The following is a 72089-nucleotide window of genomic DNA, read 5'->3' as shown; positions in this document are numbered from 1 at the left end:
AAACCAGTACCTGCTTCAATTTTACCCCGGTCAGACCATGCCATGACTAGTTCAAACCTAACAAAAACAATTTACAATCACAATCCACTTTTGCCTACTAATAGACAGTCCTTGAGGAAGGACCATCAACACCAGCCTCTACAGGAGCAGGATCTCGACGCAGGCCTGACCCTTAATAACATCAACAAGTTAACTCAAAGCTTATGCAGTAAAAAGGACAAATGCGACTCTAATCTTTCTCATATTATACTAGCCCCAGACTATAAATCAAAAGGTAGGCAAGACATTCTCAACAGATCTAATATAATTAAATTAGTGGATGGTACTCCGGGGTTTGCAGGCTTGGTTACGGACGACATAGATTCCATCGTATTCCTTCCCCCAAGAGGCACACAACCATCTGAGGTAACACTGGTAGCATTCAAGTCGGCCTATTGGGCAAGGGTATTTCTGGACCACAAGGCTATCCTGCGGGATTGGGGCATTCGAGTTTATCCATATTCCACCCCAGGGTACCCCCCAGCTTTATTAAACCAGCAAACGCCACCCAAAAGAGCTGGAACCCTACAATTCGAGCCCCGCCCCAGACCTTTCTCGATTCTAAAAAATGCGTCAGGATCTGAAGCATGTGACAACCCGACTTCAAATGTGGTCTCTAACGATGACTCTCATCAAGGCTGGAGTTGGCTCCCAGCTATCTTATCATCAAAAAGAACAGAATGACCTCAAGGTACAGAGCCTATTGGTCAAACTCTTACACCTTCGGAAAACACAAGCACTCAAGCATTCCCATCGGCAAAGGGGCACATCCCACAAGTAGATTCCATCTTCTTAATTTGCTCCTGGAACATCAGCGGTCTTCAACAGAAAATTAGGAACCCAGAAACTTATTCTTTTATTTGTAAGCATGCTGTAATAGCTCTGCAGGAAACTTGGGCTTCACAAGGCCACCCTGTCACTGGTTATATCGATCTAAGGAAACCAGCACTGAGGGACAGCAGGTATGGTCACTCAAAAGGTGGCATGTCAATATATATATCAATTAACCTAAAAGGCCCAATAACACAATTAAAATTGGATGAAGACTGGCTGCTTGGGGTTAAAATCAATTCTTGGCGGGAACAACGCTCACTCATTCTTCTAAACGTGTATATCAACCCAAATACACGCACAAAAAAATCACATCTGGTACGACTAACGGAAATTATGAGTGACTTAGCCGTGGAGCACCCACACTCGGACTGTATTGTTACTGGGGATTTCAATACCAATCTATTTCAGGGGCAACTAACAGAAATTGAGGGGCCCTTTCTATTCTCCTTGAATGAGGCAGAGGCACAAACTAAACCGGCGAATCAAGCCTACAGTGCTCTGGGACACCTCTGTGCGATGCGTTTTTATAGCGCAGGCTACTTGGTCATAAATGGAAGATCGGAGAGTGATACGCCCCCCCAATTGGACTTGGACAAATGGAAACAAACGTTCCTATCTGGACTATTCCATCTGTAATTCAGCTCTGCTCCAATGCTTGGTCAGCTTTTGCATTCACCCACGAACAGAAAGTGATCATCGGCCTCAGGTCATAGCTTTCAAAACAAACCCGGTGAAGCATAAACCTGCACCTTCAACCAGTAGGGGAATATACTCCGAAAACCTCAAACACCTCAGATGGAGCGATGACATTAGTCCGCAGATCCTTCAAGTAAGCATGGAGCTGATAAGAGGTGGATTTGACCAGGAAGCTTCCCCGATAGTGACATGGACGATGCTCTGTGCTCACCTGTTTAACCTTTTTCCAAAAAAACACCAACCCTCAAGTAGATCTCTCCCGCGCCAGTTCACGCTTTCACACCAGTCGAAGCAACTTAAGAAAGCTAGAAACAATGCCTTACGACTGCTGGTAAAAACTCCAGGGAACAGCGAATGCTTAAAACGGTACCAAGTAGTCCAAAAGTCATTCAGGTTGGCAACCACTAAAGATAAACGGACACATGATAACCAATTTTGGTGTAAGTTAGTGTGTGAGAGTACGAGCCGAAACTCACGAAAATTCTGGGCCCTAATCAATCAGTCAAATTCAAGCAGACTGAGCCTGGAATCTGCTAACATCCAAGAAACAGACTGGGTCACCTTCCTTACTGACCATTTTAGTCACTCGGAATGCTTGGGAGCAACAGGAGAGAATCCCGTAAGTGAGAAAGTATCAGATCATAACAACAAGCAGAACAATCTTATAGAGTGCTCATACACCGATAACGACGATCTCCAGATGTCACAAGAAAGGGTCGCCACGGCTGTGTCAAAAGCTAGATCAGATGGAGCTCCGGGTCCAAATGGCCTCCCACAGAACTTGTTTAAATCTGACGTGGCCCTCTGGTCAGGCCCATTGTCAAATCTCTTTAACTTTGCTCTGAGAACTGCAACAATCCCAGACTCATGGCGGGGTGCAATAATTAAACCTATCTATAAATCTGGTTCCCGTGCCTCCCCCAAAAATTATAGACTTATTGCATTCCTGGACATTGAGGCGAAACATTATGCGGGTCTCCTGCTGGAGGAGTTGAGGGCATGGGCAAAGGCACACAAATTGATACCAATTAACCAAACAGGTTTCATTGCAAATTCCGGGACAATGACCAATCTATTAGCATTGTCAACTATCGTCGATAAAGCACTCTCTACATCCAGATCGGTGTTTTGTTGCTTTGTTGACTTCAAAGCAGCGTTTGATAGGGTTCCGAGGGCCGCTCTATGGGAAAAGCTGATGAAATGGGGGATCCCTGACAAACTTTTGGAGGCAATTGTACAACTCTACTCCAGAACTTGGGTTAGGGTGAAGTTGGGGTCCGGCACGCATCTCTCCCGGAAAATTTCGACATCAAGAGGTGTGAAGCAGGGATGCGTGCTGGCCCCCATGCTTTTCAATCTGTTTATAGCGGATTTGTCAACCTCATTGGACGATACTAATAGTCACGCCCCAAAGGTAGGAGGAATGGCTTTAAGCAACCTCTTATATGCCGACGACCTGGTTCTTTTTAGCCTCACTAGGGTCGGGCTGCAAAGGCTTCTTGATAAACTGTACACCTACACGTCCATGAACCAACTAGAGGTTAATTTAAAGAAAACACAAGTAGTCCCATTTGGTCGGAAACGGCGCATTGTTGGAAGTTGGTCATATAATAACACAAGCCTCGTTGTAGGTCACTCGTACAAGTACCTAGGTGTCCATTTGGACTCTAGAGGTAACCTTACTAAACATCGTAACGAGCTCACAGTCAAAGCCATAACCCTTGCTGTATCACTAGTTAAAGTCTCGAAAAATATCTCTGGCCCAACTCTTTTACCACTCTTAGAAGTTCTGAGAGCAAAAATCGGCCCTTCTCTATCATATGGTATAGAGATATTCAGGGGCAAGCTGAATACTGCCTTAAACCAACATACAAGCAAAATCTATAAAAAGGTACTCCACTTGCCAAACTCCGCATCTCCAGCTCAGGTAAGACTTGAGCTGGGGATATTGAATTATGATGCTTCTAACATTGGTACATATCTGAATCTCTGCCACAAACTGCGACAAGCAGACTTAGGCACACTAGAATCTTTGGTCTGGTTGGAAATTACCCAGAAAAACCCTGGCGGTACGTTTGGTTGTCTTTTCAAGGATTACATTTGTCAAATGTCGGCGAGCGAGCTATGGGTCCTCAACCCCAGCCGGGCAGCATTCAAAACTGCCATCAAAAAATGTGTGAAAATGAGTTCTCTCATAAAGGATAAGGCCCTCTTCACCAAACGCAGTCATGCTTGGGCTCTTGTAAATTCTTACAGACGGCTAGCCCCTGCATCTTATCTGTCTTGCACATATTCACTGTACTTAAAACGCAGCTTTATGGCAATCAGGATGGGTGACTGGCGCTTTTTGCAAGATCTGCCCCCCTGGCGACATATGGCGGAAAATGTTATCTGCAGAGGGTGCGGCAAGACGGCCGAAACCCTGCTACATGTAGTTTGTCTCTGCCCAGCTTTTAACTCGCAACGCAGGTGTAAACTTAAAGTAGAGTGGAATAGGATGGGTGTTCGGACATGCAGGCAAGCCATTATTGTGGCTTTGAACCCTGAAAACAAAGACTTAAACCTGGGTTTAATAACTTTTATTCAACAAGTATATCGTAACTTTACGCAAAACAGGATTTGTTAACAAAAATTTTAGAGAAGAAGAAATGAATCGTTTATCATGCTCTGCAAAGTGATAGATCAATACATCTAATCCTATTCCACAGAACACTGCCTTGTTTTAATACTTATGTTGTATTTTTATAGCCAGTGTAACACATAACAGTGTATTGTATTTTAAAACAGTTGGTTTCTTTTTAACTGTGAATCTTGTAAACTCTTTTAAAGATATGTGTTATATCTAAATAAAGATTATTATTATTATTATTATTATTACGGTCCTAGGAAGCTTGTTTCCGGTCCAGGGAAGGCATGGCTTGGCAGTTCGGGCTGGACTGTTCCCATGAGGCACAGGGTCAGACTGATTTGCATATGGCCATGTCTGAACTGGGGTGGCAGAGTGGGCTAAAGAACGGTGATGGATCAAACCCAGATCTGTTGACTGGGTGTGAGTGTTTGATTGGTTCTGATGCTCCGTACATCACCACCCCCTTTTTTACCGCTTTGTTTGCCATAAGTTGGCAGGGTATGCTCAGACGTGAGTCCCTTGCCCACTTTGCCACTGGATTCAAGCAAGCCTGGCTGAAGACGGCTGAAATGCCAGAAACAGGTCCTAGGAAACTTTTTTCCGGTCCAGGGAAGGCATGGCTTGGCAGTTCGGGCTGGACTGTTCCCATGAGGCACAGGGTCAGACTGATTTGCATATGGCCATGTCTGAACTGGGGTGGCAGAGTGGGCTAAAGAACAGTGATGGATCAAACCCAGATCTGTTGACTGGGTGTGAGTGTTTGATTGGTTCTGATGCTCCGTCCATCACCACCCCCTTTTTTACCGCTTTGTTCGCCATAAGTTGGCAGGGTATGCTCAGACGTGAGTCCCTTGCTCACTTTGCCACTGGATTCAAGCAAGCCTGGCTGAAGACGGCTGAAATGCCAGAAACCTGTCCTAGGAAGCTTGTTTCCAGTCCAGGGAAGGCATGGCTTGGCAGTTCGGGCTGGACTGTTCCCATGAGGCACAGGGTCAGACTGATTTGCATATGGCCATGTCTGAACTGGGGTGGCAGAGTGGGCTAAAGAACGGTGATGGATCAAACCCAGATCTGTTGACTGGGTGTGAGTGTTTGATTGGTTCTGATGCTCCGTCCATCACCACCCCCTTTTTTTCCGCTTTGTTCGCCATAAGTTGGCAGGGTATGCTCAGACGTGAGTCCCTTGCTCACTTTGCCACTGGATTCAAGCAAGCCTGGCTGAAGACGGCTGAAATGCCAGAAACCGGTCCTAGGAAGCTTGTTTCCGGTCCAGGGAAGGCATGGCTTGGCAGTTCGGGCTGGACCGTTCCCATGAGGCACAGGGTCAGACTGATTTGCATATGGCCATGTCTGAACTGGGGTGGCAGAGTGGGCTAAAGAACGGTGATGGATCAAACCCAGATCTGTTGACTGGGTGTGAGTGTTTGATTGGTTCTGATGCTCCGTCCATCACCACCCCCTTTTTTACCGCTTTGTTCGCCATAAGTTGGCAGGGTATGCTCAGACGTGAGTCCCTTGCTCACTTTGCCACTGGATTCAAGCAAGCCTGGCTGAAGACGGCTGAAATGCCAGAAACCGGTCCTAGGAAGCTTGTTTCCGGTCCAGGGAAGGCATGGCTTGGCAGTTCGGGCTGGACCGTTCCCATGAGGCACAGGGTCAGACTGATTTGCATATGGCCATGTCTGAACTGGGGTGGCAGAGTGGGCTAAAGAACGGTGATGGATCAAACCCAGATCTGTTGACTGGGTGTGTGTGTTTGATTGGTTCTAATGCTCCGTCCATCACCACCCCCTTTTTTACCGCTTTGTTCACCATAAGTTGGCAGGGTATGCTCAGACGTGAGTCCCTTGCTCACTTTGCCACTGGATTCAAGCAAGCCTGGCTGAAGACGGCTGAAATGCCAGAAACCGGTCCTAGGAAGCTTGTTTCCGGTCCAGGGAAGGCATGGCTTGGCAGTTCGGGCTGGACTGTTCCCATGAGGCACAGGGTCAGACTGATTTGCATATGGCCATGTCTGAACTGGGGTGGCAGAGTGGGCTAAAGAACGGTGATGGATCAAACCCAGATCTGTTGACTGGGTGTGAGTGTTTGATTGGTTCTGATGCTCCGTCCATCACCACCCCCTTTTTTACCGCTTTGTTCGCCATAAGTTGGCAGGGTATGCTCAGACGTGAGTCCCTTGCTCACTTTGCCACTGGATTCAAGCAAGCCTGGCTGAAGACGGCTGAAATGCCAGAAACCTGTCCTAGGAAGCTTGTTTCCGGTCCAGAGAAGGCATGGCTTGGCAGTTCGGGCTGGACCGTTCCCATGAGGCACAGGGTCAGACTGATTTGCATATGGCCATGTCTGAACTGGGGTGGCAGAGTGGGCTAAAGAACGGTGATGGATCAAACCCAGATCTGTTGACTGGGTGTGAGTGTTTGATTGGTTCTGATGCTCCGTCCATCACCACCCCCTTTTTTACCGCTTTGTTCGCCATAAGTTGGCAGGGTATGCTCAGACGTGAGTCCCTTGCTCACTTTGCCACTGGATTCAAGCAAGCCTGGCTGAAGACGGCTGAAATGCCAGAAACCGGTCCTAGGAAGCTTGTTTCCGGTCCAGGGAAGGCATGGCTTGGCAGTTCGGGCTGGACCGTTCCCATGAGGCACAGGGTCAGACTGATTTGCATATGGGCATGTCTGAACTGGGGTGGCAGAGTGGGCTAAAGAACGGTGATGGATCAAACCCAGATCTGTTGACTGGGTGTGTGTGTTTGATTGGTTCTAATGCTCCATCCATCACCACCCCCTTTTTTACCGCTTTGTTCACCATAAGTTGGCAGGGTATGCTCAGACGTGAGTCCCTTGCTCACTTTGCCACTGGATTCAAGCAAGCCTGGCTGAAGACGGCTGAAATGCCATAAACCGGTCCTAGGAAGCTTGTTTCCGGTCCAGGGAAGGCATGGCTTGGCAGTTCGGGCTGGACTGTTCCCATGAGGCACAGGGTCAGACTGATTTGCATATGGCCATGTCTGAACTGGGGTGGCAGAGTGGGCTAAAGAACGGGGATGGATCAAACCCAGATCTGTTGACTGGGTGTGAGTGCTTGATTGGTTCTGATGCTCCGTCCATCACCACCCCCTTTTTTACCGCTTTGTTCGCCATAAGTTGGCAGGGTATGCTCAGACGTGAGTCCCTTGCTCACTTTGCCACTGGATTCAAGCAAGCCTGGCTGAAGACGGCTGAAATGCCAGAAACCTGTCCTAGGAAGCTTGTTTCCAGTCCAGGGAAGGCATGGCTTGGCAGTTCGGGCTGGACTGTTCCCATGAGGCACAGGGTCAGACTGATTTGCATATGGCCATGTCTGAACTGGGGTGGCAGAGTGGGCTAAAGAACGGTGATGGATCAAACCCAGATCTGTTGACTGGGTGTGAGTGTTTGATTGGTTCTGATGCTCCGTCCATCACCACCCCCTTTTTTTCCGCTTTGTTCGCCATAAGTTGGCAGGGTATGCTCAGACGTGAGTCCCTTGCTCACTTTGCCACTGGATTCAAGCAAGCCTGGCTGAAGACGGCTGAAATGCCAGAAACCGGTCCTAGGAAGCTTGTTTCCTGTCCAGGGAAGGCATGGCTTGGCAGTTCGGGCTGGACCGTTCCCATGAGGCACAGGGTCAGACTGATTTGCATATGGCCATGTCTGAACTGGGGTGGCAGAGTGGGCTAAAGAACAGTGATGGATCAAACCCAGATCTGTTGACTGGGTGTGAGTGTTTGATTGGTTCTGATGCTCCGTCCATCACCACCCCCTTTTTTACCGCTTTGTTCGCCATAAGTTGGCAGGGTATGCTCAGACGTGAGTCCCTTGCTCACTTTGCCACTGGATTCAAGCAAGCCTGGCTGAAGACGGCTGAAATGCCAGAAACCGGTCCTAGGAAGCTTGTTTCCGGTCCAGGGAAGGCATGGCTTGGCAGTTCGGGCTGGACCGTTCCCATGAGGCACAGGGTCAGACTGATTTGCATATGGCCATGTCTGAACTGGGGTGGCAGAGTGGGCTAAAGAACGGTGATGGATCAAACCCAGATCTGTTGACTGGGTGTGTGTGTTTGATTGGTTCTAATGCTCCGTCCATCACCACCCCCTTTTTTACCGCTTTGTTCGCCATAAGTTGGCAGGGTATGCTCAGACGTGAGTCCCTTGCTCACTTTGCCACTGGATTCAAGCAAGCCTGGCTGAAGACGGCTGAAATGCCAGAAACCGGTCCTAGGAAGCTTGTTTCCGGTCCAGGGAAGGCATGGCTTGGCAGTTCGGGCTGGACTGTTCCCATGAGGCACAGGGTCAGACTGATTTGCATATGGCCATGTCTGAACTGGGGTGGCAGAGTGGGCTAAAGAACGGTGATGGATCAAACCCAGATCTGTTGACTGGGTGTGAGTGTTTGATTGGTTCTGATGCTCCGTCCATTACCACCCCCTTTGTTACCCCTTCCGCAAGGAAGGTGGCTCCTTTCAGCCTTGCTAGTTTGGGCTGTGCTCTGACATGGCACTGAGGAAGAAAGAGAGAAAAAAAGGAAGGATGTCAAAAAAAGAAGTGAACATTTTCGAAAGTACAAAGCGCACATACAAACACAAAAACAATTTGAAAAAAGATAAAAAACACATACATAGACAAATGGTAAAATAATACATAAAAATGCGGGTAAAATACGTTTTAGAAGGGAAGGATTTGGCAGATTTAGAAAGGATTGAAAATGAAGGCTTCAGCACAATAAACAGACTGAAAACAAGATGGCCACGCCCATGCGAACCACGTGATGGCGGTCAAATCAGATTTCCGGTGCCAGAATGCAAGTAGCTTTATGTTTGACTGAAAACGTAATGTGAACGGGCGCTGCAAGTAAATCCACCCACTTGCGGAACTCCGCGTAGCTCGCTGAGTTTTTTTGCCACTTCGCATAGCGGAACTCCGCCCAGGCCTACTTTACATGCAGGGACTGATAGACCCAGACCAAGTGGAAGTTACGGTGTGGAGACAATACTACATAAATCCTTCATGTATTGACAAGCTCACTCGATCTCAGAATTCTGTGGTCTTGCTATCCATGGATGCCGAATAGGTATTTGAATAGGTTCATTGACCTTTCAGTGAGTTTGGGAACCCTATGGCATGGATTATAGCCAATGGCGCGCTGTCAGATTCCCAAAGTGAGTGGTAGGAGAACTAGGCAAGGGTGTCTGTTGTCTCACCTGCTCTTTGCCATCCATATAGAACCATTGGCTGAACAAATATACCCCAACCCACACATTTCTAGAAAAAAGTATGTTAATACAGAGCAAACATTTGCTCTGTATCCTGGTGATATTATGGTCCTTAATGAATTCATGTCCATCCCTTCCTCCGCGATTTCATGAACTTGAGCACTTCGGCAGGGTCACTGGTTTTAAAGTACATGTGTCCAAGTCCCAGGCTCTCAGTCTCAACACTTCATGTGAGGAGAGGTAGGACTTGCAAAAGGCATTCCCTTTGAACTCGAACCCAATGTTGATACAGTACCTGGGAATTTAAATTGGCCCCAAAGCGGATCTGAAAACTTCCCACAATTATAACAATATTATCAAGATCACGTGAGATGATCTGCAGAGTTGGCAGATGAAGGGACTGTCATGGAAGGGTCGCTTTGCCATCATTAAAATTACATTATCACTCAAAATACTTTATATAATGCAAACCCTACCACTCCAAATAGACATATATTTCTCGGAGAGAGGGTGGGCTGGAATTCCCGCATTTGTTCCGATATTACACTGCAGCACAACTGCGTTACATCATAGAATGGCATAGACCCACATCAGAGAAGCACTAGTGCGTTATGGACCAGTTGGTTGCAAGCATTCCTATCTAGAGAGTGCCCTGGCTTAGTAGGTGCCCCAGACCCAGAGGGATCTATATATGCTCAGTTGCTCAGAAGAATAATGGAATCAAGGGAGAGGGTGGCAATCTCGAAAGGCTTAACAACTTGCCCATCCCTCATGATATCCATCATGGGCATCCCGGACATCTCGCCGGGACTAGTGGGTCCAGTCTATATCCCATGGCAACATGTCAACTGCGAGCGGGTTCAATATTTTTTTAATAGGGACAGCCTTTAATCCTTTGAGCATATTTAGGAGGGCTACGGCATTCCTGAAACTGACATTTGCACTTTCTACAGCTAAGACACTGGTTGACCCATACTTCAAGCAGGTCAGGTGAATGTTGACTCCCTTTGAGAAGTGGGTTATTAGCAAAGTTAATAATAAGCATCTGGTATCCAACCTCTACAAAATACTGGGTATCCCATCCCGTGCACCGCGCTCCTCTGTTTGGAAATATTGAGAGGGGGAACTGGACCAAAAATTAATGGACAAGGACTGGACAGATATATATCTTCGCATGCATACCTCCGTGATGATCAGCAAGGCAGAGAAGTGTTAACCAAGATAACTCTTGGTATTACACACCTGCCCAACAGCAGGCCTGGTCCCCAACAAATTCGCTGGACTGTTAGAGGTGGGTATGGGCAGCGGGGGACCTTGGTTAATCTATTTTATCACTGCCCAAAACCACAGCGATACTGGGCAACAGTCCTCACTAGCATAAGTGATATGTTCCACACAGAACTACCACAATTTCCTGCCTGTATTTTTATGAGCCTGCCCAACCATGCAGCATACCCCTTACACACTGCATGGATAGGGTGAACACACTGTCGCTTTGTGCAGGCAAACACATTGTCACTGCTCACCGAGGAACCGACGCAACACAGACATATAAGGTCTGGCTTACACGTCTTTGGGAACTCTTGTGGATAGAGAAATAGTCTGCAACCTAGGAAGGGAGGGAGGCTGTCCTTGAAGAAATGGGGGCCTCCTGTATTCAATTCCTCTTGGAGGAGTTCCGGAAGCTTACTAGCCCAAAATACCTTTGAGTACTCCACTTAACATGATTCGCGTAGGCACATGGGGCACTTCCTGGCTATGTGGCTTGGTCTCAGCCCGAGCCTATAATTTGTAACCCATCTATTGCAGTCCACTGTCAAAGGACTAAACTTCTTGTCTACAATAATACACTGGAGTGGGGGGGAAGTTGAAGTTTAGGGGGGTATTGCTATTTTCCGCTTGAACCTACAAATGTCTAATTCAAAGCACCCCACCAGCCATTGGTTTTAGGTGGGTGCATGCATATTTAACAACATTTCTCAATAAAATAGAGTTAAACCATAAAGTGAAGCCCAAATTTAGCCCAAACACAAAAGAAAGAAGAGTTGCTCTAAAACAAAGAGAAAAGGGATAAATAGCTACCAAAGTATATCTTGTGGTGATAGTAACACACTAGCAGGTACAATACAATGAGCCACCCAGATGTAGGAACGTACCTAACTTTTGTAATTTGCTGTTGCACAGTTATGCAAAATGATAGCAAATTATAGGCGATATTATTAGGAATTATATGAGGAGCGTAACCCTGCTTTTACTGCTCTTTTCTTAGTGCAAAATGCACCCTTGCATCCAAAATGGACCCGAGGATGCATTTTGCACCAACAAAATAGCGCTAGATGCAAAAGAACAGGAACGTCAGCTGCCGCTCATGCACAGTTTCTGTGGTCTTGTGCAGGCATCTTTGCCCAAAATGATGGGAATGGGCATAAACATGTTAAGTTTCGCAATTTACCAGCACAGGAGTAATACAAAATTACCTAAATTACTCTGATTACTCCAGCGTAATTAAAATTTTGCCCATGCCTACCCAGATGTAAATAAGAATTTCACACAAGAAACGAGCAAAGAGGGGTCGAGGCAATAAGATACTGCACTTGCCAACAAAAGTATTGGCAAGGCTATAAATGTTTGTAATGGAGCAATGAACCCGAAGTACAGCCCCTCTCTACTTCCAATGGAAGAAGACTTCCAAACAGATTGATTGATAATGGTTCAGCACTCAAAAATGGTAATTATGTTAGGTGTAAATCCATTTAAAGTCGGCATCAATTTGCATTCCAATTCACAGCAGCAGTGTCCTTGACAGCATAGCACCCAGCATATAATTAATGCATATCGAGAAGAAATCTTTTTCCAAATATTCTTTATTCGTAATCTTCTTTAAAAGTACGCCAATAGACAGTAGCCATAGTAGCCGACGCTTCGTCCTACAAGGACTTCTTCAGGGCTCTGACTGGTATGTGATCATCGCTAGATCTTCAGAACATGATCATTTATAAAAAACGATTCAATATATATTGGCTCATTCAGTGCAATATTTGGAGTACGTGTGCCCCCCAAAGAAAATGCATTCATGAGTCTGCTTCTGATTTTTTGACCCTATGGGCACAACAACTCAAAGAAACACCAGGATAAAATGTAGATGAGCTCATTGCTGCTGCACCGTTATGTTAAGGAACGGTTATTATAATATGCCAAGTTTCAAACACAAAAAAGGTGATGGAATAAATACTTGCAAAAAGTCTAAACCACTGGTAATCCCTTTGAATATCGTTCTGAGCCATCATTTTTCACCACTCTGACACTATAGCTAAAGTCCTACCTTATACAAATCAGTGCTGCGCCTGATCCTCAGGGGGAAGTCCTTTTCAAACTGTCAAGCAAGATTCCCTACAGAAGGAAAAATAATCAAGCAACTCCATGCCGGTTTCTGCCTTTAGACACCTCTTCAGTAAAGTATAGCATGAACCCTGTGGAACAATGAGCAAGGAAACCATGTCTTGGCATATCCTTTGCCTATTAGGGTGCATTGTTTCAAACAAACAAAACATGATAGTAGGAATGCTTTCAAATAGTATAGGCCACCAGCAATCACTCTGGATAGAATTCCAACCCATTGCTTTTCACCAACGAAGCCACTCTAGACAAAGACCTGCCTTATGCAATCAGTAAGCATCCTCCCCTCATGGGAACAGTCCATCTCGAACTTCCAGGCGAGGCCCCCTTTGGAAGGAAACACAAGCAACCCCAGATCAGGCAATAGAGTCAGTGGCTTAAATGGGATGACCGACTGTGCCATGCTGTATCCAATCACAGACAGAGTCATAATGTGAATAACACTCGAACAGAACAATGTCCAAAGAGGCCTGTTGGCATTACCATGTGCTTTAAATTATACAAATGTAAGGCTTTCTGTCGTTCTTGTAACTTTTTTATAAAAAAACACATCAGTCCTCTTGCATTTGTTATAACTTTTCCCAGTGGATCAATGGGTCTTATTGCCTTTGCTGTTGGCTTGTCAGGATAGTCAGCTCAGGCCTCCCATATTGAGAATAAGCTCTCCTACAAGGCAACAATCAGAGGTGCAGTCATAAAATTCTAAATATGGACAAAGTGTTGGCTATATACACACTCTATTACGGGACCCTAAATAAGAAACCCTAACAGTGCAAATGTTCTAACCAAAAAGGTTATCAGACCAACAGACTATGTGAAAACTTCATAAAAAACAGTCCACAGCTATGGCCTCCGACAAGATATTTTCCATAGAACCAATGGGGGGAGGGCGCTAGAGAGCCGGCGAGCAAGATGGCAGCACTGAAGTGTGGCGCCTGCCATCCGGGGTGCGAATCCGGCATAATACTGCCTCAAATGTCAGCATCGAGGCATAACTACAAGTTTGGAGATCCCTAATAATGAGGAGAGCTGCTTGCTGCTGTCCCTGGGCAACAACAAGGGGTTTGCGGCCCTGTTGGCACACCCCAGTGTGCTGTGCCTGTGCGGAGTGGGCCGATGGTCATTTCACCTGAACAGCGCTAGAGGTGGGAGGCTGCTCAGGATGATGCTGACCGGTCTTCCCTGTACCGTAGAGACAGACCCCTCCTGACTACCGTCCTCATGTGGCACTGTGAGAGGAGGACACTGATGACCGTCCGACAGGTGCTGTTGGGGACCTGCTGCATAGTGGGCCAGAAGAGACAGCTGACGACTGGGGAGACGGACGGCCCGAATACTCAGCGGGGAACTGAGGTGAGTACTTGTTGTATGCCACTCCCCTGGGTGGGGCCCCAACCCGGATTGCTGGAATCAAACCAGGGTCTGCGTAAAGGTAAAGAGAGAGGATGGCCTTCACAGAGTGGCTGGGACGAAGCCGCAGTTGTCAGATGCCACTCCTCCTGCCAAACCTACCAGGAATTAGTCTCCCTCCCCAGCAACAGATAGTAGTGAAACAGTCTGAATGTCGGCAAGTGGATCCAAGATAAGTATGCACACAGTCAGAGCTTAGCGATCTTACCATGCGAGCAAAGGTAAACTACCAGGGGCGTAGCAAGTGGCAACCCCCGCTCTTACATACGGTTCCAAGGCGGCCGCAGCGGGACCGCCATGGGCGGCAACTAGTCTAGCTACGCCACTGTACACTACTCTCAAACTTGGGAGTTTTTAGAACAACTCAAACTTCACTACAGAGAGAGTCCCGATGGTACATATAGTCAGGGGTTTCAGTATTGTTCGTGTTTGTCTGATTGCAAAGTTGAATGTGAGCAGTGAGCTCCAAAGCAATGTCATCAGAAACCCTCTGTGGGTTTCCTGGACAGCCTTTCTGACCATACTTGATTTTTCACTGTGCATTATATATGAAGGAAGGCTCAATCCATTTGATAGTTGCAGTAAAAAAAGTGGGCCTAACTTTTCAATGGAGTTCGGATCCTTGCAATGTACACCAAAGGTGCAAATATGGGGATTCACATCAGGGCAGATGGCATTCTTATAATCGCCCCCTGCCACTTTAATCATAAAGATTTAATTGAATATCTTCTCTGATCGTTCCAGCAAAACATACAAAAACATGGGGGTCTATCTGCACTGCCGTACGAATTTAGAGGAATGTGCTTAACATTACTATAACCACTGCAGAGACAGTCATTGCATCAGAAGTATTGGTGGTGTGTTCCACTCCTTGAATCAAAGTGTGTTGATTACATTCACAAGATAAGTAATTTCGAAAAGCTTGAGGGTCAACACTATGAAAGTAACGAGAAGAGGGTGGGGGAAACAGTAGAAAGAAAGGAGTTATTCAATGGCTCCAGTGCAGAAATGGAGGAAATCCATTTTTCACCATTTGTCTTAATCTGAAATGGAGAATGTGGCCAACATGACTTGCTACTTTTTCATTGGATATGTTTTTTTGTTTTTTTTCACTTTTATATTGCGCAAACTCGACCCAAATGTATCAGAGTGCTTTACATGAGCACCAGTTACATTACAGATGGACATATTCATTTAAAAATAAATAATAATAATTAGGCAAGGGGAGATTAAGAGATTTGCTCAGAATCACAGGTTGTTTGAGCTTTCTGCCAGAGTCGAACCTGGCTCCCCTGCTTCAACGTCAGCCACTCTATCCGTTAAGCCACATCCATTTTTGCTACTTGCATAATAATTAAAGAAGCAACCTCAGTGTGTTCTGCTCCTCAAATGTCAGGGATAAGATCACATTTGAGGCAAAGCCAGTGCCAGGTTTCTCTCTCACGCACCGTGCATGATCAGAGAGAGATTCTCACAGAGCGAGAAATGTCATTGTGAATACATTTGTTGTAAGGGAAACTTAAGCTAAGCACAGAGGTCAGAGAAGCCAAGTATGGTTCCCCAAGCCAATGGTTAAAAGAGTGAAGTTCTCTCAGTCAAGAAGCTGTCCCTCTCCTGCAAAAATGCTTTCATCTTTCTTTATGAGAAAGGATAAACAAATGAGGCAAAATAGTCAGGAGCAGAAGGACAGATGCTGAAGGGCCAAGAAATGGGGGGGGGACATGTTTACAAGCCCCTAACGGCAACGGAGCATCACTTTTTCTGACGTTCCCCTGTCGTTGCAGCATTCCACACATTTACATGGTGGCGCTAAGCCACTTAACCTGGCTTAGCGCTACCTTGTAAAGATGCCCCTTTCCGCCGCAGTCCGCTACAGCAAAGGGGTGGGCAATGGGTGTTGCTGTGGGCAGTCCACTCCAACACCCATTGCATTTTGATGCTACCTCAGATTTACCAGGCCAAAAACTAAGGCCAGGTTATACCTGGTTTTAGGATGGCAATACAAGAAGAAATTATTAATTTCTCCTCATTTTTTGCTCTTTCTCTGTGTGCTGCATTCTCACACAGAGAAAGAGCAAATTGCGATTGATTTTTTATGTGGTAAGCAATCACCCCCGCAGCTCAGGCCCCCTTGCAAAATGGCGCAAGGGAGCGTGCACTGGCACTAGGCAGCTTTTTAGCGCTGGTGGAAACACAGTGGTGCGCTGTATTTTTGTAAATACGGTGCATCCCTGCGTTTAAAAAATGCCAGAGTGCGGCGTTGCCAAATTTGACATAACACTGCCCTCCAGCATTTTTTTTGTAAATATGCAATTCCCTGTCACTTCCTGTGCATTAACAAACCGTAAATGCCTGTTTGCTTTTTCCATGTGTGCTGCTACATGCAGCACACATGGGAAAAACAAAAACGAGGAGAAATAAAGGATTTCTCCTCGTTTAGCCACCTTAAGACCTGATTTTTCTTAGATCTTAAGTTTGGCACTACCTCCTATTATCGGCGCCCTTTAAATGGGCGGTAGCGTCAAACTCAATGGGTGTTGCGGTGGTACGGCCACTGCACGCCCCCTTTCACGCTAAGTTTAGCGTAAAAGGGGCCCTATTCTCAAGGCAGTGTTAAGCCGCTGGCCTATCGCCACAGGAACGTAAAAAAGTGACGTTCCCGTGGCGATAGGGGCTTGTGAATATGCCCCTAAATGCATTCTGATAGGATAAACCTGGCTCAGATCGATACTGTGCACCATGTTACTAGGATCTCACACCTGCAAGCAAGCATCTGCACTGGGCACAGAGCAGCGCTGAAGACAGACAGACAGAGGGACTGACAGATAGAGAATGTGGTCCGTCGGCTAGACTGCCGACTTTGGATGCTGGAAACCAGGGTCCGAGCCTCGGGGTCGCGTCCAAATCCTGTGATTCTGGGCAAATCACTTAGTGCCTGAATGTGTAATATAACCGGTGCTCATGTAAAGCGCTCCAATACTTCGGGTCGAGTTCGCGCTATATAAAATCTGCAAAAGAAATAAAAAAAACTGACAGGAGTTTGAGCAGGTATCCCCCCTAGAAGAGGCTGCAGTATGTGGCAGCTCCAGTTTTGCAGGGGATACAAAAACGTGGGCTCCTAGAATCCTTTGCGCCCTCCCAAACGGTCACATCTGTGCACCGCTGCTTGTTCAGTGCACAGTGCCTTTCTATAGTCCTGCACCCTTAATGGCAGTGGAATCTTGGCTCGGGGCAAATGCATTCTCTCATGTGCATGAGATGCCCCCCTCCTATTAGGGCAAAACAGCAAATGAACCGTTGATTTGCTCCTGGACGCGTCAATAATCGGGTGACTGGCAAGAGTAATTCAAGATCACTTTGCTCCACTTTTGCCCCAGGGGAATATTTTTTAATGAGAAGTGCACTGACAGCTAATTAATTTGCCATTGGCATGCAAGAAAAAGGGTGCCAAACATGTTTGCGCAATGTTTGCCCTGGGGTGCATTTTGCATTAATCTGTAGTAAGGCTCTGCCATATTATGGGCTACATACAGTCTGGGGCTGACAAAGTACTTGCTAAGATATACCAGTTATTGTAATATTCATAATAATGAAAATTATTTAATTTAAAGCCTTCATTAAAAATAAAATCTGAAATAAAACATTTCACCTGTCATTTTTAACCGTGTTTTTCTTTCCTCGAAGGAGACCGAATTATTTATACATAGTTTCAAGAATTCAATATGGGCAGCTCTCATGGTGCCACATTGTGGAGGTTTTAGCAGTGTAGGTTTCCGAATTATTTATACATAGTTTCAAGAATTCAATATGGGCAGCTCTCATGGTGCCACATTGTGGGGGTTTTAGCAGTGTAGGTTTTTTTCTCTCTGTTTCACTTTATTTCGCTCTCTTCTTTAACTTCCCCTCAAACCATAGAATGGAGAGTTACAGAAAAGCCACACATTCCAGGCTATATGTAGAATAGAACGGCTGTTTGTCCCAAAATACCGTCATTGAGCTGACTGCAGCACACGCAAATTACAAGCCATTGCTAATCACAAAGCGTCTGCCCGCCATTTTTGGTTTACTAAATGACAGTGAACAGCTGTGCGCGCTTTTTTCCCTCCTCAGCCACACGCACCTTATGAGCTCTGGAGCTTCTCGAAAGAGAAAAGAAGTATAGAAAGGGCCAAAGTGAAAGTGACTTTTTTCCAGTTGCTTTTGAGGATTTTTTCTGTTGAGAAATGTGCGCAGATCTGTGGCTGGTGACTCACAGCCAGGAGCAAAACAGGCTAGTTAGAGAGAAGTATGTTGAATGTCTGCCTACAGTTTCATTCGAGGAGCGAATTTCATTAATGCCCAGGAGTACTGAAATCATTTTCCTAGCAGCTCATTAGGAGCCCCAATCATGGAACTCATAAATATGCTAAAATCTATGAATAATACAACTTGAGAAGGTATTTAGAGAATAGGATTTTCGTGAATGCCCCCACTTGGTATGCCTGGTGACTTGTGCAGTTCACGGGGGCCTAGTCACAAAGTCATTTGCAATAGTAAATCAGGTTAAGGAGTGAAAATGGCAGAATTTAGGGGCCTATTTATAACCCTCCTGCGCCACTGGTGCGTCACTTTTTATACGAACCGGCGGCACATTTTGCAGGCCTATATCTACAAGGCCACGCAAAGCCACTTTCCGTAGCTTTTCATGGCCTTGTAGATATGGTGTAAGGCAATGCAGTGAAAGTCGCTGCATTGCCTTACACTGCATCAGTGAGGCATACCATGGGAGTTGCGGTGAGAGTTCCAACACAACAGCCATGAGTTCTGACGCATTCCCAGATTTACAAGAATCTGTTAACCTGGGAATAAGTCAAAAGCTTATGCCTCCCAGGGTGGGCGCAAGGGTTGTTTCTGTGTGGGAATGTGTCCCTTCCCCCACAAAAACAATCTGATTTCAATGCAGACACCCTTGCACCATGGTGCAAGGGTGTTTGCATTGGGGCATGGCAGCCATTTGTGCACCAGTGCAGTAGAAGAGGACAGGAATGTGCCGATGCTCATAGATATGGCACATTCCTGCCCTTTTCTTTTGATTCTGGGCAGCTCGGCAGGAAGGCTTGTGGTGCTGCCCTAGGCCAAAATGTTGTAAATAAGCCAGCTAGTGCTACTAGGCATTCACGAAGGGTAACCTAGCAGCCATAAATTCATTTACGACTGCGTGATTGTACACCATAATTAGATTTGAAAATCATTATAAAGTTTTGTCAGTACCAAGAAACTTACAGGTTTTCACCACCTTAAATGATCAACCAATAGCCCTTCTCCTAGTGTTACCACTTTTGAAGGAAATTAGGATGTAGGTGAACGGTGGAGAAACATGGTCAGCAAGGCACAATCACGGGGATATTTACAAGGAGCTTATGCTGCTATTGCGTCATTTCTTTGTGCAGCGGCATTGCTCTGTTTGCTCCATATTTACAAAGCAACACATTTGGAGAAATGCGTCAGCTTTTTGGGGCCTGAGTAAAAAAAAACTGTCCGGAATCCATCTGCGTCACAGAGAAATTAATGTATCCAGAGTGGGCGCTCCATCGGAAAAACTCACCTGAAACTGACGCAGTGAGATTTACTAGATTTTCCCCATTTGACAGATCTGTCAGATGCATGTCGCAAAGCCTGTAATACGTCAGAATTCCTACGCCTTGTGAACCCAGGTGTAGAGACTGACGCAGTGGCTTTCAAACAGGAATTGGTGTCACTTCACACCCTGGAGGATGTCTGTTAATCACATCCCACTGTTTGTGGTTGGTCTACAAATGTGCCAATCATGCTGTAGGACCCCTTAAACAACCTGGGACCATGGCACCAATGATGCCATCATCCTCTACAGCGAGGCTATGTGACATTGTGTATTGTTTGCAAGCAGCAGGCCAGGACTGTCACTTCTGCATGGGAGAAGGGAGTCCCCATGTCCAGGTATGCGTCCTCCAAAGGACAACAGGTAAGAACACACATAAGGCAGGTAATACATGTATTTCCATATTACATTACACCATATACTTGTATTCACTCACCTTACACTATCACTCACCATATTACATATACTCAGGTCTCCACATACAAAGAAGTAGACTATGCAACCGGTAAAGTGATACATAGACATAGCCATAGTGCATACACTACATCCAGTACTAATGTGAGATTGTAAATGGTACAATCCCACCATTTTTCAGTCTCTCACATTGGTCTGGGCGCAGCGCCTCTTGATTTTGGTGCATCGCTGAAGTTGCGTCAGTTGTAAGGCTAACTGCAGTGAAGCGCCACATTTGGGATTGATACGTTAAGGCAAAGTTCACACAGATGCGTCAGAATTTCAGACACACCTTGGGTCCTTACACCATGGTGCCCTGTGTTGTTACTATGGTGCATCCATGGCATCATAACAGATTTCTACACATCGTAACTATGTTTGATGCATCGCTGCCACAACACACCGATGCGTCATTTCTTGTAAATATTCCACTAACAATTGTGACCATCTTGTGCGCCTACACTGTGCAATAAGCTTCTATTAATGGAAGTGTTTGGGAATTTTCACCTGAGTTTGGAATGGTTCATACAATAGGAACATTAACAGAATATTAATATAGGCTGGAGTTTTACATGATGTATTCCTTGTTAGTTAGATAATGTCCTTGTTTCAGGAGTTAGGTAAGGAGAGAAGATGATACATTGGAAGTTAATGTTGGTAAGGAGAACTGTTGTATTTTCTCACGGAAGAAGGCCTGGGAATCAAGGTCATCTTGTTACTGTTCAGGAGCATCACCATCCTGTGGAAACATACCCATGAGAATTTGGCCTGATTGGATGGTGCGACCCAAAAGGAATCATGGAAAGACACCTGTGATATTGGAGTATTGCAAGTAGGGAAAGAGCCCACTTCTTCTCTGCCTTTGGAGAGAGAGCATCTTAGAAGGAGCTCTGTCTCAGTAGCTTCATGCTACCCGACCCATTAAATTGGAGAGACTTCTAAGGAAGACTCCACATGCTGACACCCTAACTTATCCCAGCCCGAAGAATGGTTAAATAGGGATGCCAGGTTAGTGCTAGAGTAGGGTTAGATTAATGCTTTATTTTCATCAACCCTCAATGCAGGGGAACTTAGCCTCCTGTTTCTTGATATTTTCCGTTCTAATTCTTGAATTAATTGTCTTGTGCATGTTGCACCGCCTCAACCTTATCCGCAGATTTGGCTTCATGTTGGTTCCAATGTATTTCTACATCCTCACCTTGATGTGCCTGTATGTCCAGTTATTCTTGGCTTTGTAATAAATCAACTAACCTTATCTATTAGATTGTGGTTATTATGGGTCTAGAGAACTGAAATTCAATTGATTGACATTGTTAATGATTTCTCTCCGCTCCACGCTCTCATGCTGAGGAAAAGTACCATCGACTTGAGGTTCTAGAGCAGATCTAGAATGTACAGTCCTGGCTCCTTCATGGTTAACACTGACAAACACAGTTGGAAGGGATTTTACATTGTGAACTGTGTGGTAGATGCAGTAGGATAGGATTGCTAATTACATTGTTCAAAACAGCTCCTTACACAGATTTCTTGTTCAGAAAGGGCTAGCGAGGTCTAGTTTCCACCATGTACATTTGTAAATTTATATTTAGTGTTAAGTTGATTAGTTAACTGTTACTGTGTGCTTTGTGGATTTCTGAGTTTCTGACCCACACCCGCTCCCTTAAGTATGTATTGGACTGCTTGCAGTGCTAAGCTGAGGGTCAAGTGTTACAGAGGTGAACTTATTGCTCACAGCATAACATAGCGTATCATAACATAACATTACACTTGTGGGAAATAACAGATGCTTAGTGGGTCTCAGTGATGTGGGGGCAGTGCAACATGCGTGCATTGGTGGGTGGGTAGCCTCCCAACAGTCACTGAGCAAACATACTTGAAAGTTATTATATGGGATACCTTGGTCATTAATGCCCCCTATTTCTGGTCAGCTTGTTTAAGGAAAACACACCATCAAGGCTCACAGCCAGACACACAATAGAGGAAACCATCTTACCCTCCTGGCATATTAGCCCTGTTGCACTAATAGAGCTCTCCTGCACCCATCAGAGCAGCACTTTGCTACTACTGACATCGCTCTCACAGACCTACTGGCTTTGCCATTGCTTGTTAATTAACGGATGTGGACAAAATACACTTGCTGCACCCCCCTCATCAAACAGGTAAAAAAACTCTTCCCCTCTCTTTCTTTCTGTCACCCACTCTCTCTGTCTCTTTTGCTTCTCTCCTCTTTACTGTTTCACCCTCTTTCTCTTTTACTGTTTATTTCGGTTGTTCTCTTCTGACTTTCTCATTCGATTCGCTGCTCTCTTGCACTTATCTCTTTCTTACTTCCTACTCTGTGAATTATTTTCTTTCTTTTTGTCTACCATCCCCACTTCCATTTCCTCTACATATACTTATATTTTTACTATTTATCTGCCTTTCTCTATGTTTACCTGTCTCTTTCCCTCACTGTCCCTCGCTCTTTATCTCTATATTTCTCACCCCCTCTTGTCCTCTCTGCCTCTGTCATTCTCTCCCTTTCCTCTTCTCTCTCTTTCTTCCCACTCAGTCTGTCTCTTTGTCCCTGTCTATACATCTCAGTCTGTATCTCTCGTCTTCTTCTTCTTCTTCTCTCTCTCTGTCTCCCTCTCTCACTCATCTTCTTTCCATCTCTCTATTGTTCTCTCTTTCCATAACGTACTCATGCATTACTGGCTCTTACAAGGGTAGGCGCCCAGAAGAGAACGTAAATGCTCCTCTTGGGAAAAACCCGGTCTTAAAGAATATTCAGAATACAGACCCCGTTTGGAACAAGGAGGAAAGCATCGCAAGGCCTTTGGAGTAAAGCCCGGCGAGCGGTGCAGACGGCACTCTAAAATATCCTTCGAGGGACGAAAAATCTTTCCTTCCTCACGTGGCATCATAACTCAGTCCAGCATGTGGGTGATTTTATGAGCGGAACAGAGAGAGAGAAGGAGCTAGCGATGCATTCGGCAGCTCTAGGATTCGGTACTCGGCAGTGCCAAGTTATAATTGATGGGATATCCTGCCTCATGCCATGTAAGACCCTGGGATTATGAGCTTTAGTCAAACATATCTCAGTTCATGCACACGATGGTCTTATTTTCAAATAAAATGATCAAAAGCTTAGGAAAAAGGATGTACCAGTAAAGTATCTCACTGTGTTTTTGGCACTAGCCACACACATTAAAATAACTCCAATGTTCTTAGTGCATGATATTTCAACATATTGTTTTTGCTAAATCAGTGTGAGATACAGTGTTTTCTATAGGGAAAATTGCAAACGAAAAAAAATATTTTGTAATTTGTCCATTTTTCGATAGTCTAATGCTTTCAAGTGACGCTATTATTAAAGAAACTGTGAACTGGCAACCCAGCATGACTTAATGGACCTAAAAAGACTCACTGTGAAGACAAATGCTTTAAAAATGATTCAACACTGCACTTTGTGGGTTTGATTTGCAAAATTGTTTGCATTAACATTTGGCTCAGGTCTGCATAGAAAACAGGCATATTATCAACGAGGCGATAAAAAATTATCGCCGCTTTTGCGTCTCTTTTCGGATGAAAAGCGGCGATAATTTTAACGCCCTATTAGCAAGGACACGCTATTGCGTGAATCCATGCTTCTTCGCCCTTTCCCTTAACGCCCAGCTGTGCATCTCTAATGAAATGCAAAGTGGGCGTTCCTCACAAGAATAACAGGAGAAATGTCACTTAGCGACATTTCTCCTTTTATCAAGCCCCACGCTAAGAAGCATAGCAACAAGAAATGTAGCGATAACCTCTGTTATCGCTACTTTCCTTATGCCTGTTTGAAACTGACTTAGCCATGATTTCCTATGGAAGGTGGATATCATGGCTAAGTATGTGTAGCCCTATCAGCATGCTATCGCCTAAAGTTGTGCGGTTATCACTGCATTACCAGCGATAATCGCACAGTTGGCAGCTTGCGCTCTGAATTTTATCGCTTTGGAGATAAGCGTTGCTGATAGCACGCTATCTCCGTAATAAAATTCAGAGTTGGCCGGCGATAATTATCCTCGCGCTAAGTGCGCTTAGCGATAATTATCGCTGGCCCTTGCTGATATGCCCCAGAATTGTTTGTACACTAACGTTTGACTTAGGTCTGCATAGAAAAACAATTTGTTATAGTAAATGCCAATCCTCGATTCTGTAATCTCTCTGTAAAGGTGATATTCCATTGGTTTTAAATTTAGGGTTGAGTTGTGGCTGGAAAGGGGGCAGTCTGAATGGGCAGCATAGCAGTGCTAAATGAAGCGAGCACCCTCAAAAGTTTAGGGACATTCACAAACATTTTGCATATAATTTCCTTCCATAAAACACTTAGGGGCATATTTACAAGGGGTTTATCTCCGCTTTTTTGGCTTACAAAGCCAAAAAAGCGGAGATAAAACCAGCGCCCTATTTACAAGAGGGTGCTAACATGCATAATCGCATGTTAGCACCCTTTTTCCCAACGCCTCACTTTGCATCTCCAATGAGATGCAAAGTGGGCGTTACTGGGCGTACCCAAGATGAACCACCTTGCAAATATCGCTGATGTTCAAATCGCGATATTTACAAGGCAGCCCACATGATTTTAGCACACATTAAGTTTTGGTGAAAATGGCAGTTTTCGCCAAAACCTAACGTCTGCTAAAATCCTGACTTAGCCATCCCTAACATAGGGGGTGGATTATGCTGATACGACCCTGTAGGTCGTATCAGTAAGGTTATCGCCCTTTTGCAGGGAACATCGCTGGAAAACCAGCGATGTTCCATGCAAAAGGGCGATGACCTCGCTATCTCTGGAATTTGTATCGCCCGGGAGTAACGCGTTGTTAATAATGCACTACCAGGGCAATAAATACCAGAGATAGCCTGCGATAATATAATTATCGCTAAGCACGGGCAGCGATAATTATCGCTGGCCGTTGTTAATATGCCCCTAATTTATTCTGGTAAGAAGGTGAAGCACACTCCGTTCCAGACTGGGGAAGGCTTTGTGACACCCAGGGAATTTTAATAGAAAGTGATTCTTCACAGATGAAGATGTTGATCAACATGTTGTCTCTTATCATTTGTGGTTTAACGTCTTCCAGATTCATCAATAAAAATCACCTTCCATTTCCCTTATTTGTACATTTTTTTTAGAGTTATAGATAGGGTGAACTAGACCGGAAGATATCAGGCATCAGAGCGCTTTACATGAGCACCAGTTGCCTTACAGAAGGACACATTCATTTTTGATGGGCCAGGGAGATTAAGTGATTTGCCCAGAATCACAGGATGTTGCGAGTCGTTGTTGAAACTCGAACCCGGTTCGTCAGCTTCGAGGTCAGCCGCTCTAGCCGTAAGGATACATCCTCTCCCCTTATTGTGACTTTCTTGGTAGCATATGCTCAAGTAAGCCTGCATTGTATTTCATCAACTGCCGTTAATGCTTGAAAAAGAAAAATGACTCCAGGAGAGGTTACGATGTGCAATATTTGCATTTTAGTTACAAATTAATTATTTTTTTACTTTCCCGAGCAGAAAATTGTCATCTTTCACTATTTATTTTTGCGACAGTGGTAGACCCACTGGGCCCGATTCACAGAACTAACTTAAGACAAAATCCTAAACTTACTACCATTTTCGTATTCACAGAAGGCACTTACTCATTTTGGTATTCACCGAAGACACTTACTTACTTCGGTATTCACAGAAGTTAGGAGTCCTAACTTTAGGACTCCTAAATGCCTTCTGTGAATACCGAAAGTCTTCAAATTAGGATTTTTCTCAGTTTAGGAGTCCTAAAGTTAGGACTCCTAACTTTACTACTACTAAACTGAAAAAAATCCTAATTTTAAGGCTTTCGGTATTCACAGAAGGCATTTAGGAGTCCTAAAGTTAGGACTCCTAACTTTACTACTACTAAATTGAGAAAAATCCTAATTTTAAGACTTTCGGTATTCACAGAAGGCATTTAGGAGTCCTAAAGTTAGGAGTCCTAACTATACTACTACTAAACTGAGAAAAATCCTAATTTTAAGACTTTCAGTATTCACAGAAGGCATTTAGGAGTCCTAAAGTTAGGACTCCTAACTTCTGTGAATACCGAAATGAGTAAGTGCCTTCTGTGAATACCAAAATGAGTAAGTGCCTTCTGTGAATACCAAAATGGTAGTAAGTTTAGGATTTTGTCTTAAGTTAGTTCTGTGAATCGGGCCCACTGACTTCACTACACTTCTTGATCTCCCCTTCACTTTGTGGATCTTGCATCAAAAGTGAGTCAAAAGTGGGTCATTGAAGCCAGGGAAGTGATGCACAGAGCTTTCTTGCCATGGCATTTTTGGACTATGAGTGTAGGCTCTCACGGGCCAGGTAAGTCGAACAAGAAGTAGCTTGGACTGTATGTCGGGTGAATCACTCAGCATGTGCTGGAGTGGGATCAATAATATTATCAGGGCACGCAAACCGCTGGTGGAATGAGCAGGGTGTGAGTAAATGTGAAATGGACCCTGTGTATCAGGTACAAAAGAATGGGTTTGTAGTATGCCAACCATGATTGAAGGGGAAATACCAGGTCTAGCAAGAGATGCATGAATGGTAGAGTGAAACAGATAATGTTGTTGAGAAAGGTGGAAGTGGCATAAGCACTGGACAGTTAATCGTAAAGCACTAATATTTCGGAGTTCATTTGAGGGCGAGGTTAGGGGATGCAGACACCAAGGAAGGATCTGAAAACACAAGAGATGAGAGAGGCATTATTGTAAAAGCAAACATTCATAGGGTTTTAATCCCACAGAGGACCATGATTTTGGTTTTGTACACCAAAGAAAAAATTGGTCTAGGTATATATTGATATATATCCATGTAAATAATATTTAATAATATTTATTAAATAGTGTGTTTTTTAAAATTATGTTTGTATTGTTATTTACAGCCCTGAAGAAGCCCGCAAGGGTGAAACGCGTTGGCTGTTGTTTATGAAATAATGAACAAAAGGATCTACAACATCACCTAGTGAAAGAACGATTATTTCTGTCATCGCTGTCCTTTATCCTCTGTGGGATTAAAACCCTATGAATGTTTGCTTTTACAATAATGCCTCTCTCATCTCTTGTGTTCTCGCGTTGTATTTGAAACCATAGTGGGTGGCTGGTTTCGAGAGGTGGGCATTGTTTGTTAGCATTATTGAATTTATTGTGATCTACTTTGAACAAACACTGGTAGTTGGTGCAGCAAGATATACCCTGCAACCATGCCTGTATGTATTAGACCAAGGAAGGATCGATAGCTTGCCATCAATTAAATGAATCTGAATCATACCAGTGGAAACAGAGAGCATGAGCTGACCTGGAGGGGCCTTGGGTGCCCTATCCTCCAGTGATTCCAAGTGTTAAAGAGGTCTTTTCTTTTATGAGTTTCATGGTTAGATCTATTCATGGCCATGTGAAAGGGACACATGGTCTTGATTCCACTTCTGGTACAGTGTGCTCCTTGTAGATAATGTGATAAAACCACCTACCCAGTGACCATCTTTTATGTTGCTTCTTTCTCTTCCCTCTGCCTCTCCTCTCTTCCTTACCCTCCTACTCCCTCTCTCTCTCTCTCTCTCTCTCTCTCTCTCTGTCAATCCCTCTGTCTCTACTTCTCTCGCCCTCTCTCTCTCTCCCTCTTCCTTTCTGTCTCTCCATCTTATCATCCTATTTCCTAGGTCTCTTTCTTATTATCTGTCTCTCCAGTTGTCCTTCTCTCTGCTCTCTCTCTCTCTCTTTCTCTATCACTATATCTCTTACACACACACACACACACACACACACACACACACACTCTTTATGTGTACAGTAGTCCAGTAGTTGCTCTGTCACATGACAGCAGGATGCAAATGGATTGCGGCCCAAAACAATGAAAAAGAGTTTGAACTATGAGTTTACCATATTTAGACATTGATGCACTTCATGTGTACCTTGCTGGTTGACACGGATGTTTCCCTTCTGCACTCTCAAGCCGATAGATTGGCAGAGAGAGCAGCATACTTCAAATGTGGTTTGTCTATATTCGCCTCTTTGTGGCGTTAAGTGAATATCCATGGAAAAAAGCATTTCTGATAGCATAACTAAACCACTGAAGGCACCACTGACACCTATCAGCATGGCTTCCTTCATGCATGTAGGCAGGCAGTCAATGCCTGCTTGGTGAGACAGGTCAGATATGCTCAAACCAAATAAAATACAGTAATACTATAGTTGAGTAGCTTTCTTTTGGGAGGTCTCAAAACCATCTGCAATAAAATCCAACTGAAAAGCAATCAGGGCAAACATTTAGGGGCATATTTATAGAATATTCACAGTGCAGCAAGTCACTTTTCCGCGCTGCTAGACAGGGGAAGGGCAGTAATGCGCCCTATTCAACATTGTACAGCACATTCCTGTCTTTTCCCTGCGCTACTGCACAATGTGCTGCCAAGCACCAATGCAGACACGTTTTCAGCATGGTGCAATGAGGCCTGTGTTGTAAGCAGGATTATTTTTTTTACATGAAGGGACATCTTCCTGCACAAAAACAATCCCTTGAGGCATTTTCCTCTTTCTATGTGTGCTGCATTCTGCAAGGAGAAATAAACATATTTCACCTCGTTACACCTCCCCAGGGGAAACGTAGCATTTTGATGCATTCTCAGGTCTACCAGTAATGGTAAATCTGGGAATACGCCAAAATCTATACGTGGATGGGGGAACACCCACGTCCCACCCATGGAACGCCTTCTCAGGGCTGAGTAATGCAACAAAGTGATTTGCGTTACTCTAGAGTTATCAAGCCACTCAGGGTCATGCAAGGGGGCCTTGCATGGCTTCATAAATATAACTTAAGAGTTATGTCGCGTGATGCAAGGGCAACACAACTCTTTGATAAATTTGACCGAGAGAGCTATAGCATCTTCTTGCACACAATTAGACCCACCAGAATAATGGGATTCTGAACAATGGCTTTTTCATCAAAATATTAATTTTTGGTACTTGTTACATAAACTTCATCTGAGTTATTCTTTGCATGTTTCAACAAAAATGATTTTTAACTCAAACAGATCAAAGATCATTAAAATCACTGCACTCAGGGCGCAATTCCATGTCTGTAACTTTTCAAACATTATCTGGTGATCTTTCAGCTGTGATTCTTTCCTTTAACCATGTAAAGAGGTGACACCATTGCCAAATAGAGTAAACATCCCCAGCTGACAGTGTTGGAAGACCATTTGCCAGCAGTAGGGCATAAACACTTTACATACTTTAAAGTTATTTAAAAAGGGTGGAAAGAACAATCCCTTCTTTATCATGATTGCCTCTCACTATTGATGCAAATCATGTTTATATCACACACTGTTCTCAAAGCATCAGTTCTTTCGAGAGGGCGCACGCTCAGGGCGTTGCAGACTCCTAAATGTGTTGCTTCTCTTTTTAGTGTCCTATGGCTTGAATTCTAAAGTTTCTCCTAGAGACCTGCGTACTTAATACATTTAAAATGTTCTTCACTGTTCTGCGGGTCTATTTCTTAATGGGAAAAGATTCTTAGACCCTTCTGAACAGAAGACAAGGCTTAAAATATAATTGAAAATTGCAGAATAAGTGGGGCACATTATTTTGCAAGAAGTGTATATGCATGGGCTTGTCTACTGCTTAGTGCAACACTGAATTTGTGTTACCCAAACTCTTTTACTTTGCGGGTAATAAAAAGGGGCTTAGTAACATTGTATATCTACGCTTCTATTTATGACAAAATCATTCCCTGTCGTCAGGTAAGATTTTCCACAGGATCTGCTAAATGTATATATTTTTATTTTCAAGAAAACTATTTATTTGTCTGGCAGTGAGATCCCTTTTGTATCACTGTGTGTTGAAAATACCTATATGGCACTGGTCAAGTGTGTGCCCCGTGATTTATCTTTAATGCACTGAGTATATAGAATAATTTACCTTTCCCAGCAGCGAAACTTGTCTTTCCTTGTCATCATTTTCAGTTAAACCTTATGCATAATTTGACCCTCCAGTGCCGCATATTTCCCATATCGCTGCGTACAATATACAAAACAATGTACCAGAAACAAAATGTGTCCCTATTACTCTCCTCAGCCTCATCACAATTGTCTCCCACTTGGCCTTAATTGTTCCCAGGTAACAGTCTTACCCTGACAGACATGCTTTGCACATGTGCATCAAAAGGCAGTCCTGCTATTATGCAAAACAGCAGAAGGGCTTTCACTTGTCTTGTAAACCAGCTTGAAAAACTAGCTGACCCTAAGAATTGTCTCACGTAGCAGGCCATTCTCCTCCCTCAATTGTTGGCCCTTTGAGAGACCTACTGCACAGCTCTCCTACTCCAGATAGCAGTATTGCAGTTTTCCCAAGAACAAAATGGAACCCCTTACACTTCTGTACGCCCAAGCCTCAAGTTATGAGGGATGACTACTGGGCACTCAACTTTATTTCACACAATCTGAAACAGGTCATTGTTTGAGAGGTGGAAATGGAGAAGTAGAGTAGGCCCCTTCGACTACGTGTGATCCCAGTAAAATCCTAAATTATTCAGTAAACATAATTGGAAATGCAAATCCCTGAAAGCTGCTGTTCCATTGAAGTAGAGAGTGCTTTACTCAGTGCTTGTAAAAAATGCACGTATTACATTCTTTACCTTACCAAGCTCTTATGTTGGGAGAAACCAGGTAGTGGTCAGCATGCTGGGGAGAGGGGAGTAAATAGGGAACATTGCATCAGATACATCTGGGCATCTGGTATTGATGATAAGTAATTGGACTTGAGTCTATAAGGTAATGTATGTACACTAGTCCTATTCAGTTATGCTATATCCTTTCTTTTACATGCAATTTATGATTTTGTGTGAGTAAATCAAAATTTGTCGGTTGAGTTAAATGATTTGAATGGAAATAGTTTGAAAATAATCACTAACCTCGAAATGGATAATGGTTCAAAACATTTGGGTTGTCTCTATATTTGATTCTTTTTTTGACAACCCTAACCATTAGGCTCACTCTGACTCTAACCAAAATGTACACTCTATCCTCCTCACCTTCAGCTTCGCTAGGAGTTGAACAGTAACCTTAACTCTGTCTATACCTATTGCCAAGTCTCACTCTAAATCACTAATCCTAACCATAAAAGAAACCCTAATCCTTTCATTCACCCTAAACTTACCTTAACTGTAACCCCCATCTCAGCCCTCCCACTAACCCTCCCTCATTTTCTTCTGATAACAATAACCATAACTATAGCCATAATCCTTACCATAAATCTAACCCTCAACCTAATACTGCATCTAACTCTTACCTAACCTAACCGTAACCCTCACCTTAACCCTAACCCTTGCTCCTATTCTACAACACCACCAAATCCTAACCATAATCCTAACCCTAACACTCCTTCTCACCCTGACCTAACCATAACCCTCACTTTAACCCTATTTCTAATCCTAACTCTTATTCTTGCCCTACCCATTATCGTAACCATAGCCTTAACCCTAACTATAAACTGCACCCTAACCTAACCATAACCTTCACCTTCATCTTCACCCTACCCCTAGCCCTCTCTCTTATTCTACCACAAATCATAAACATAATCCTAACCATAAACCTAATTTCAACCATACTGGTTGTCCTAAAATAACTGTAACTCTCATCCTCATCCTAATCGTAACCCGTATACTCACCATCCTCTTTACGAGCCGAACAATAACCCTAAATCTGTCTGCATCTTTTCCAAACCTCTTCTAAACTTTAACCATAAACTTAACCCTAACCTTCACCCTAAACTTCACCCATATCTAAACCTCACCCCTGACCATCCCTCTTATTCTTCTCCTAATCATATCTATATTCCTAACCATGCTTGTTCCTAGCTATAAATCGTACCCTAACATTAACCCTCCTCCTCAACCCTAACCTAACTGTAACCCTCATCCTAGCCCTATCCCTATCCCTCACCCTGTCTGTTCTTCTTCTAACCATCATCCTAACAATAAACATAAAGCTAACCATAACACACATCATAACCTTACCTTAATGTTACCCAAAATCCTATCCCTAACTCTCTCTCTTATTCTACCCCTACCATTGCCATATTCCTAACCATAAACCTAAGTCTAAATATATTGCTCACCCTAGCCCTAACCCTCACCCTCAGCTTAACCTAACCATGCCCTTAACCTCCTTTCATCATCTCAACAAGCTGAACGATACATTAACTCTGTTTGAACCTCTTGCAAACCTCTCCTAAACCCTATGTATAAACCTAATCCTAGCCCTCACCTTAACCTAGCCATAACGGGAAGAGGTGTGGCGCCGTGGCCAGTGCGACTGACACTGGAATCTGGGGCTCACGGTTCGATCCCTGGCACCGGCGGCAGGTCAGCCCAGCACTATGTGACTCTGGGCACTAGCTTGCTTAATATTCCTGACGGTCCCCAGCCCGGGGATACCTTCTGATAACTGTTCGCGCTTTACAAATACTGGATTTATAACACTCCTCTTAACACTATCCCTAGCACTTTCATATTATTTGCCTACCATATCAATAATCATAACCATAGACTTAACCCTAAACCCTCCCCCTCACTCTCACCCTAACCGCAACCTTCACCTAAAGCCTACTCCTCTCTCTTATTTTTCCCCTAACCATAACCATAAATCTTCTTGTTTTAAAACCTGCCTCCCTTCTCAATATTTGTATTCTCACAAACTACTTTCCCAGTCCCTAAGGATGAAGCTACCTGTACTACAAGCATAATTAGTTCAAACTAGTTATTTCTTATCAAAGGTGATGGGTACGGGATAGACCTTTGTGATGCCCCGGATGGCTACACCAGCCTCCAGACCCTTATCCTACAGCTGGTTTGTGAAACCATCAAAGAGCTTAACATCTAAGAATGTTGAGCGCCCATCTTCTCTTGTAAGTTTGTACTTACAACAGAGGGTGGACGCATATGAGGGGCGAAATTCCAATCTGGAAATGCTGGAGGACCTCGTAAACAGGAACTTTAGGACTGCCACCAAAACTTGCACATTCCCTGCACATTTTCAGGGGAAGGTTGATGCACAGCTAAGCAGATGGACACTGACTAAGCCAATGGCCAATGTGTCCCCAGAGAGCTAGCTGCGTGAGTTGTGGGTGGCGTCTCTTTCTCCCCATGAAGATGGTGTAATGAGTAACCTTCTTAGTACATTTACTCCTAAATATAAGTAGATACTCATTATCTGTGTATGGGCTTTCATTTGATAAGCGGATTGGCAAGCAGTGAGTGAGAGGTAGCCACATTTAGCGATTGGTCAGGTTTGGCTCAGGGCCTAGATGGAGAAGGTCTTTTGGATGCAAACATATGTATAGGGGATTAATCTACCCCCATTCAGACAACCTTTTTTAATATTAATAGAATATGTATCGTTATCCCTCAAGACATTATCCTGCATACCATCACCCTGCATTTTTTACAATGCAAGTGCAATTACTACGCGATACCGTCACCCCACAAACTTTCACTCCACATATGACTTTACCACACATGCCATTACAACGCAAAGGCATGTGTGGTGAAGGCATAAACTGTGTAAAAGCGCTTTACCTCTATATATATATATTTTATATATTTATAAATTATTTATTTATATAATTATCATATATATATCTAGATCTCTCTCTCTCTATATTTATATATATATATATATATTACCTACTGGCGAGTAGGTAGTTATAGTTAGGACCTAGTTACTATAGGGAAATGGTAACATTCTATTCGCAATAACTTTGGCGACGATTGATGAATCTTAGTGAAATTTTCAAAACTAATTCTTGTTGAGACCAGCTCCTATGTTGAAAGATTGGGGGTGATTCGTCAAGGGGGGGCCAAGAAAAAAGGGCGGTCCCAAAACATGTTCTTTCAATGTTAATTTCCATAGGAAACTTTAGACAAGTCTACAGGTCAAACGGGTGAACGGAATTACACCAAATTTAGCAGGGAGAAGGGTCTTGGTCTAGAAAGCCGGCTTTTGTTTATTTGGTGTAAATCCGTTCAGTAGTTTTTGAGAAATATCGAAATTTACAGATATTGATATTTGGGAATTCTGCCATCTGATTGGCTGAGGCGTTACGAGCACAAGCTTGCTGCTGATTGGCTGCGAGCGCTGCGAGCGTTGCGAGCGTTTGCAATTAGGAAGTGTTGGTCTCCATTTTCTGATTCTGTTGAAGCGAGTAAGGGGGGAAAATGGCAAAAAATGTGGGAAAGAGGAGGGTAGGAGCACTGTAACCTTTGTGGGGTGTTTAGGGTGTGCTACAGAGGGGTTGCGAAGTGAACTAATCATACCTACTGGTGTGAAAGTGCTAGGCTACGAAAATTAAGTGAGGTATTGCCTAGAGTGTGATGCTGCTAAGGTGAGGTAGTGCGGGACTCAGGGATTACAGCGTGAGTCTAAATTGTGTGTCTTATGCTCTGAAGTAATGTGCGTGGCCACTGCAGTACAGCTGTGGAAGTAGTGTCAGCATGTGTTTATAACTACTAGGACAAACTACTGACCCGTACTGGTCTGAAAGTTTGGGGTGCGGAAAATATGTGAGGTAGTGTGTAGAGTCTCATGCTGCTAAGCTGAGCTGCTGCCGGACTCGGGGATGAAAGCGTGAGTCCAAACTGTGTGTCATATTCTGTGAAGTCATGTGCTCTGGCCGCTGTGCCACATCTGTGCAAGTAGTGTCAGCATGTAGTTATAGCTACTTGGAGGAACTTTTGTTTCGAACATTGTAACTTGTGTATGGTGCTTAGGGGGTGTTATATAGGGAGTGCAAAGGTAAATTTGTGTGTATGAAATGAATTTGGTATTTGGAAAGTGGAAAGCACTGACTCCTATGGGTCTGATGGCGCTGGGGGTGTAAGGTGATGTGCTGCTAGAGTTGGGAATAAAGCTGATGAACTACTGACCCCTATTGTGAACTTTTAACGTGCACGTGCCGTTGAATGTTCGATAAGATGTTGCAAAAGTATGTCGTTAGGTTAAAAAAAAAGATGAACTTTTAACCTGTAGTTGTCGTAGAAGGTTCCACAAAGTGTGGTGATAAAATAGGTTGAACTTGTGACCTGTATGCGGCGCGGAATAATAAGTAGCTTTTCGGAAGGAAAATTCAAAATTAACCAATGGAGGTAAGTTTTGGAATGTTGTTGAAGGAATGAAGTATTCTGATTTGTTCTTTACATGTATTTATGTGTGGAGCGACAGAGAAATTGTGCCATTCCTGGTTTCATTCTTGATGAAGTCGGATCTTTACATGTACTGTGTGAGAAAGAGAGAATTGTATGCGTGTGTCATTTGAAATCTGGATAACAACTACAAAGGTGAGTTAGAAATGAACAAGGTGTGTTATGTGTTTTATAGTGTTGATTAAATATTTGAGGTGATGTTTTTAATTTTGAAAGTATTTTGTATTTCAAAGTAATATAGTGTTAGTAAAGTTTGGTGTTCGATATTGGTTATGAAATATGCATAACATTTGAGCTGTTGTTATATAAGTATTTTATATATGTTTAGGAATTTTTCACAGAGAAGAAGTGTAGTTTGTCATCTTTATAGGACTGTAGTGTTTTGAAAATGAGGTACATCGTTCATTTGAGTTTGTAATGTATTTGGGGAGATGAAGAAATAGTTGCACATTTGCAACTGATACTTTTTGTGGAAATAGTGGGGTGGGGGGTTGGTGGTAGGAGATGTATGTGTTATTAAGTTAAAAGCGATAAAACGAAATGCCGAAATGTTATGTGGGCAGGTTGTGGTCTTATGTTTGACACTGAGAGGTAGGTTTGAGTGTAAGTCAGGGTAGGTTGTTGTACAGTGGGGCAGTGTACAGTGTTTGGAGATTACATGGAAAGGAGATGGATATAGGAAAAGTGATACATTCCTTTCATATGTACGCATAGTTTGAACCATGTGATCCTAAGTTGAGATAAATATGAATATGGTTTCTGGTTTGCATTTGGGTATAGTGAATAGTTTTTGTAGTTTCTGACTAGTGAATAATAAAAAGGTAGATATACTAAAATATATCGTAGTAAACGTACTAATTATTGTCTGTTCTTATGGAATAGAAGTAGTTGGGGAGTGCTTCTTTAGAAGAGATGTTCTATAAATGTGTGAGAGATAAAAAAAAATGTAAATGTGCGGTATATTTTCTGTATGAGTTTGTTGACATTAGAGAACTACATGTGATTATAAGTGATACTATTTGTCAGACTGCGTCGCTGTGGCGGATATATGTAGGTGTTGAAGTGGTTCGTGTTTTACTGATGGTGAGCTTCACTATCCCTTTGGAGACACTCGTCAATTTATTCATTCCATTTAATATCTTTAATATAGATACAGTAAAGGGACTGTATATCAAAAGTTTGGAAATTAGAACTATGTTTACACTCCCAATGCCCTGCTATACACTCTACACAGTGTTTAAACAACTTTCGTAACATATAGATGTCTAGCTAGTAAAGGTGGTGTAGTTCGACTGGGCCCATTTATAAACCATGCTATGGGATGGTTTATGTTTTACCCGCCAATTTGCATGTTTGAATACTTTTTGCTGATGAGTGTTCCGGCAGACACCTGTTAAAATTAACGTCGTATATGGGTATAGTGGCGCTACTGGGAATGGTGGGGGGTTCTGTTTGATTTTGTACGGTTAAGCAAGGGTGGGGGTGGGTGTGGGGGAGGTGGTTATGTTGCTGATTGAAACACAGAATATAGTAACATGCAGATGTTGAGCTACTAAAGGTGATCTAGTACCACTGGGAGCACTTTTAAAGCGCCCTATGGCATGGGCTATGTTTTAGTCGCAAATTTGCATGTTTTAATATGTTTTGCTGGTGTGCGTTTCAGGAGACATCTGTTGAAATTAAGCCTCTGTTTGGCTAAAGTGGCGCTTCTACGTTTGCTGGGGCTCTTTCTTTTATTGCGTAAAGTTAAGCAAGGGTGGGTGTTGAGGTGGTGTAGTGGTACTGTCACTATTTATAAACCGTCTTATGGTATGGTGTATGTTTGAGTTGTAAAATTGTAAGTTTTAATAGCTTTTGCTGATGAGCGTTCCGCCAGACACCTGTTGACATTAAGTCTATCTATGGCTATAGTGGCGGTAACGGGAGTGCAGGGGCTCGTTGTTTGATTTCGTAAGGTTAAGCATGGGTATGGGTGGGGGTTGGAGATGAGCATATGTTGTTGATTATAAGACGGACATTTATAACGTGGGCATGTGTAGTTAGTAAAGGTAATGTAGTGTGAGTGGGCCTATTTATTAACCGTGCAATGGTATTGTTTTTCCCGCGGATTTGCATGTTTGAATACTTTTGTTGATAAGTGTTCCGGCACACACCTGTTAAAATTAAGCCTGTGTATGGGTATTATGGCACTACTAGGAATGGTGAGGGTTTCTGTTTGATTTTGCATAGTTAAGGAAGAGCGGGGCTGGGTGTGGGGGCGGTGGGTCTGTTTCTGATTAAAATACAGAATTTAGTAACGAGCAGATGTCGAGCTACTGAAGGTGATGTAGTACCACTGGGAGCACTTATAAAGTGCCCTATGTCATGGTATATGTTTTACCCGCAAATTTGTATGTTTTAATACGCTTTGCTCATGAGCGTTCCAGTAGACAGTTGTTGAAATTAAGTTCTTGTATTGGTATAGTGTATTTACTAGGTTTGGTGTGGCTCTTTCTTTAATTTTGTGAAGTTAAGGAAGGATGGGGAAGAGGGTGGTGCAGTGGCTGTGTGCCCATTTATCAATCGCTTTATGGTATGGTATATGTTTTTCTGGCAAATTCCCATGTTTTAATACGTTTTGGTGATGAGTGTTCCAGCATACAGGTACAGAAATTACACAACATTTCTGTGGATAAGACATCTTTGTGCTGATAGACACTCTGGAACTGTGGTAGAAGGCTGATAGCGTTGATGGAAAATTATGAAACTTGGTGCCATTGTAGATTTTAATGGAAGGTTACACTGTTTGTTTGTTTGTTACCATGGTGTAGTTAGGGTTCTAAGTGGGAGAAAAAAAAGTGGGGGTGCTCTAAAAGGGGGGGGGGGGGGGAGGGCAAAGCTGTTAAAAGGGTGTGTGCTATGCAAGTTGGGGCGTGGTCTAAATCAAGATAAGTATCATTGTGTGCTTTAGAAAATCCTCTCCAATTATCGTAGGTTCGGAAAAAAACATTGTTTAAAGGATTTCCCTTTCTTCCACAACGTGGGTAACCTAGCGTGATGTCTCCAGTTCTCAGTAGAGAGCAAAATAAGCATGCGTACATCGATGTGCATGCTGCTACTGCAGTGTAATAAAAAAAAAATTGACTATCTTTGAGAGGGTCGAATATAGAGCCTGGTAGAGAGTCGTTTGGAGGTTGCCTGAAAATAAGTGCCGGTCCCCAGACGGGGCCCAATTAAAGCACAGTATCCATGCATCCTAAGCACTGCGCCATTCAAACATCTGATAATTGATAGATATATTCCTACTTATATATATACATAAATCTGTTCGTCCGCTTATCTTAAGCATCTATGAGCACAGTCGCCTATAGTAAGCACTGTGTCATTCATGCACGCCTATGTATGCATAGATATATCTGTCCCAGAATCAGTCCTAAGCATTTATCAGCCCACCCGTCTATAGTAAATACTGGTCTTTGCATTCATTCATCCTTCCATCCATCCATACATTGATCTATGTATCTATCCATTGATGCATCTGGCCATGCATTCACTCGCCCTTTATTCAACTATACGTTCTTATTTCCGTGCATCGTCCGCCCCCGATCTTAAATACGACGTAATATACTCATCCAGCTACCCTCTTAAGGCATTGAAAAGGCTTGCGAAAAGCATTGACAGGCAGATTTTTTAATAAAGAATAACAAAGCTTTGAGTTACTCTTTGTGGAGCATACTTCATCACCCTTCTCTGGTGGTGTTTTAAACAAAGGTACATCTAGTGAAAGAAATGTTAAGGAGCTTTTAAGTGTAATACGTTGATTTAGAAACATAACGTTTTGTCAAGTTGTTTATAGGTACACTGTTTTAAAGTGGCCGTGACTGACAGATACTGAATACCTGTACTTCTTATATTTGAGAAAGTATACCAGAGAGCTAATTTGGGGTGGTGAGAACCTTGAGTTCTATATTTCCATGTGAAGTACAGTATAGGAATATAAATGTAATTGGAAAGCTTTTATATTCATATTAAAGAGGGGGTGTGAGAACTTAGTGAGGCAGGCAAAGTTTGTGTTTTCGTAGCACTAAAACAAGACCGTGTGTAAGGTGAGAGCAGGTTCGTGCTGGAGTTGCCTTGTTGTGGTTGTTTGCAGAGGCGCAACCAGAGGGAAATGTCGGGGGAGCCTAATTCTTTCAGCAATAGGCAGAGTGGGCATGTAGGGGTTGTAAAAAGGGGTGAAAAAGAACAGTCTCCTTTACAAAAAAATGATCTTTTGAAGACCGGTGAAGTACTCAGGTGCGGCTCTTTGTGTGCGCCCAGGAAGCTGTATCATAGAGTGCGGGGCAATGGGCGTTGCGTGCCTGGTGGTCTGTCTGCTAATCACCCCACGAAGATGTTGCTGGTGCGTTGCAAAAAGAGAAGGGAAATACTGAGAGAAAATGGCTCTCTTTAAAGGATTTCCCTTCTCCTACAATGCGAGTCACTTGGCATGATGTCAGCACTTCTAAGCAGTGAGCAATGTACATGCTCTCACAGTGTCAGTGCATTGCAATAAAGAAAAAAAACGGATTACGTGTGTGAGGTCGGAAAATAGAGCCCTATAAAGACCCGTTTCGAGGCTCCCAAAAATAAAGTGCTGGTGGTCACATCCCCACAGACACCTCCTCCAGTTAAAGCCCTGGGTGCAGTGTTATGTTTGCGAAGTTGTTGATAAAATTGTTAGGTAATAATGGACATTTTTATGTGTGCTGTTTGGTTGATAATATCATTCTCAGTAGATAGATTAACATTTTTGAAAATACTATTTATACAGTTGTGTGCGGTGGGTTGCAGAGAAAGTGGTGTGGGGTGGTGGGGTGTGGCGGATAGATGAAAAGTATGAGGTAGTGCAGTCATATATAAATTGTAAAGGAGTATGTAAATAATTAAATAAATACTTGCTGTATGTTCAATGGCAGTACTTGTCATCCTAGTGTTCATCTGTTGTGCTCCATCACGTTGCAGCACTGGGTCTGGAAGTTGTTAGTGGAAGTTTTGCAATTGTATGTTATTCTTTTAACATAGTGAAGAAATGTGAACAATAATTGAATCTATTTTTTGTTTTTCTGAAAATTATTTTGTTTGGATTGAAATTTGGAAATGCCTAGAAGAAGTGAAAAAAAAGAAATGAGAAGAAAATATATATTTTACGAAAAGGAAAGATCTTGAAGTAGAAAAACATTTGAGTAGTAGATAAACTGTTCGTTTGAGTGAAAGCAAAAGACAATTTTTGAGAAAAATATTACGAACATTTAATGAGAAAACCATCACACAAAGGAAAAAGAAGAATTTTTCAAGTAAGGTGAAGCAGAGTTCAATTTCAAATACGAGGAAAAGGAAAGATGATAAAGAAATAGTATCTGGTACTCGGAGACAAAAACAATTTTAAGAAATTCGTCAGAGACTTTTTCGATCTAGAGTGATTCAGAATTTATTGAAAACATGCTGCAAATATAAAAGAAGAATGTTCCAATTCAAAGAGAAGCAGCGTATTGAAAGTATAGTGGATACTGCTTTCAATTTGAAACAGAAGTTGTTCATTTTGATTTTAAAGAGATTGAAAGTATTGGATAAAATAGTGAAAGTATTGAAAGGCAAAAGTAGAAAAAAAGACTTGTGAACAGAACCAACTTTTGTAAAATCTTTAGAGGACATTGGAGACATACTTCTAGTACTGAGCCTTTTTTAATGAGGAAAGTTACTTCCACTAAAATAGTTTAGCATTTGCAGTTGATACTGGAGGTCGTTGCTACGAAGTTCAGGATGGTGTTCCTCTTCTAAAGGAGGAAATGGTTGGTAAAAGTACAGAAGAGTTAATAGCTGAAGAAGTGCAAGGGAAACGTCCACGAGCTCCTGTGTATCAGTGGAGTTGTAGTAGCATTTGTAGTATTCGACAGGAATCCATTGATATAATGAGAAATTTGCTACGAGAATATACTCAGAAAAGTATAAAACAGTAGATTAAGTTGTTACAAGGACTAGATCCATGTAATGTAAGAAAATATACTGAGAAGTATGGGCATTCTCTGGCTTGTCTTTCAAGAAAAGTTTGTAAAAGTGTTTTTCATCATTTGAGGATGTTAGCAGTACACCATTCAGAAATGCGGAACTTTATAAAGAAGCTGTACTATGTAAAAAGTTGTGCATTACGTTTAAGTGAACTGAATGGAAATCTTTTATATGATTCTTTATCAGATGTTCAAAAAAAGTGTGATGATATTGAAATGCGATATTTTGGTTCAGAAGAGCAGTTCATAGAAAGTGAACGTTTGACAATTACAGATGTTGGAGGAGATGAGAAAGTGATTAGCACTGATCAGTTTGAAGAAGAAATTGGAAAGTTTAATGTAGTGTGCTCTGAAATACCAAACTATGTTTGTGTTTGTTGTCAACGTACTCATTATAACAGTCAAAGTAGGAATGTTGATTTGTATTTGAAAAGTGAAAAGGAGAACAATGGTAAGTGGGAAGAATTTGCAACTTACTTGTTTGTTGAGGGTCGATTTGAGTTAGGTAGTGATCAACGTATATGTAATTATTGTTACAACAAATTAGAAGAGAACAAAATGCTTGCCAGAGCAATGCATAATAAGTTGGAGTTAGTAGCTATTCCGCAGGAGCTGGCCAAATTGAATACATATGAGTCGGTTCTAATTCAATCTGTTCATCCTCTTCAAACTATAATTCGGATGGAGCCTAAAACAGGTAAACTGCCACCAACAGACTTGCAAAGAGGGCTGAAAGGAAGAGTGGTGTAATTACCTTTGGATTTTAAGAAAAACATTGAAACTATTGCTGGGGAGAAAGAGGAAGATGAGGCAGTAGGTATTTTAGTAAATGGTGTGCCCTCAAGAGTCTGAAAATATGGCAAGAATTTGTGGATGTTAATAAAGTTGAAAAGGCTACCTTATATCTTATAGAGAACAATATTTATTACAAAAATGTAAATGTGGATGAACAGGTAATATGTTTTGAAGATGATTTTGACATTTCAAGTGGTCAAATAGAGAAAGTGGACAAGTCAAGGACTGAAGAGATTTATGAACATTATACAATATGTCCTTTGCATTCAAAAGAAGTGATAGGAAGTACCATCGAGTTATTTCAAATGAAAAAAGCACAGGGAACTCCAATGAGTGTATGGGAGAAAAGCTTGGAAGCTAGTTGTTTTCCACAGTTGTTTCCTACTGGAGAAGGTGGACGATATGATGACCAACCTGTATGGATTCCAGCTTCAGAATATTGGTCAACAAGATTATATTCTGAAGATCCTAGATTTCGACAGTGCATTCCATACATATTTCACCTTTTTTTTAAAGTGATCTGCCTTCTCTCTCGTATGCACTGAATCATATACTTAAAACTGGAGTTCATGAATCACTTCTTTCTGTGAAAGAATTTGTGGAGAAAGTTCAAGAAACAGATGAAAATTTAGAAGCACAGTTAATCAATTTGCTGGCATGTCAACGTGGAACAAATGCGTATTGATATCGTCGTCATGGAGAACATAAGTGTATGTTACGGAACTTAGGTACACCAACATGGTTTGTCACACTTAGCTGTGCAGAGTATGCATGGGAAGATTTGCTTCAGTTTTTAAGAGAAGCGAATTCTAATATAAAAAATGTTGAAATAAAGACTCCTGGTGAACTGTGTTCATTGAATCCTGTAAATGTGTGCAGATATTTTAATCATAAGTTTCAAGGTATAATGTCTTTTATCTGTAATAAAAAGAATCCACCTCTTGGAGAAGTTACCGATTTCTTTTGGAGAAAGGAGTACCAAGCAAGAGGTGTACCTCATATACATATGCTACTATGGGTCAAAGATGCACCTAAATCGGGAACTGATTCTGATGAAACAGTATTGTCTTTCATCGAACAGTATGTGACATGTGAGATTCCAAGAGAAGGAGGAGATAGAAGCTTGAGACAGCAAGTTTTACGTTTCCAAAGTCACCGTTGTGGAAAGTACTGCAGAATAAAATACAAACCTAAAGGACATTTTTACACCAAATGTCGGTTTGGTTTTCCCTGTCCAGTCATTTGTAAAGGAAGAGTAAATTTTTTTTTTTCTTCTGTGAGGGACATAATAACTCGGAAATCTCCAAAGAATACCTACAACTTAAAAAGAACAGAAGTGTCAAAGTATGTCAATGACTACAATCCAGTCATTTTAAAAATGTGGAACGCAAACATGGACATCCAGTATGTTGCGGATAACTCAATTGCTGTTGCACGTTATGTTACATCGTACATAACAAAATCTGAAAAAACAGAGATGAAACAAATGTGGGAAGAAATTGCACAAGAGAATAGTCTTAGCAAAAAATTGTACAGCTTTAGTTTGAAAATGCTTTCCCACTGAGAAATTGGATCGTATGAATGTTCAGACCGCTTGTGTTCTTCAAGTTTATATTCAAAGTCACGAGGAATCACTTGGGTAAGTTTAGGTCTTGCCTGCAAACGAAACAGAATGTTGAAATCATTGGAAGAAATTGAACAATTAGCAGCAAATGAGCCAGATAGTACAGACATTCTTAAAACTAATATTTTGGACACATACTATCGGAAAAGGAGTCAACATCTGGAACAGCTATGTCTGTATGAAGTACTTCAACATTACAGCTTCAAAAGAAATGTTAAAGAGAATTTAAATGAAGGAAAGTTTGCAGTACTTGGATGTCATGGTTGTTTAGTAAAACATGCAAAGGGTAATCTTATAAACCACAAGAAACTTAGTTGTGAAACTCCAGATAAGCGAGAATTTTACTATTAAGCACTTCTGCAGCTGTTTAAACCATGGCGTAGCGAAAGTGAATTACTTGGAGAGTTTGACTGCTACAAAGATTCTTTTAATGCTTGTAAAGATAGCATTCGATGTTCAATTATCCCTACATATTTAAAATGTTGAATGATGAAGTTGAACAGGAAAAGACTATTATAGCTGAAATAGCTCATGAAAGTTTTCAAGATAGTCAAAGTAGTGGTCCATGTAGTCAAGATCCTCTTGGACAACCAATGCTGGAAAATGAAGCAGTGATTGCTATGCATGAAGTCGAAATTGCAATGCAACAAGCACACGAGGAGAATATAACATTGGAAAAGTTAGAAGAACAAGTAAATGTTGAACAGAAAGAAATATATGTGCAAGTGAGAGAACGGATAGAACATGGTTTGTTCCATGAAAAAAAAAGAATGTCTGTGTTTTTCTTTTAAACCTCTTCTGATGTACATCAGTGGTCAGGCTGGGACAGGTGAAAGTTTTTCAATTAAAGGTTTGACCGGTTATCTTAAAAAAACTACTGGTTCACATTTACGTTGTGTGGTAACAGCTCCAACTGGATTAGCTGCACACAATGTTAAAGGAGTTACTTTGCATAGATTATTGATGTTACCAGTGGAGCATGATAATAAATTACAATATCAGAAGTTGTCTGGAGAAGCTTCTTATGAAGTGCCAAGAGTGCTGAAGAAAATGAAACTTTTAATTATTGATGAGGTGAGCATGGTCTCAAACTTAATGCTTGCTTTTGTACATTTAAGAATGCAACAGGTATTAAAAACAGATTACAACGTTCTCTTTGGGGGAAAACACTTAATTGAATTTGGAGATCTGGTACAACTAACCCCTGTAAAAGGAGAACCAGTGTTTAAAACTCTTCTACATAAAGACACTAAGAAATCTTTGGGAAGTATTGGAAATGTGAATCTGTGGTTACATGTTGAATATAAAGAACTCACTCAGAATATGCAACAAGCAAGAGATGAAAATTATGGAAATATTCTAAAAGATGTAAGAATTGGCGTTCTAAGCAAACATGGTAAACAAGCTTTTCAAAGTCGTCTACTAAAGAACTTGTTTACAACTGAAAACACACCAGCAGAAGTAATGTACAAGAAAATGAAAGAAAAAAAGTCTATAGTTTGCTTAATGCCTTCAGTGGAAGAGTGTTATACATTTAATAGAGAGCTTATGAAATTGGAAAATCAAGCAATAGTTCACATTGAAGCTATTGATAAAATAGAGCATCAAGGAATAACAGTTGTTCTTTCAGAAAAACTACAGACTAAATTGGATTCTTTGGAAAAGTCTGTATCAAAAACTGCTTGCTTAGAAAAAAATTTAGATGTATGTTTAAACTGTCGGGTAATTTTGAAGCGTAATCTGAATGTAGAAGAAGGTTTAGTGAATGGAGCAATGGGGAAAGTTGTTGATTTTGTGAAATATCAAAATAGAAATGGAATTGAATTTTTGAAAGTTAAATTTGATCAGATTGCAGAGGTAAGACAGATTGCACGTTCTGCCGCACGTTTTTTGCTTGTAAAAGACTTGTAAGTCCATAGAAAACAGTTTCCCTTCTGTTTAGCATATGAAATAACTATTCACAAATCACAAGGTTTAAGTATAGATAATGCTTAGGTAAATGTTGGAAAAACTGTGCTGAAAGAGGGAATGGTATATGTTGCATTATGTCGAGTTAGGACGTTGTCTGGTTTGTCTTTAATTGATTTTGATGAGAACAAGGTTAGTGCTGATGTTAATTGTTTAAGAGAATATAATCGTTTGAGAAGGCTTTATGCTCCCCATTTAGGTGAATATCCTATTTATGGGAAACGTGTTGTGTGTTCAAAACGCAAATATGTTGAGGAGTTAACTATGGTTGAAAAGCAGAAAGAAAATCAACAGAAAAGAAAAGATGTAAAGAAGCAGAAAATACAAACAAGTGATGATGTTGTTGGATACCAATTAGAAAATGCTTCTGGTGTCAACTGCTATGGTAATGTCATTTTAAATGTTATATTTTATCTTGAAGATGTTTGTGGTGAAATTATGGAAAGTCAGGAAAAAACTTTATATTCTGCACTCTACACTTTATTTCAAGAATTGAGAACTGATAGAAGTAAGATTCATTCTGCTTCTGGTATTCGCCAACTGTTGGATACATGTACTGGATCTTTAACGTTCAGTGCTAATATACAGCAAGATGCACAAGAATTTCTGATGGTTATGCTTGGAGTACTAGAAGATGAAGGAATTCAGATTGAGAGTTTATTTGGACTCAGTTACAAATGGGAGTATAAATGTGAAGAGTGTTCGTTAACTTCAAGCACTATAGTTGACAGAGAACGATTTTTATATTTAACAATACCTGACTGCAAATTTGTACCATTTTCCAAATTAGTAAAAGAAGCTGATCATGAGATGATATGTTCTCGTTGTAAATCAAGAATTCTATCTGCATTATGCCTAAAAAGATATGGAAAATATTTGATTATAATGTTTCAACGCTGTCGACCAAATGGAAGAAAAGTGAAAACCAAAATTAAACATTTTGTTGCTAATCAAGTATCTATTTCTGGAAGAACTTTTGCAACAGTTGCTATTGTTTTCCATACTGGAAGTACTACTACAAGTGGACATTGTACAGTTTATTTAAAGTGTAATAATGGTTGGAGTCACTGTAATGATACACACTTGGAAATGAAACCGAGATTGCCTTATGAATTACCCAACTCATACTTAATTTTTCTGAAACAAACATTTTAGATACACTATTCGGCTTTAATGGGAAGGTTTATGGATCTTGAAGGAATTCATACTGGATGCTTTCAAAGCGAAAGTTTTGATACATTATCTGGCGTATTGGGAAAATGTGCCAAGAAACTACGTAAGATCTTTAAGGAATTCATACTCGATGCTTTCACAGCGAAATTTTTGATACATTATCTGGTGTATTGGGAAAATTGTGCAGAGAAACTACGTAAGATCTTTAAGGAATTCATACTGGAAGCTTTCAAAGCAAAATTTTTGATACATTATGTGGTGTATTGGAAACATTGCGCAGAGAAACTACGTAAGATCTTTAAGGAATTCATACTAGATGCTTTCAAAGCAAAATTTTTGATACATTATTTGGCGTATTGGGTACATTTGGAGACAATCTGCGAAGTAAAGGTAAGCTTTGAACATTTGAAGTACTATTGGATGTGTTATTTGTGTTGATTTTGCATTATATTTGAGAGAATTAGGGTTTTGGTTTTTTTAACAATCTAGTTGATTGGTTTTATTTCCCTGCTGTTTATGATGAAACTACACTGGCATCACTGTGAATAGTGAAGTTAAGTAGTAGCTGATGACAGCAAAAAAGGGAGACTCATTGTTATCTGAATGTTAAATTGTTTTGTATTATTTAAAAACTCATTGTAATTTGTGAAATGTATTACGTTACATAGTACTTTTGCAGTTTAATTTATGTAGTTGAAAAGTTAGAAAAAATTGTATTAATGACAAATACACAATAGTAGTTCAATATTTAAAAAACCTTTGAAATTTACTGAAAAAAACATAGGTTTCAGAGACGTTTTACTTAGAAATTAGCATTTAAAAAACCTTCGTAATTCACTGAAAAAACCATAGGTTTCAGGCATGCTATAGTTAGAAATCAGCATTTAAAAATCCTTAGAAATTCACTGAAAAAACATGGGTTTCAGGGACGTTATAGTTAGGAATTAGCATTTAAAAAAACCTTAGAAATTCACTGAAAAAACCATAGGTTTCAGGGACGTTATATAGCAGGCCAGGAGTGGTGTCCTACAGCACATGTGACACCAGAAGTTCACATTGCATACCTACTCACACACATCTGTGTGGACACATTCTGTTGTGATATAGGACATTGCTCCACATGGTCAGAGGTTGGACACCATACTCACATTGCTGAAGTCACGTAAGTGCACATGGCGTCCAGTACCTATCCAATAGCAATTTCTGGCTCACAGAGGTGGAGCTTGCCAAAGGGAAACCCCCCCATTGCACATGAGTCAGTCAGTTCCATCTCTGTGTAGGGACAATGCCCATTGTGGCGCACGAGTGGACAATCCAAACAAGACACCTCACAGTTAGACACCAGTGGAGTTGAATAGACTTTATTGGCATGTGCGTGTCAGTACGGACGAGGCAACGGCCACAACAGGCAGGGACATGCTTAAGACACTTACACGCAGCATGGGTACATGTCGAAGTTCAGTAAATGTTGAGGCTAAAATGGGCAACATTCATCACGGATGGCAACACTCTCAGCTCACCTTGCCTTGCTGGATGAGTCATGTGTTGTTTGGCGTCTGCCCATTGCCCCGTGTGAGAGGGCACGACCCACTGCCCATGGGATCTGCATAGTGCTCTGCCTCTGGAGTGCGCCGATTGTCTGCTCTGCTGACAGTGACTAGGTGTGAGGGTCCGACAGGCTCACATGTCATGCTATATTGCTATGTGTGTGCTCTCCCCCAGCAGTGTGTCCAAATTGGCAATGTTGCCAAACGACGCTGTGTTGCACAGGGCATGGACCTGCATCACCTTGCACAGGTGTGTGTACACGTGTGTTGTTTCACGCACATGCATCCAGAGCCCGGACGTAGGCTGAAGTATCCTCTGTTGTGGTGGGATGTGTGAGCAATCCCCACGATGCAACAAGTTGTTGGGACATGTACTGTGGGTGACAATCGAAATGTGGCTGCATGTGCATGTGCAATGTGTTCCAATAGTACGTCATTGTCGTGTTCAAGGAACCCCAGGGTGAGCCAATCCATTAAGTGGTCCGGGCAGGTGTGCTCAGCCTACGCCGTTTCACCAATCCGCAACACAGCCCAATAGGGGAGTGCCTCGATGTGGTCACTGCACACGAGGAATTGTGCAATCTCCCATGCACAACTACCAATACATACACAGTATGTCAGGGCATTCCATGCACAGCTGTCTCGGTTATACTCCTGTTCATGATCCAACAGGGGGCGCAGACACAAGTCATAGTCCAATTCATCAACAGTTATGTTGGATAGGTAGACATCCATGGGACACTCGAATGTGCATGTTCGGCAGTGGAACCAGGGCTGGACGCATGTGAAGTAGACAATGCGGAAGCTGAGCCGGAAATTGATCTGCAGCACTGCCGGTGTCACTGCGCCCAGTAAATGCAGCAAACGTGCACAGTACTGTTCCACGTGACGGGGATTGTACATGTGGCCGGTATGGCCTGCCATTGCGTTGGTGCGTATAGTGGAACTGGCACTCTTCTGAACTGCGACAGTTGTGTGGCGGATAATCCACAGCTCTGAGCAATGATTCGAATGTGTGTGCAATGTTGGGGAGAGTGGGTTGCTATTTCCGTGAGTGTCAAGGGCATCCCATGCAAGGTTACCACAGGCAGCGGCTTCTGTGTGTGGGGTGTGGATGAGTAGGATAGTTAATTTGCGGAATGCGTGGTGTGGGAGTCGTCCCCGTCTGCCATGGCATCTCTCTCAGGGTGTTCCAGGCGCGTTCTGGACCAAGGTCAGGGGTGCAGGTGTCCTCTCGCCTTCTGCATTGGAACAATGGAGCTTTCATCCCCGAAGTTTGTCTGACTACTACTCGCGTTTTCAGAATGTGATGTGGCTTTGGCGCTGAGATTGGGATATGGCCTTGGGCTCATGGTGTACGGATGGCGATACACACACACACGTTGGCATGTGGAGCCAGGTGCCCAAGGGGCCTTGCTCTGCTTGTGCAATCTCACTCCATCTTTCTCCCTCGCTCTCCCCCTGTCTTTCCTTTCTTGGGCGCATGGCACACCTTCTTCTCTTGGATTTGGTCTTCCAGGCCGTGTGCTACATATTGTCCAGTGAGGAGCCACTAGTACTCATCCTAAGGGTTGTCTCGGCTCTTGTTTGTATGGTGTTTTGTGTTGGTGATTGCATTGCTGTTTGACTGAGTCTCCATTTCCTGGCCACGTATGTCTGTTGATTTTCCTGCTTGTGCGACATCAGGGAAAATGTTTGTGTTGGGACTCCTGGTGTTGATGTGCAGTTTCTTAGTCCGGGGTTGGGGGTGGTCCTGGGGGGGGGGGTTGTTGCTGGCCTGGGTGTGGTGTCGGAGGGTGTTGTGGCCCTCTTGGGGGCTGGGCCGCATGGCATCTGTTGCCCTTCCAATGTGGCCCTGGGCTGGTCTTCCTTTTGTGGTCCAGGCTGCCGTCTGACTTTACACCAGGTCAGAGCAGGTGTAGATTTCCTGGTGCTAACGCACCTTATCGCCTGTTTTGTGTTTTGATCGCAGATCTGTCTGGTAGTTGAGAATGTTGAGGTGTGATGTTGTTGCGGCTTTTGGCACGGGAACGCCCACTCTGCATCTCATTAGCGATAGTTGCGGGGGGCCTCTGTGACGATGTTTTTTGCGGCTGCAATCGCGGGTAAACTGGTGCTGTGGGCTGTTAGTACTAGCTTGTGAATGGGGAGGTACATTTATCACGACTTTGACTGCGATGAAGTGCCGTTAATTCGGCAATAGCTCCTTGTGAATATGCCCCAGAGATTATTACGTTTGCTTTGTTTTTCTCTTATAAGCAGCAAAGCTCTACATTTTATGTCCTATTCACAAAAACAATGCACGAGTCAGAGCCAAAACTCCACTTATTTACCAATGTGCAGGGTTATGTTTTGTGAATTGCATATGGGTTCATTTTTGTCACAAACCGACTCTCAAAATGAATTTGGTGGTCTTGGTCACTTGTTTGTTTTGTTAAAATGCGTTTGCATACACACATTTTTGGGCGATGCTGTTTGACAAGACCATGGATGTTTAACTAAGTAGGAGTGAATATTATTTTTTGTCCACATGTGGCCTACTTCATCCGTGAGTGATAAGTAGTCATCCTACCTAATTATACTTGTCAAAATATATGGGGGTAGATAGTATTTAAAAGCATAACACACGTGCATATGTTTGTCTTGTATGCATCGCACTTGGCAACAGCTTTTAAATTAATATAGATCCAAATAAAATAATAATGCCAGCAGTAGCATGAGTCGAATTTAACAGAATGTGTTTATTTTGTGGTGACTTTTGTCATGGCAACTGTTAATCATATACCCCTGTACAGCATTATTAACACGTTATGTTACACGGTGCAGTGCAAGAAAGAGTCATTAAAATCCACAAGCATGACTTTATGTACAAAGGTTATCACAAAAGAATGCAGTGTGTGAATCTTTAGCCCACACCCATAAAAGGGCTTGTGATTGTGAATAATGGAGTGAGACGTGAAGGACGAGGACTGAACGCTCCCAGTGTAGTTTCTGTACCTTTCTATTTCAGATGATACATGCAATGGGCTTCCCTGTATGTAATGTAATGAATACAAAGCTGTTTTCCTCAATCATCGTCCAAGAGAGGGAAGAGCTCCCTGACAGATAACACAGGAGTGGAGAGGATGTGGCACAGCAGGCAGAGCTGCTGACTCAAGAGCTGGGGATCTCGGTTCCAGGCGCTGAGCAGCATCCTGTGACTCTATGCAAATCACTTAGGGACAGATGTACCACCCTTTTTTGCGGCTGCAAATGGGAGATCCGCCTGTTTGCGACCTCAAAAAAGGGTAATGGCATATACAAATGCTAGTTTGCGAGTCACTGACTCGCAAAATAGCATTTGCAACTCCCGCTATTAGGAAGGGGCATCCCTTCCTAATAGCGAGTCACCATGCCATGTGCAATTGTTTTGCAACCGCATTTGCGGCCGCAAAACACTCGCAGTTTACCCCCTACTTCAAGTAGGTGGTAAACCATTCGCAAACAGTAAGGGCCTTTCTGTGGGAACATATTTTTAAGGTCCCAGCGACCACTGCCCACCCTTAAAAAACATGAAACTGAAAAGTTATCTTTTAAGACTTATTTAAAATCAGTCCCAGACATGGTGGTCTTCTGATCTCAGCAGGCTACCATCCCTGGGAGTGCTAGCCATTCCTAATGGGGTCGCAAATTGTGACAGCCTCATTAATATTCATGAGGCATGCAATTTGCGACCCCATTAGGAACCGCTAACAGTGTCTGAGACACTGTTATGCATCCCAATTTGCGAGTTGCAAAATTGCGAGTTGCAAATGCGACGCAATTTGCGAGTCGAAAATTGGTGGGTCATACATCTGGCCCTTAATCTCCTGTGATTCTATACAAATCACTTAATCTCTCCAGGATGTTAACAGTATTTCGGCAGAGGAGGAACAAGCATTGGTAAACGCAAGAAAATATTCTACAGCCAATAGAAATGGAGGAATGGTAAGTGTCACACACAGGAACCAATGAGAAGACAGGAAAGAGAGGAGGTGGGACGTAAGTCCCTTTTAAGTTTATATTAAAAAGGTAAACAACCATTACAACTATTTTTTTCACCCCGCATACCATCACCCTGCATACCATGACAGCGTAATTACCATTACTCCGCAATGCCATTGCAACGCATGGCATTACATTTTATATGTTTTTACCACGCATGCTTTTACAACAAAATTCTTTGTAAATGCATGAATGGTAAAAGCATATGTTTTTTAAATTCAAGTATAAGGTAAATATAGAGTTTTGGGTTTGGGGTGTAGGGGTATATGTTTTAGGGGTTCAGGGGTAATTTTAGGTTTATGTGTATGTTTGGGTTTTTGGGTGCTGGGTTTTTTTTAGCGTTTAGGGTGTTTTTAGGTTTTGGGGTACTGGGGTATTTTTATTGTTTAGGGTTTTGGGGTGCTGGGGTATTTTTAGGGGTCTGGGTGGATTAGGGTTTTGAGGTGCAGAGGGTTTGTTTAGTGTTCAGGGTGTGTTTAGGTTTTGGGGTACTGTTTTCTTTTTAGGGGTAAGGGTGGGTTAGGGTTTTGTGGTGTGGGGGTATTTTTAGGGTTTAGGGTGGGTTTAGGTTGTGGGGCACTGGGGTATTTTTAGTGTTTAGGGTTTTGGGGTGCTGGGGTATTTTTCGGGGTTCAGGGTGGGTTAGGTTTTTGAGGTGCAGGGGGTATTTTTAGGGTTCGTGGTGCAATTAGGTTTTGGGGTGTTGGGGTATTTTTAGGGGTCAGGGTGGGTAGGGTTTTGGGGTATAGGGGGTATTTTTAGGGTTCAGGGTGCATTTAGGTTTTGGGGTACTGGGGTATCTTTAGGGGTAAGGGTGTAGGGGGTATTTTTAGGGTTGTGGGTTTGTTTGGGTTTTGGGGTGCATGGGTATTTTTAGGGGTCAGGGTGGGTTAGGGTTTTGGGGTGCAGGGGTATTTTTAGGGATCGGGTGGGTTTGGGTTTTGGGGTGCAGCGGTATTTTTAGGGTTCAGGGTGCATTTAAGTTTTGGGATGCTGGGGTATTTTTGGGGTTGCGGTGCGTTTAGGTTTTGGGGTATTTTTAGGGGTCAGGGTGGGTTAGGGTTTTGGGGTGTAGGGGTTTTTTAGGGATCGGGTGGGTTTGGGTTTTGGGGTGCGCAGGGTAACTTTAGGGTAAAGGGTGGTTTTGGGGTGCCAAAGGTAATTTTAGATTTTAGTGGTTAGTGGTTATGGGTATTGAGGTGGTAAGGGTAATTTAAAAATGTTGGGGAAGTTTAGTTTTTGGGACTCAAATAGAAATACATGGGTTTTAGTGGGTATTTTAAAATAATTACATTATATATATATATATATATATATATATATATCTAACATAACAGGTAAGCCCCAAAGGAGTGAAGCTTCAGAAAGATGGTTAAGTTTATTGATTGGCACCGTGTAAGCAGGCGAACTCACAGGATACAGGCATCGATGTAAATCCTACGCCAGACGCGTTTCAGGATTCCTTAATCCCTTCTTCAGTGACGCTAGTTGAAGAGTGAAAGCAAAGTTTCTCGCGCACAACGTTCTTTTAAATCACCTGCCACAGTGGGCGTGGCCGTCACCACGGCCTTCAGGTGATTGTAGTGCGCTGAATAAAATCCCGAGTGGGCTTGCTTTTCTTCTCTTGAAATTTAAAACACAATTCATGCCCAAGTGGGTTGATGCACAGTCCTGTCAACAGGCTGCCCTGCTTTCTCAGAAGCCAAATAGAACATCAGAACAGCACCACCCTGTAAATGGCGCCAAGCTTGCCTGTCTCCCTGCCTGTCAGCTGTTCATATCCAACATAACAGGTAAGCCCCAAGGGAGTAAAGCCTCAGACAGATGGTTAAGTTCTCTTTATTGATTGGCACCGTGTTGGATATGAACGGCTGTTGCCCAGCCGCGGAGTGAAGCCCATCTCTGCCCTGCAAGTCCGTGCTGACCCCACGATGGTGCTGGCACCGTAAGCGAACCCTCCCCGAACCGAGCGTGCACCCTGACGATCACGCGCTGAATGCTAATTGGCTGTCTACATTCGAAACCAGGAACTGGTGGCGGCCATTTTCTGCCTCGGTAGAAGCGAGGCTGAAGAAGCAAGGGGAATAAGTGTGTAAAACATATAAAGGGGGCAGAGTGGAAATACTCTGACCCTCTAGATCTGCTTAAAAATCTTTTTTTTTTTAAAACAGCGAAATGCGCGCAGGGTGCGCGCATCCTTTCTAATTGTACCAAAATATAAAAACAGCACAGTTATCTTTCTGCAAACACATGAAAAACACAAATGCTTATCACAGAATGGTTTCTACATGCACACACACTGTCAATAAGATTGTAGACAAAAAAAGTACTCCCTACACTTTAGCACTATTTCAATCATAGATTTGAAGCTATGATGTCTTTCATCTGCAATAAAAAGAATCCCCCTCTTGGAGAAGTGGATTTCTTTTGGAGAAAGGAGTATCAAGCAAGAGGTGCTCCTCATATACATATATTGTTATGGATCAAGGACGCCCCCAAATTTGGAACAGATTCAGATGAAACTGTTTTGTCTTTCATTGAAGATTATGCTACATGTGCTCTTCCCAATAGCAGAGAAGATAAAAACTTAAAACAACAAGTCTTACGATTTCAAAGCCACAGGTGTGGAAAATACTGTAGACGAAAGTACAAGTCAAAGGATAATTTCTATACCAAATGTCGTTTTGGATTTCCACGTCCTGTATTATCCAAAGGAAGAGTGAACAGTTTTATGTCAGCTATGCGACACACCATCACAAGAAAGTCTCTGAAAAACACCTGCAACTTAAGAAGAAGCGAAGAATCGAAATACATAAATGACTACAATCCAGTTATTTTATCCATGTGGAACGCTAACATGGATATTCAGTATGTTGCGGACAATTCCTTTGCTGTTGCTCGATATGTAACGTCTTCCATTACTAAATCAGAAAAGACTGAATTGAAAAAAATGTGGGAAGAGATTTCTCACGAGAAGACTCTAAGTAAGAAATTATACAGTTTCAGTTTGAAGATGTTATCGCATCGTGAAATTGGAGCATATGAATGTTCAGATCGGTTATAATCTGCAAGTCTATATTCCAAAAGTAGAAGAATCATTTGGGTGAGTCTAGGTCTTTCAGGAATGCGAAATCGGGTACTGAAATCTGTTCAAGAAATTGAATATTTAGCAGAAAATGAACCAGAAAGTACAGATATTTTGAAAACGAATATGTTGGACACATACTACCCAAATAGAAGTCATCATCTTGAGAACATGTGTCTCTATGAAGTGCTGCAAAACTACACTTTTAAACGGAATACTACAGAGAACATCAACAATGGAAAATATGCAGTGATTCGTTCTGAAGGATGTCTGGCGAAACAAAGGAAAGGAAATTTAATTAATCACAGGAAACTGAGTTGCGACACTGCTGACAAAAGGGAATTTTACTATTTAGCCCTTTTGCAAATGTTCAAACCATGGCGTTCAGAACTGGAATTACTTGGAGATTTTCCCAGCTATGAAGATTAATTTAATGCTTCTAAAGAAAGCATACAATGCAGTGCTTTCGCAAATTATGTCAAAATGTTGAATGATGAAATTGATCAAGAAGCTACAATTGCAGCTGAGATTGCTAGAGACAGTTCTCAAGACAGTCAAAGTTCTGCTGCACTGAGTCAAGATCCACTAGGACAACCAATTGTTGAAAATGAAGCAGCGATTGCAATGAATGAGGTGGAAACAGCAATGTATCAAGCTCAAGAACATGCAATACAGATAGGAAACTTGGAAGAACAACTAAATGTTGAACAGAAACAAATATATCAGCAAGTGATAGAGCAGATTGACCATGAAAAGAGAGGTGCTCATGTACATCATTTCAACCTATCCGAATGTATGTGAGTGGTCATGCTGGAACAGGAAAAAGTTTCTTAATTAAAGTAATTACAAGTTATCTGCAGAAAACAACTGTTTGCATTTGTCTTGTGTTGTCACTGCTCCAACTGGGTTGGCAGCACATAACATTAAAGGAATTACTTTACATCGTTTACTAATGCTGCCAGTAGAGCATGAGAACAAATTGGAATACCACAAGCTATCCGGAGAAGCTTGTTGTGAAGTTTCAAGAGTCCTGAAGAAAATGAAACTTCTCATTATTGATGAGGTGAGCATGGTCTCAAACTTGATGCTTGCCTTTGTGCATTTAAGAATGCAGCAAATTCTTAAAACAGAGTATGACGTGTTATTTGGAGGAAAACACGTCATAGTTTTTGGAGATCTACTGCAACTGACTCCGGTAAAAGGACAACCGGTATTTAAAACACTAGCCCATGAAGACAGCAGAAAGTCTCTTGGCAGTGTTGGTAATGTGAACATTTGGACTCATTTTGAATACAAAGGACTGACAACAAATATGAAACAGGCAAATGATGCTGATTATGGAAATATTCTTCAAGATATAACAATTGGAATTCTTTAAAAACAAGGCAAACAAGCTTTGGAGAGTCGATTACTTTGCAATGTCTTTCCAAATGAAAATGCAGCTCCTGCAAAAGTGTACGTAGAAATTGCTAAAAATAAATCAGTGATTTGCTTAATGCCAACACTGCGCGAGTGTTCCATATTCAACGAAGAACTATTGAAACTGGAAAATGAAGAAATTGTAAAAATGGAAGCCATCAATAAAATACAGCATGAAGGAATCACTATTAATTTGACGGGAAAGTTGAGATCAAAACTGGATTGTTTAGAAAAAAAAATATCTAAAACTGCTGGTTTAGAAAAGACACTATATGCGTGTGTAAACTGTCGGGTAATTTTAAGGCATAATTTGGATGTAGAGAAAGGTTTAGTTAATGGTGCAATGGGTAAAGTGGTGGATTTTGTGAATTATCAGAAAAAAGAAGGAATGGAATTTTTAAAAATAAAATTTGATCAGATTGATGAAGTTAAAGAAATTGGTCGTTGTTCAGTTCGTTTTTTGCTTGTTAAAGATTTATATGTCCGTAGGAAACAATTTCCATTTTCTCTTGCATACGCAGTGACTATTCATAAATCTCAAGGATTAAGTGTAGACAGTGCATTGGTGAACATTGGATCTACCGTATTTAAAGAGGGTATGGCATATGTTGCTTTGTCACGAGTCTGAACATTATCTGGTTTGTTTTTGACTGATTTTGATGAGACGAAGGTTATTGCAGATGCAAACTGTGTAAAAGAGTATAATAGTTTAAGAAGGGTGTATGCTCCCAATTTAGGTCAATATCCTGTATTTGAAAAGTGTGTGGTTGGTCGAAAAAGAAGGTTTGAGAATATCTGTACTGAAGATGTCAAGAAGGGAAAAGAACAAGATAAAGTTGTGATTGCAGGTAAAAAGAAATTGGACACTGTTGAAGAGATTGTTGGTTATCAGTTTGAAAATAGTTCAGGTGTCAACTGCTATGCTAATGTAGTGGTCAATGTTGTTTTTTATCTGGAAGGTTTGCGAGAACAAATTATGCAGAATCGGGAAAAAAGATTTTGTTCTCTGTTGCATTCTGTTTATGAAAAATTGACAACAGATACAAGTAAAATACAATCTGTTTCAGATGTTCGTAGTGTTTTGGATGTGTGTTCTGGTTCTACACAATTTTCACAAAATATCCAACAAGATGCTCAGGAATTTTTAATGTATATGCTTACCATTTTTTAAAATGAAGGTGTAGAAATAGAAAATATTTTTGGCATTTCTTACAAATGGGAACATGATTGTGAAAATTGCATGTATACATATAGCACCAATGTAGACACTGATAGATTTCTGTATTTAATATTACCAGACTGTAAATCAGTGTCTTTCAATAAATTAGTTAAAGTTGCAAATCAAAACATGGAGTGTAGCCAATGTAAATCAGAAATGTTATCCACATTAGTCTTAACAAAATATGGAAAATACAAAATTTTAATGATGCAACGTTGTACAGCTGACGGAAGAAAATTGGATACTTTAATAAAGCAATTTGTAGCAGCACAACTATCAATATCAGGAAGGACTTTTGTAGCAATTGCTATAATTTTCCATGATGGTCCTTCCACCACATCTGGACATTACACTGCCTATCTAAAATGTGACAAAGGCTGGACTCTTTGAAATGATTCTCAGTTGGTTTGTAAACAACGTTTGCCTAGGGAATTACAAAATTCCTACCTAATATTTTTAAAGTCAAAGTTTTAGGAAGATAATTCATTCTCTCAGGAATTTATTATTATAATTTAATAGGACTACCATTGGACAATTTACATAAAGAAGGAGTGCAAAAATACCATTTGGCCTCAAGGAAAGGTATATTTTTGAATTATGGTCTTTTTGGTGGTCATTGATTCAGTGAATATTCTAAAGCGGCAACATTTACAGTTTTTATAAGTTAAAGTTATAAAATTGTGTAAGCCGTAAGCATTTCATATATGTGTGATTTGTATTTTCTGGTATTTTACTGAGAATAGCATGTTGTTTTTTTTTAACAATCTTTCTGATTGTTTTTTTTTTGCCTGCTGTCAAGTGATGAGTACGATTGAAATCACTATTTCTAGAGAAATTCAATATATTCTGAGAACAGCAAAAAAGGCAAACAAATTACTTTGTGGAAATGATGCTGTGTTGTAAAAAATGTATTATTACATGTTATAATTTTTTTTTTCTTTTCTTTCACAGATCCAAATTTTAAAATAAGCAATTTATATCAATTTAGATTGCAATGAAAATCTGGAAAAAATGTATACCATTTTTTATTCCTATTACTGTGAAGGTAAGTTTAACTAAGTCTCAATATGCAGACTGAGGAGGTCTGCAAGAAGCTACAAAGTTGAAACACGTTTCTAAAAACACTTTGTTTATACCTATGTAGTTTTAAAATCTGACCATAATCAGATATCATGTGACCTGCAAAAAAAGAGATTTGAGGGGTTCATAATATTTCCCATTGTACCTATTGAAGGACCGCAATCCTTTGAATCATTCTTCTTTGAACATCTTTGCAGACAAAACTCTGTGCTTACCTTCTATCATTCGCAAGCAATTTTAAAAACGGAAATATGTCAGTTTTTGTAACATAGTTATTGCGCAAGACAGTCTTTCATATTTACAAAGAGAGGAAAAGGCACTCTGTGCACTTTTTCTACTCCATGTAAATACAACGTCATCATACACACCACTTTGCATTGAAAGGGTGTCCTATAAGTGTTGTTGTGCACGATTGCACTGAATACTCAGCGAACAAGACACATCTCTAGATTTATCATAAATCTCAATATGTGTATGAATGCTGCACCATTCTAAAATTGGTAAAGGAAAGCACAACAAGGAGAATTATTTTCATTTCTCCACATTTTTACATCTTCAATGCATGCTAAAATGTTCAGCATACATTGAAGGAGAAAAATGCATTTTCTCATTGTTTTTGTGCAGGAAGGTGTGTCTTCCTGCAGAAAAACAAACAGCACATGATACAGATATCCTTGCACTATGGTGCAAGGGTGCCTGTGTCACCACATGGCTGCAGTTTAAGCAGCCGTGCAGAGAGAAGCATAGATTTGCAACATATTTATGTACATATGTTGAATCCCTGTGCTTCGGAAGTACTACAGCACACTGCAGTTAAAGAGGTTACTGTGTGATGCTGCAGCCCTTCCTCATTGTTCTGCACTTATACATTCACCATACGCTACTAATACATTCATTCAGTCAATTACGTACTACACATACATTCATCTAAACTTTCACACACTAACAAAGAAATTTAGCTCTTTTTTTAAACCAGGAAAGTTAGTTCTTACAAGAACTTTTTTTTTTCTTCTTTCTTCTTTTATATTTTTTTGGGGGATTTTCCAACAATTTTGTGATTTTTTTGGTTTTTCTGGAAAAAAAACAAAAAACCGTGAGGAACCAAACAATGAACTTCAGGGAACAAAAAACAAAACAAAAAAAAAAATAGCAATAGTGACTTTCTTGCCGGCGGCAGATCAGATCGATCGACTGCTCACCGTAGCACAAAGTCGCATTGCACTTAGTGCAGAGCACTTTTAAAAATTGAAATTGAGGATGGATGTCCAAGTTTTGGGCTGACGGATGCACTCTTGAAGTGCTCGGCTGCGATGAGGTGGAAGGCACAGGAGCAGGAGTGTCTCTCATCCGTCGGCATTCTTCTTGTGCAAGATTGTTAGGATGAAGGGTCCTTAGGTGCTTCATCATACTAGCCATCCCGCATGAGTATTTCTTGTTAGGATCGCCTCGAGACAGGACTCTTTTACAAATCTTGCATGTGACCAAGGTGGCATTGGTCTTCGTTTGCCCCTCGGGAAAAGTAAAAAATGTCCACACCACTGAAGAAAAACGTGGTGTGCGTGGTGTCTCCTCCAAAAATTCATCCTCAGATGTATGAGGAGATGCAGGTGATGCCTGCTGCCCTGAAGCCATTTTTAGTTGAAAAAAGTTAGAGCTAAGTGTAAACTTAGTCTAAAGAATATTCTTCTCTGCAAAGAGATGCTCCTCCAAAGAAGGTCAAAGAAGAATGATTGAATTGGGTGAGGTCTTTCAATAGCTAGAACAGGAAGTGTAATGAACCAATCAAATCTCTTTTTTTGCAGGTCACATGGGATCCGCGCACCCTGCGCATAGGCAGCACGCACCCAGCGCGTATCCGCGAAATTGAATTAAAAAGAAATATAGGATTAGATGTAAAAATATATTACTTTTAAGACTCGTTTAGAGTTTGTCTTTAATTAATATTCACATGAAAAATCGAGGTACTCGTCAGGGCTGCCCCCTCTCCCCGTAACTCTTTCTTCTAGCCATGGAACCGTTGGCTGCCTCCTTAAGATAATGTACTTATATTAAGGGCATTTCTCTTCCGACAGGAGAATCCAAAATGTATCTCTATGCAGATGATATTCTCCTTACACTCACAGATCTCTCCATCTCTTTACCATCTGTGTTAAAAATAATAGATGACTTCTCCTCCATTTCTGGGTACAAAATTAATTGGAACAAAAGCGAAGCACTGCCCATCACGAATGGGACCACAATAGCGGCCATTCAAGGTTTTCCTTTTCTATGGAAATCTTCTCATCTCAAGTATTTGGGCATACTAGTGAACAAAGGCCTGGAGAGTATGGTTACGGATAATCTCAATCCCCTCCTCGCTCAAATGCAACGTGATTTTGAAAAATGGAAGGCACTGGGTCTCTCAATGTGGGGAAGGGTTCAAGCCGTGAAAATGGTTACTCTTTCCCGTTTTCTTTATGTCCTCGGGATGCTTCCTATTCAAATCCCTTTAACCACGCTACGTTCAATTGATCCTAAGATAAAATCCTTTATATGGAACTCTGCCAAACCCCGTGTCTCAGCTTCAAAACTAAAGGCTCATCGCTCCTATGGAGGAATAGGTCTACCCTCAGTGGAGCATTATGCTTTGGCATTACAGCTTTCTCAAATGTCATATATGCCTTCACATTCATCGGATACACCACAGTGGGTACATCTTGAATGCCACCTTTCATTAACAAACGCAGGTCTTTCTGTTTTATACGGCTCGGAATTTTGTCCCCGAGACTCCACCACTAATCCTATTTTGTCGGCTATGCGTACTGCTTGGCAAAGGGCACACCGCTTACTAGGCTCACATCCTCGTCTTCATAGAAAAGCCCCATTATGGAATAATTCTGCAATTCGTATTAATAGACAATCAATATCTTGGCCTATTTGGGAAACAGCAGGTGTTTCCACCTTAGATCAACTTTTTTCAAACGGAGATATTAAATCATTTGCCCAACTGCAGGAAGAATTCCATTTGCCTGATATACAAGTCTCAAAATACAACCAGTTACGACAATCCTTACGGAGGAGTCTAGGACCTCCACCATGGCTCTTGCCTGACTCACCAATTGCAACATATCTCCACACTTGGGGTAAGATGAAAGGAGCTATATCTGGCTTTTACCAAACTCTCACTTCGCATCTTTTTTCTCAACCCTTATCGCAAACTTTACGTACTAAATGGCAAACCTTATTATCAGTCTCTTATACTGATAATGAATGGTCTGACATTCTTAACAATCTCAACAAGGGTGCACGTGAAGCACGATTGAAATTTTGCTTATTCAAGATCTTACATGATTGGCACTGGTCACCAACAAAACTGCATAAAGCTGGCTTGCTTCCCCATTCAAACTGCTGGAGATGTGATAGTACGTCTTGTAACATTTCTCATATCATTTGCGGATGTCCAGTGATCCAACCCTTTTGGAATTATATAGGTAAAACCTTACATTCCACGATGCCTCTACAAACTCCACTTTCGCATGCTACCATTCTTCTGCATGATACACGTCAATCACAATCACTCTCTAAACCACAAGCCCGACTCTTACACACAGCCTTAGCTACAGCCAAAATTTGTATACTACGGCAATGGAAGTCACCTCAACCACCATCACAAGAAATATGGATGGTGGCCATGATTCAAACAGCTTCCTACGAACGTATTATATACAACATACAGGATCAATCTGATCTCTTTCTTCGAGTATGGTCACCTTTTCTAGCTTTAAATACTGATGCTAATATTAATGACCCATCTACGCAGTAATTTAATTCTTATCCCTTTTCATTTTCATTCATCATTCATTATTGGTGGTTAATAAATCTTAATACATATTGTGTCTACCTATTATTTGTTGTTGTTTTTAATAGCTACTCACCAGAACACTTACATATAATTCTGTATCTTTTAATATATATATTTATACATCAAGTGAAATTATTATCCCTTATATTCATCTTTTCTCTATTCTTATTGGTTTTCTAGAGTATCTTCTTTTCTCAGGAACATATTTATATAGCTTTATATAGCATTATGTCTTATATTTGTGTACATTTTCATTTATCGTTTTCTTTTGTGTTCCCTTCTTTACCTTCCCTTTCTCTCTCCTCCCCCTTCCCGTAATTCCATCTTTTATGGCCTCAATATAAAGTCAAATATTTGTTTTTGCATGGATCTGTTTCTGTATTTTTGAAATTATATAATATGATTAATTATTCAGAACGTTTTATTATATGCTTATATATAACAATTTTCTTATATATTTATTGTATGATAATGCAAACAGTTATTATACTATTTGTATTCTTTTGTAAATTTCAATAAAAAATTGAAACACAAACAAATATTTACATGAAATATGTATATATGTTTTTTTAAATGTAAAATATTTTGCGGGATCCGCGCACCTACTGCGTCATAGACGCACATGACGCATCGCGGAAGCGCGTAAACGTCGCATTACATACATCGTACGTATCGCGTATAGGCTTGGAGTCGCATACCGGTCGCATTGGAATCGCGCATCAAACACGTACCCAACGCATACCATGCGCGGATGCTTTCGTGTAGGGATCGAGAACGGTGCGCATAGGGTGCGCGGATCCAAAAAACATGGAAAACAATATATAAAATAAAGTTTTGAAAATATATTTTAAAAAAAAATTCAAAATATATATAAATATGTTTGAAAAACCCAATAAAAACAAATAATATTTTTTCATTTTGAAAAGATTTAAATGAAAAAATAGGTTAAAAAAATAGTGTTAAAAAAGAATTAAAAAAAAAACATAATTAATGAAATTGACACACTGAAATTGAGAAATATAGAAATCCAATGAAAATTATTAAACATGATATCTGTAGAGATAAGCATTTAAAAAACCTTTGAAATTCACTTAACAACCATAGGTTTCAGTCAAGTTAAAGTTTGGAATTGGCATTTAAAAAACCTTTGTAATTCACTGAAAAAACCAAAGGTTTCAGGGGCGTTATAGTTAGGAATTGGCATTTAAAAAACCTTAGAAATTCACTGAAAAAACCATAGGTTTCAGGGGGGTTATAGTTAGCTGGACATTTCCCTTGTACAAAACCCTAGAAATTCCCTGTTATAGTTAGTTTAGCTAACTATATCTGGCGCCCCCGCAATGCACTGCTGATGAAGTCACATATTACATCACTCATGACATGGTCAGTGACATCACTGATGACATCACTGATGACATCTGAAATGACATCACTGATGACATCACTGATGACGTCATCCATGTGATAAATTAGTGCATCTTCTCACACCCTTTGATATACTCAATCAAAATTTCAGACGTCCATTCTCAAAACCATGGATACTCCAATACCAATAACTGCATACCCACTCATTGACTCTTAGTTCTACACACACATCCGCTCACTAACCTGTACAATCACTCATACTTACAGTCACTCAGTACAGGACTATCATATGCATTTAGACACCTACATAGACACTCACACACCACCAATCACCCATAGAGGTACTCTCACACCGAGTCAGTCATGCAAATAATTAATCACACTCCCATTTACTCACCTATGCAGTTGTACACACACAAGTTCATTTACTCATAAAAATAGTACCACATTCTTACGCTCTAATACAATCATTGATACAAGCACACACTCATCCATACAGCCATTCTCACAATCACACACTCTCACATATACCCACTTATATACTCTTACACACATATATACTGCCTTTCACATATGTAGTTAGTCACACATGTACCACTGAGATATACATTCAATCCCTAACACACCCATATATACACTCACCCATACAGTCTATCACAGATGCACTCTTAAAAGCATGCACCCATAGAATCACCCACTCACACATGTATGCACAGAGTCACACACACCCTACCCACACAAACACTCAGGCACCCATACAGATACTCAGACAACCAATCAATAACCCATAGAGACACTCATATAGCTAGACACAAAACCATGCAGCCGCTTATACACCAACAGACAGACAGATACAGACATTCACACAGTTTAGTCACTAGTCTGCAGTAAGATACATTTAATGACTCACTTATAGAGTCAGTCACACACCTACTAAATCATCCATTCACACACTTATACACACACTCATTCTTCCATAGGTTTTTCCCTATATATATATTAAACATATTTAAAATTTACAGAAACACACACTCACTGGATGACGTAATCAGTGATGTCATTTCAGATGTCATTTCATATGTCATCAGTGATGTCATCAGTGATGTCACTGACCATGTCATGAGTGATGTAATATGTGATGTCATCAGCAGTGCATTGCGGGGGCACGAGTTATAGTTAGCTGAACTAACTATAACGGGGGAATTTCTAGGGTTTTATACGAGGAAAATGTCCAGCTAACTATAACACCCCTGAAACCTATGTTTTTTTCAGTGAATATATATATATATATATATATATATATATATATATATATATATATATATATATATATATATATATATATATATATATTCACTGAAAAAACCATAGGTTTCAGGGACGTTATAGTTAGGAATTAGCATTTAAAAAAACCTTAGAAATTCACTGAAAAAACCATAGGTTTCAGGGACGTTATAAGGCGCTATACGGCGGTGATGGCTGCTACTGCCTCCTTCCTCACACAATAGTTCACATCCCCTTCTTACTCCCCTGATACGGGTTCTGTGTCCAGTGTGTCCGGTGTGTGTGGCAGGGTGATGGCTGCATCACTGTGTGCCACGGACACACCAGGGGTCTGAGCTGTGTGTATCGATGTTCCCGCTGCAGTCATCTGTGAATGGCTCAGTGGCAGCAATGGCAAGATGAAGTACTGCAGGGCATTGAAGTCCCCAGCTACTACTCGCTGGTGCCCATCCGTGTCAGACATCCTTCCAGCCTGCATCCGCTCCATGGTCTCCATTGACCTCCGCATCTGTCCCAACTCTGTGCTATCATGGCTGGTGCCTGTTTGCCCACACAGTTCTTGTGTACGATACATGGCACCAGCGAGGTCAGCCAAGGTCTGTGGCGAAGCATGGTGTGGACAGTGGGTATCCAATAGATACTATTTGTGGTCCATGATGGGACTCAGACACCCACGTATTGCATCGAGTTTGGCTGTCATGAGCTCGAAACCTACACACAGCTGTTCAGCCAACTCCACCTGGAAAGACCACACACGTTGTATGTGTTCGATGTATTGGTCGGGGGGGTCCTGGGAGACAGCCGTGGTGGTGTGTGTTTCCTGCTGTATGGTCTGTGCAGGTGGTGGGGTCACCTCGAGGCAGCTGGCCTGCCCTGCTCCTGGGGGTGGGGTGCAGAGGCTGTCCAGTATCCATTGGAGGGTATCTTGACATATGTGCAGGTTGTACTCCACAACATCTATGATGAGGTTTGTGTTCTGCTCTGCAGTAAGTGTTGATTGTCCCTCTGCAATGTTAAGGGGAGACGCAGGTTAGCAGAGTTTCACATGTATGTTGTTGATTTGCATATGTTTACATTCAGACTGCATGCCAATGTACATTATGACTGTTTTGGGGGAGCTGACTATTCGAATGCAGTCAGTGTGTTTTCCAAATACATGACGGATGTGTGGAGGTACCCGTTCATTATCATCACACTGTGCCAGGCAATGCACGAGCGGAACCTGTTGTGAGCTCTGTCCTGTGGTGCTGGTGTTGCACATTGTACCACATTGCCGTTGTTGCTGATGTCCTGTGATTGCTATGTGTGTGTGCTGCATTGTGGGGGAGTTGCCCCTGCAGCTCTGTGTGGCATTCTCCCTTTGAGGCTGAGTGCCTTTGAATTGTGTGCTTTTGGGGGCCTGATTTGCTTTTGACTTGGGTCATTTGTGCTCTCGGACAGATTTTGTGGCCTGGTGCATCGTTCATTTGCTGCGTGTATAGTAAGGCATGGGTGTGGGTGCACGTGGACATGTCAGGGTGTGACCTGCTCCTTTACGGATGTGATCCGCACTGGGCTGCCTCCATGTCGATTCGTGGGCCATGTCATTCTTTTGGGCTGCTGCCATGCTATCGGACATGCAGTGTTACTTGCATAGTCAGTGTGGGTCACAGAGCCGCTGCTTTGCTGGGTTCGGCACATGTGCATGGGTCGGTCGTGATATTGGTGATAGGTGGGGCCCCTTTTTGCACATTGTGGGTGGGGACCTACTTGGCGTTTCTATGTGTGCTGCAGTGTGCCAAGGCAATCAGGGACATGTTCCACGGTCATTGTGGGTGTGCAGTGTGCTACGCATACTTATGCATGTGTGCCATTGTGCCCATGTCCCCCGTCCCCCCCGTCCCTGGTCATTACTCACCCTGATGCTGTGGGGTCATGTCGTATCATGCTATGTCCAAGCCCCCCAATGCTGCCACCATCTCCTCACTGCTGACTGTGGCCACCATTTGCACCAGCTCATCCAGCTCCTCCTGTGTTGCAGGAGGCCCACCTCCAGTCGCCGTTGCTGCCTTCCTGTTGGTGGTGAGCTTATGTTTGGTCTGCCTTTTCAGATCATGCCAGCACCTCTTGACCTCCTCCAGTGACCTCCTGGACACTCCGACTGCATTGACGTTGGTAACAATGGCCTGCCATATTTTGGTTTGGGTGACGAGGATCCGGTCTTCCTGCGGACTGAACCCCGTCCTCCTCTTGTCCTTGCCCTTCCACAAACGTGGGGTTCCTGGCTGGTCCTCCGTGGGGATTGTGGTGTTCGGCTTGTCCACTGCACCCGGTCCGGGTGCATCCATGTTGCTACGCAGTTTGAATTGTTTTTTGGCTTTTTTTCCCTTGCTTTTATGTTGCTTTTTCCCACCAGACGCATGGGATTTGCAGGCCTGTGGTGGTCTTCACTGATTTGTGTACCACGATTGTTCTCATCGCATGATTTTTCGTATTCGCGTTTCGTATTTTTGCAGCATGGCGTTGATTTTGACGCTGAATTCCATGTTGACACTGGGTTATTTTTCCACGATGGGCTGCGATATTGAAAGTTGCGTTACGCTTCTCTTGCGGTAGTTATCACACGTTCTTGTGAATATACCCCTTAGTCCTCACCCAGATGGTGTTTGCCTGGTTCAGTCAAACATGTCTAGCTCTATGAGAAGATACTGTGGGTCCAATCTCTCTCACACACACAAAACGTAACATACCCATCATTATGAGGACTGGCCATTGACCGCAATGAAGTGTGTAATTATTATTCTAACCCCACGCAAGCTATGATAGTAGGGTAGGTTGTAAAGCGGCCGATGCAAATCTAACTGCGCTTTTAGTTTTTGCTCACTCGAAAAAACCTAAACACACAACTGTGACTGGTCCTCACAATGCACTGGCCACACAAAGAGGGTCATTATGATGGCGAAAGGCTCGCCACTGCCAGCCGTGCGATGCCGGGCCTTCCGCCATCGGACCGCGATTTACCCTCCACCAAATTAGTATGGCGGGGGAATCCGACCGCAACTGTGGCAGGCGCAAAGTCCACCCACTACGGATCCACCACAGGCAATCGATCCGATTGCCTGGCGAAGTGGTCAGCATCCGTAAACTGGTGGCAGTGCCTAGCAGGCACCGTGCGCTAAATTACAATGCTGCATCCCCACCAGCTGGTGTATGGCGGTGGAACCCCCATTCACAGGCTGGCGGGGATTGTATTTTGGGGCCCATTGCGGGCTCCCCTGGGTCAGGGGGATGCACTACCCCCTACATGTTTCTGCACTAAGTGGCGGGCACCGCGTGGTGCCTGCCACGTAGTGCAGGGAAATGCACGGCATGGCACTTTAACATTGCGACAGGTGCTGCAACCAGCAGCACCCGCCGCAATGTTAGAGATACAGACGACTGGTCCCTAGCCCCGCAAGATAGTGTTTGTCTGGTTCTGACAAGGTTATCCAACACTGTGAGGACCAAGCCGGTCCTCACAGCGTGGGTTATACATGCTCACACAAAGACACACACAGATACTCAACAACAGCTGACTGGAGACTCTAAGCCCCTCAGAAAATGACATGGCAAATAGAACTGAAAGAAAGACAATTGAAAGCACTATGTGATATAATCCTCAGCGTCAACATAACACATTTTAATACTGTTTACTTTGCTAAACATATATTTGAAGAGCAGGACACAACAGAGATGAAAAATATAATAAAGCAAGAGCCAAAGAGAACTCGAGCCAAGGTACAGAAAGAATGAAACATTTATCCCCAGCGCAGATTGTCAATCCACGTTTGCACATAGAATTCCCCGGCTCTCAAACGAAAACAAGAACATGGAATTGAATGCACGCAGAGAATTATTGCCCGTGTGGGAAACGAACTGGTTATTGCAGGGCAGTTGACGCCTCAATGTTACAAGAGTTCACATGGCGATCACCACTATGTGCCATTAATGTGCAGCCTTAATTTGAGATTTTGCAGAATAGGTATTCCAAGCTGTAGCTCAGAGTCAAGAGAAAACACAACACGTTGACAAAGCCAAAAGGTCTGATATTTTGATGGTTGGTGAAGTATTAATGAGTGAAAGTGCTTGTATGAGGCACATTTATTTTTGCGTATTTTGTTTATTGTTTGAGCATATCGATATCAGAGATTGATAAAGTTTCAAACTTCACCCTTGATGGTAAATAATTCAGCAAACGCACCTAACTGTGCTTACTTGCATGAGAAGTTTGTACACAGAAGATCCACGTTGTCAGAAAATGTTTTGAATTAAAAGGTTTGCCCGAATATCCTCCCTCTAAAAGTTGGTGATTCGCTTGGATTTTCTTCTACAGTCGTTTTAGTGGAGGCATGTAGTTTTTTCCCGAAAATATCGCAAATTTCGTGAAGTCCCCCCAGATTGCAAACTTTGAAAAACAACCTACAAAGTTGCACCAAGAAAAACATTTGAAACTTCGCATATGCATGATCAGCATATATTTGAAAAACAAAAATTAAAATATGCTGTGTACATTTGATATTTGTGTACTTGCTACAGCATGGTAGTGTGTAGTAGAAGTAGAATACAAAGGACAGTGTCCATATTTGAAGGCCTTCCAAGACCAGGGAGGAGACAGCAGGGCATGCAGTGTCAGCTTCATTTTAGGTTTGGTTTTAGACAAGCCTTTTCGATTTTATTAAAATTACTTATGTACTTATAGGCCCTTTCAGCCACCCCTTGTTATCATTGGTCTATTATTATGTCATTTTAGTTCCACCCACTAAAGCATACAGCATGGGGCAATGGGGCATCCCACTTTAGCCACTGGTTAACTTCACTGTGGATAATGGAATTCTGCTCTTACACAAAAAGCACATCCACACATTACAGTTCCCGTCAGTACCAGGGACTACTATGAAAAAGTGTGATTTGTGAGGTGAAAAAGTAATTTTCTTTTAGCCATTGTTTATTTTTATTTATACTGGTGAGGGCTCGACAGCTCCTCAAAAAAAAAGTTTTACAAAGACCATGAGAAAAGAAAACAAACAGTGAGAAAACAAAAAGCTGGCAGCCAACATCAAACCAATTACCTTTCCCAGTGCATGTATACAAGTTCTCGAGGCCTGAAAAAGGAAGTGAGTTATGCACATTGCTGAATAAGTTTCATGGAATGAACTGAAAGATGTTCCTCCTTTGTCATGGATCAGTAGGCAATCTCTTGAGCAATAGAAATGCAGCCAAGAAGAAGTTATGAAAATTAAAACATTTTACGCTGCAACTTTCTCACAGGAACATGTAATTGAGACATGGAATCTGAAAATATAGTGATATGGTTTCTCTAAGTGTATGGACAGCAGTCAAGTAAATGCTAACATGCTGTGGATCCTGCAGAGTCAAAGTCAAATCAACTTTATTTGGTCATAATAATATCAGCAGCAGCCTGTGCAGGTAAGAGCGGTGGAGCCTGATGTGGGAGGATTTCGGGGGACGATGACGAGGGAAAATTAATTATTTATTTAATTTTCCCTAGTCATTGTCCGTCGAAATCCCCCCAGCCGGCCCCACTACCCCACCACTCTTACCTGCACGGGCCGCTCTTGATTAATATAGGCCACAAAAGTAAAATACCAAAAACAATAGCATAGAATGATAAAACAGAGCAAATTCAAACAGACCCCTCAGAAATCACTTCACTGCAATAGGACATACCAACATGCACCAACTCATTTCCTAATGACACAACTATAGCAAGCACTGTTCTTGCCACAAACATGCACTCTGACTCCACCCACTCTACCCACTGGTCAACTATTCCCTTTACACATTACCACCTCAAACCTAGATGAACCACCAATGGAATGTTACAGCTGGATGTGGAAATAATGAGCAACACAAATGCTCACAATTCAACCCAGCCACCACAAGATTCCGGTTAACCTTGGCAATAGTAGGATCCCTTCTACTAATCTCACACCCAGGCCATTTGCCCAACTAACTGTCATCCAGCTTAACCAATCTGAACCGAGAGTAACAACCTCATTGAACTGCATGCCATTAAACTCCCAGTCAGCAGCCAAGCATACCAGAGAAATAG

The sequence above is a fragment of the Triturus cristatus genome, chromosome 2_2 (genome assembly GCF_964204655.1).
Source record: "Triturus cristatus chromosome 2_2, aTriCri1.1, whole genome shotgun sequence".
Lineage (NCBI taxonomy): Eukaryota > Metazoa > Chordata > Amphibia > Caudata > Salamandridae > Triturus > Triturus cristatus.
This window is presented reverse-complemented; position numbering follows the sequence as displayed.